The sequence below is a fragment of the Zea mays genome, chromosome 5 (genome assembly GCF_902167145.1).
Source record: "Zea mays cultivar B73 chromosome 5, Zm-B73-REFERENCE-NAM-5.0, whole genome shotgun sequence".
NCBI classification, from domain to species: Eukaryota; Viridiplantae; Streptophyta; class Magnoliopsida; order Poales; family Poaceae; genus Zea; species Zea mays.
This window is the reverse complement of record NC_050100.1, coordinates 73,655,767-73,725,920: the sequence shown is the minus strand read 5'-3', so window position 1 is coordinate 73,725,920 and position 70,154 is coordinate 73,655,767. Positions and strand designations below refer to the sequence as shown.

Below are 70,154 nucleotides of genomic sequence, written 5' to 3'. Positions count from 1 at the left end.
ACGGGTGTCTGAAGGACAACGGTCTCGCATGTAGCTGACGAAGAGACAAGCAGCTGAAAGGTTTACGCGGTTAGTGGATGCTAAAAATTAACCACACCACACCACGCTCGCCTGCCACGCCCGGCCCGGCCGGCGGCGGTGGCGCGCGCGCGCGTGTGGCACGCCCTTGTCCATTTCTTGACTTCTCAAGTTAAGTGGAATAAATCACACCATAAAAGTCAAGCCAAAAGACCCTTGGACTTCCGATGTGGTACTATTAATATTCTCCACCGTTACATATCATAGAGTTTATTCAATAAATGAGTCAAGCCCATAAAAGATCCAACATATCACCTCTGTACAATGTGCAACTCTTTCAAACGCTGAACCTGGTTTCCTTTATCTTTGTCGTTATATTCTAATTTACTCTCTATGAATCATAAAATCACCCTACATTATACAGTACTGCTAGTTGAAATAAAACGGAAAAGGAGATAGAGAAAGATCGGTCCTATCCATCAATCAATCTATCTATCTTTATTTATCTCTCTATCTCTCTGTATATAGAAAGACAGAATTACCAGAACTTCAAAAGAGAGGAAGCACCACCAGGCCGCGCGACGGAGCAAAACGAAACGCGGCAGCCAGCACAACCCAGCAGAGCGCGACTCGACTCGAATCGAATAGTCCCGTCCTTTCGGTTCTACCTTTCCCTCCCGCGCCGCCGCAGCCGCCTCCAGGGCCGCGGAAACCCTAGCCACCTCGTCAGTGCCGCGCGCCGGGTGTCTCGCCGCCGCCCGTCACTGCCGCTGACACCGCCGGAGCGATCGGATCTCGAGACCGTCAGGAGACACGATGGAGGATTGGGGTGAGCGCCTCGCTCGCTCTCTCTCTCTCTCTCTCTCTCTCTCTCTCTCTCTCTCTCTCTCTCTCTCTCTCTCTCTCTCTCTCTCTCTCTCTCTCTCTCTCTCTCTCTCTCTCTCTCTCTCTCTCTCTCTCTCTCTCTCTCTCTCTCTCTCTCTCTCTCTCTCTCTCTCTCTCTCTCTCTCCCTCTGTCTCGACTCCCCGATCCGCGCGCCATCGCTAGTTCCCCGACGCGAGTACTTCGTGTTCCGATGCGCGGTTCGTGGTGGGGCCCCTGGCCTCGCACCGTCCCACCACGGCGGCTCCGTATCTAGAGTGGGGAGCTCTCGCCGCCGTCCCACGGCGGTCTCCTAGGATTTGTTCGGAGATCATCTGCTCGTGAGCTGTGGCTATATCCGTTCCGTTATGCTACAGATTTTTTTGGCACCTGTTCCAGCTAGTTGAAGTGACCCTCATTGCTACAGTAATTAGTAATCCTTTTCCCCTAAGTTTTAGGTGTTCCTTTTTAAATAAAGTTTCTCTGATTGGATTATCCTGATAGCTAAAAACCCCCCACCCCCTATAGGCACCCTGCTAACGCCTGCCTACTTCTCCAACGCCCTTACACCTATCTGAACCTTGCTCGCAGTTATGTTTTAGTTTGTTATGGCACTTCCATATGCATTGTTCCGTGTGTTATGGGAACTAATCTATGCTGCATTTCAGATTCTGAAGATTTCCAGCCCGTTGCTCCTGTTGTGAAAGTCGAGCCACTTAAAAATCAGTGGGCTGATGAAGATGTCGATGCCGACGACGTAAAAGATTCATGGGAGGAAGAAGAGGAAGAGGAGGTAAAAATGAAAACATATGATTTATTAATTGGTGCTCAAATCCTTTTATTTAACTTTGGTTCTCAATGTAGGCAAAAGTGAATCCACTCTTGTTTATTTATATTACAATTCAATTTCTATTTAGTTGTGACAGTTATAAGCATGACTGCCTGCACGCTGAAGACATTAGTCAACAGTTATTCCTTTTTCCATTCCTTAAATGCTGGAAATAATATGTTGGAGATGCTTGATGCATGTGCTCGGTTCTATATGCTTTCACCTTTGCAGTGTGGGTGTGGTTTTCTGTTCACTACCAGTCTGTTTGCATTCCTAACCTTGAATTAGATGATGATTGTACGAGTAGTTGAATAGCTCAAACTGCTAATCACGTGGGCTTGAGTCGTGCAATGCAATTTTCGAGCATCATACCGTTTCTCATTAAAATACACTTCCAAAGGAATGTAATTCGGTGAGTGTAAGCCGCTGTGATTATTTCTAGCATTGATTCGCAAAGCAACGAGCATCATACTGCCAGTTGCATGATTGTTTGTGGATGCCAACCACTTATATAAGCTATTAATATTGAAGTGTCGCTGATTGAGTGCTGTCTGTCGTTTTGTTTTACCGCACCCTGTAGAAACCTAAGCCAGCGGCTGTGCAAAAGAACGCGACGAAACCTAGCGCTAAGGCTCCTGCTAAAAAGGGAAAACAGCAAGCATCAACAAGTGCCGAGGAACCAGACGAGCCTTTGAGTCCCACTTCAGAGAAAATTCGCCAACAGAGGTATTTGTTTTTTTTATGGCCTGCTTATTTTTGGTACTTCTCATAAGAACTTGGTCATGTGATGCTGCTGTTTCTGTCTTTGAACTAGACTGCCGGTCTGCTCATGGTTGCAATGTGTACCTCTTATACAGGCTTGTGGAAGAAGCTGACTTCAAGTCAACTACAGACCTTTTTGCAAAGAAGAGCGGTGAACAAAAGTCACTAGATACTTTTATCCCAAAGTCCGAGAGCGACTTTGCGGAATACGCGGAGCTTATTGCAAATAAACTGCTCCCCTACGATGTACGCTAACAGTTAACATTGCCAACACTGTATGTCTCAGGTTTTGCACCCTTCTTCGGCGGGATATTTGACCTCATGCTTGCATTTGCAGAAAAGTTTTCACTACATGGCTCTCCTCAAGAATGTCATGAGACTTTCCATGACACCGTTGAAAGGCTCGGACGCGAAAGACATATCTTCCTCCGTGACGGCGATTGCTAACGAGAAGATCAAGGCTGAGAAAGAGGCCGCAGCAGGCAAAAAGAAACAAGGTAACGAGCTTCAACTATTACGGCACGCGTTAATATGTCTTGTAGGCAGGGCATGATCATGGTCACAGATGTGATGTTGATACCCGAATGGATGGCAGGAGCGAGAAAGAAGCAGCTCCACATCGAGAAAGGAGACGACGACTTCATCCCCGGACGGGGTGGTGGCTACGATGACCCGGACGAGTACGACTTCATGTGATTTGGCTGGAAGGAAGAGTAAGTAGGGTTAATAGGTTTCCGTCTTGTATACATTTGGCAAGCAGAGAACATATCACGAGAGTTTGCGGCATACTATACTATGGCATGGAACATGCGTTATCTGTTTGAGGATGAATTTTGACTCTGCAGGACAAGAAGATCACAAGTGCTTACTTAATTGTTATTGAATCTCTGTGGTATTTTTTTAGCATACATTGCATTTTCATTTATTTTTTGTCAACTGTACTGTAATACTGTCGTCGGTATGTACTGTAATATTGTCGCTGGTACGGGGCGTGAAGGTATGTCACACCCGGGTTTTGGGGCACAAAGACCCGGACGCAAACATAATCACCAGGTGTGCTAGGACCAAGTCTCACACATATGATGAATCATGGCCAATATCGAATGTCACATCTTTACTATATAACAAGAGTTCTATATAAAATAAATAAATAAATACATTATAAGGAGACAACGGTCCAGCAACCCAAAGTTGACTGAGAGACGACGACCTAGACCTCTCACGAACACATCGCAGCATCCTCTAAGCGCCTCATCCTGCGGTACCTGTTCTTGACCTGTGGGGGGTGTGAGACAGCAAGAGTGAGCTCACATACGTTCATCGCTCAACAAGTTGTGGGGAATAATGTGCATGAACTCGCCAAAGGTGGGAGCTCAGGTGAAGTGTAAGGCTTACCAAAGAGGATGGTTAGAGCTGAGCATTGCTTTTAAAGTTGGTCAAAATTTTATTAGCAGTTACTAGGTATAAGTAAATACCAACCCAATTAAGTAGTAGAACAAAAGTAACAACCTCACCTGCGATGCAATGCATATGAAAAATTGAATTTAGGTTCCATAATTTAATCATCAGAGAGTCCTGAGCTACTCATGACCATGAGCTCGGCTAGTATACCAGTTTTACACTCTGCAGAGGTGGTACCCTTTACTCACAAGTCATGTTACCCATCTGCCAAGGGATCGCGACTTCCCATACACCTCTACCGAGGAGGCGAGGTAGGGTAACACTACGAGGCCTTTACAAAGTTCCACTAGCTTCAGAAAACCCGCTACAGTTTATAGGAAGCTCCAATGCAGGGTTCTTGTCTGACCGACATCGCAGCAAAATCAACCAAGGACCTCCCTACACTGACCACTCCCCTACTGCCCTTGCCCCTTCGGGTAAGATAGTCCTCCACTAGCTTTCCTAATTAATTAGCAAAGGGCGTCCATAAACCCTTGTGGTGGCACGTGTTTCTCAAGTTAAGCTCTATGTTCCAATTAACATTAATGATCTTGACATGAACATACATAGAATAACAAAATAACTGGAACATAGATATGATAAATAATTATTCCAAATTCATGTAAAGCAATAGCAAACTACCCAAGTGATTCAGGGGTAAACAAGGTAATGAGATAAACAATCTAGGGTAACCTATTGGGTCCCATCAAAATTAACCTATGCATGAATAAATGATATTAAAGAACATTATTGGGTAAAAAGTGGTCAAGGGCACAACTTGCCTGACACTTGAGATTCCAGGTGACAAGATGAACTTCAGATCCTCGTAACCTCACTGCTAGTCGTAGCAATACAAACAGACATGGTATAGACAAAATTAACATCATACCAAACATAAGAACATACTGCATAATAATGATCTACGCGTTGCTACGAGACCGTGGGAACGAGAACCACTAAGATCGGAGTTACGGTTAAGGAGTTATGAATTTCCGAAGGTTTTATGTGTTTAGTACGGAAATAATTAAGTGGTCAAATTTAATATAGTTTTCATGCTAAAACAGAGTCATTATGTTCTAAACAATATTAATACAAAATTATAGAAATTGGAACGGGTCAAAAACGAGTTAAAATGAATTTTCTATGATTTACACAAGTTCTAGTATTTATTTTTGCATTAAAAATAAATTCCTATTTCATTTTCCCCGGTTTTCTAATTTCCTGGACTGAGCGCAATATTTACAGAAAACACAGGGGCCTTGGGGCAAAACTTTCTAAGACTCAGAGAGCCAGCAGTAGGACTGCGAGTTGATTTCGTATAAGAACAGGGATTCTTTAGCAAAATTACACGACCGAAGAGGTACACGCTGATCTCGACCGTTCGATTCTCAATCGAGGGCTCAGATTAGTTTTAACTTATACCGAACCGGTACGCAACCCTAGTCCCAGGATCTAAGATCTACGCTCCATATCCAACCACGTTTTCTCCGCTCACAAGCCCTCGGATGAACCGCCAACGGATCAGATTTTAAGTGTGAAGGGGGTACACTCCCGCACCCCATCTCCACCGTCTACACGGAGATCCACGGCTGAAAGACCATCGTCCTCCACGGTTCACCCGACGGCGGTGTAATCTCCTCCCCAAGGCGGAGCATCGCCGGGGAAAATCCCGATTATAGACCGGAGCCCCGATTTCTATTCCTAGCTCAAGATACATGAAACAGAAGACATAGCGAATCATCTAAGTGAGAGCACCTAGAGGGGGGGGTGAATAGGTGATCCTGTAAAACTTAAAACTTAAGCCACAAAACTTGGTTAAGTGTTAGCACAATAATCACCAAGTGGCTTAGAGAGGAGTCTCAACAAAACACAACCACAAAGATATCAATCACAGAGATGGCACAGTGGTTTATCCCGTGGTTCGGCCAAGACCAACGCTTGCCTACTCCACGTTGTGGCGTCCCAACGGACGAGGGTTGCAATCAACCCCTCTCAAGCGGTCCAAAGACCCACTTGAATACCACGGTGTTTTGCTTTGCTTTTCTTAATCTCGTTTGCGAGGAATCTCCACAACTTGGAGTCTCTCGCCCTTACAAAGATGTTCACAAAGAAGCACGGAGCAAGGGAGGGATTAGCAACTCAACACAAGACACAAAGATCACAGCAAATACACACACACAAGACCCAGACTTGAGCTCAAGAGACTAGCACACTAGAATGGAGCTCAAATCACTAGAATGTCGAACAAGTGCGCAAGATTGGAATGTGAGTGATCAAGAGTGCTCTCGGAATGCTTGGTGTGCTCCTCCATGCGCCTAGGGGTCCCTTTTATAGCCCCAAGGCAGCTAGGAGCCGTTGAGAGCAATCTGAGAAGGCAATTCTTGCCTTCTGTCGTCTGGCGCACCGGACAGTCCGGTGCACACCGGACACTGTCCGGTGCTCGATTTCTTTCCTTAACTGGCGTAGCCGACCGTTGGCAGCCAGAGAGCCGTTGGCGCACCGGACATGTCCGGTGCACACCGGACAGTCCGGTGCCCCCTTCTAGCCGTTGGTTCGGCCACGTGTCCCGCGCAGATCGCGCGGCCGACCGTTGGCTCACCGGACAGTCCGGTGCACACCGGACAGTCCGGTGAATTATAGCCGTACGACGCCGGTGAATTCCCGAGAGTGGCCACTTCGCTCGAACCAGCCTGGCGCACCGGACACTGTCCGGTGCATCACCGGACAGTCCGGTGCTCCCAGACTGAGCAGATTCTTGGCTGCTCGAGCCAAGACATTTCCAATTGGATTTTTCCTGTTTCCAGCACTTAGACACAATACATTAGTCTATAAAACAATGTACTAAGTCTGAGAAACATACCTTTATCCTTGGTTTGTATTTTGTCCACCATTTTACATTTAAGCACTTGTGTTAGACACTAAATCACCAAAATACTTAGAAATGGCCCAAGGGCACATTTCCCTTTCAATCTCCCCCTTTTTTGGTGATTTATGCCAACACAATATAAAGCAAGTAGGACAAATACAAAATCAATTCAAATAAGAACTCAAATTGTTTTGATTCAATTTTGACATATATGGATCACCTTTTGCCACCACTTGGTTTGTTTTTGCAAATCAAACTCAAATTTCTATCTCTAAGTCAAACACACATGTTAAGACATAAAGAGAGTCATTCCAAGAGAAATTGATTCAAGATTTCAAAAACTCCCCTTTTTCCCATAATCACCACTTCTCCCCACAAGAAGCCAACTTTTGACAAGAGAGACAATAAAAGAGTTTTTGACAAACCAAAAGCTCTATTCTACTATTTTCAAAATCTCTCAAGTGGTAGCTGATCCATTTATCGCTTTGGCCTTTATTTTCTCCCCCTTTGGCATCAAGCACCAAAACGGGATTAATCTTGGCCCTTGAACCCCATTGCCTCACCAAAATCTTCAATAAGAATACAAAGGCAATAAGAGTACATGAGATGAACTTGGAATAAGTTACCCTCTCATCGGAGTGCAGTGGAAGTCTTTCATGGTCCAAGTCCACCTTTTCCCTTTTAATCCTTCTTTGAGACTAAATCAAGCAAACTCAAGCACATGATTAGTCTCAAAGGGTCAAGTTGTAACACATCTCCCCCCTAAACATGTGCATCACTTTGCAACGGACTTGTGAGGTCCAGGGAGTGTTTGTACAACTTGAGCACCATTACTAAGCAACAAGATGCATAAGGAACATGATCAAAAGGCATAAACACATGTATGCTACAAATCAATCCAAGTTCCGCGAATCTAAGACATTTAGCTCACTACGCAGCCTGCAAAAGGTCTTCTCATCTAGAGGCTTGGTAAAGATATCGGCTAGCTGGTTCTCGGTGCTAACATGAAACACTTCGATATCTCCCTTTTGCTGGTGGTCTCTCAAAAAGTGATGCCGGATGTCTATGTGCTTTGTGCGGCTGTGCTCAACAGGATTTTCCGCCATGCGGATAGCACTCTCATTATCACATAGGAGTGGGACTTTGCTCAGATTGTAGCCAAAGTCCCTGAGGGTTTGCCTCATCCAAAGTAGTTGCGCGCAACACTGTCCTGCGGCAACATACTCGGCCTCAGCGGTGGATAGGGCAACGGAAGTTTGTTTCTTAGAGTTCCATGACACCAGGGACCTTCCTAAGAATTGACACGTCCCCGATGTACTCTTCCTATCGACCTTACATCCAGCATAGTCGGAATCTGAATATCCAATTAGGTCAAACGTAGACCCCTTTGGATACCAGAGCCCGAAGCAAGGCGTAGCAACTAAATATCTAAGGATTCGCTTCACTGCCACTAAGTGGCACTCCTTAGGATCGGATTGAAATCTAGCACACATGCATACGCTAAGCATAATATCCGGTCTACTAGCACATAAGTAAAGTAATGACCCTATCATTGACCGGTATGCCTTTTGATCAACGGACTTACCTCCTTTGTTGAGATCAGTGTGTCCGTCGGTCCCCATCGGAGTCTTTGCGGGCTTGGCATCCTTCATCCCAAACCGCTTCAGCAAGTCTTGCGTGTACTTCGTTTGAGAGATGAAGGTGCCGTCCTTGAGTTGCTTCACTTGGAACCCAAGGAAGTAGTTCAACTCGCCCATCATTGACATCTCGAATTTCTGCGTCATCACCCTGGTAAACTCTTCACAAGACTTTTTATTAGTAGAACCAAATATTATGTCATCGACATAAATTTGGCACACAAAAAGATCACCGTCACAAGTCTTAGTGAAAAGAGTTGGATCGGCTTTCCCAACCTTGAAAGCATTAGCAATTAAGAAATCTCTAAGGCATTCATACCATGCTCTTGGGGCTTGCTTAAGTCCATAGAGCGCCTTAGAGAGCTTACACACGTGGTCGGGGTACCGTTCATCCTCGAAGCCAGGGGGTTGCTCCACGTACACCTCCTCCTTGATTGGCCCGTTGAGGAAAGCGCTCTTCACATCCATTTGGAATAACCTGAAAGAATGGTGAGCGGCATATGCTAGCAAAATACGGATTGACTCTAGCCTAGCCACAGGAGCAAAAGTCTCCTCAAAGTCCAAACCTGCGACTTGGGCATAACCTTTTGCCACAAGTCGAGCCTTGTTCCTTGTCACCACTCCGTGCTCATCTTGTTTGTTGCGGAACACCCACTTGGTTCCCACAACATTTTGCTTGGGACGAGGCACCAGTGTCCAAACTTCATTGCGCTTGAAGTTGTTGAGCTCCTCTTGCATGGCCAACACCCAGTCCGAATCTAGCAAGGCCTCTTCTACCCTGAAAGGCTCAATAGAAGAGACAAAGGAGTAATGCTCACAAAAATTAACTAATCGAGATCGAGTAGTTACTCCCTTGCTAATATCACCCAGAATTTGGTCGACGGGATGATCCCTTTGAATCATCGCTCGAACTTGGGTTGGAGGTGTCGGTTGCGCTTCTTCCTCCATCACATGATCATCTTGTGCTCCCCCTTGATCACACGCCTCCTGTTGATGAACCTGTTCATCGTCTTGAGTTGGGGGATGCACCATAGTTGAGGAAGAGGGTTGATCTAGCTCATTTTGTTCCTGTGGCCGCACCTCTCCAATCGCCATGGTGCGTATTGCGGCCGTTGGAACGTCTTCTTCATCTACATTATCACAATCAACAACTTGCTCTCTTGGAGAGCCATTAGTCTCATCAAATACAACGTCGCTAGAGACTTCAACCAAACCCGATGATTTGTTGAAGACTCTATACGCCTTTGTATTTGAATCATAACCTAACAAAAACCCTTCTACAGCTTTGGGAGCAAACTTAGAATTTCTACCCTTCTTCACTAGAATGTAGCATTTGCTTCCAAATACACGAAAGTACGATACATTGGGTTTGTTACCGGTTAGAAGCTCATACGACGTCTTCTTGAGGAGGCGGTGAAGGTAGACCCTGTTGATGGTGTGGCAAGCCGTGTTCACACGGCTTCCGACCAAAAACGCTCGGGGGTCTTGAACTCTCCAAGCATCGTTCTCGCCATATTGATTAACGTCCTGTTCTTCCTCTCTACCACACCATTTTGCTGTGGTGTGTAGGGAGCGGAGAACTCGTGCTTGATCCCTTCCTCCTCAAGGTACTCCTCCACTTGAAGGTTCTTGAACTCGGACCCATTGTCGCTTCTTATCTTTTTCACCTTGAGCTCAAACTCGTTTTGAGCTCTCCTTAGGAAGCGCTTGAGGGTCCCTTGGGTTTCAGACTTATCCTGCAAAAAGAATACCCGAGTGAAGCGGGAAAAGTCATCAACAATAATTAGACCATACTTACTTCCTCCTATGCTTAGATAGGCGACGGGTCCGAAGAGGTCCATATGTAGCAGCTCCAGGGGTCTTGATGTGGTCATCACATTCTTGTTGTGATGCGCTCCTCCCACTTGTTTACCTGCTTGACAAGCTGCACAAGGTCTATGTTTTTCGAAAGTAACATTGGTTAGACCTATCACATGTTCTCCCTTTAGAAGCTTGTGAAGGTTCTTCATCCCCACATGTGCTAAGCGGCGATGCCACAGCCAGCCCATGCTAGTCTTAGCAATTAAGCATGCATCTAGACCGGCCTCCTCTTTTGCAAAATCAACTAAATAAAGTTTGTCGTCTAATGCACCCTTAAAAGCTAGTGAACCATCACTTCTTCTAAAAACAGACACATCTACATTTGTAAATAGACAATTATATCCCATATTGCATAATTGACTAACAGATAGTAAATTATATCCCAGAGACTCAACTAAAAACACATTAGAAATAGAGTGCTCATTTGAGATTGCAATTTTACCTAACCCTTTTACCTTGCCTTGGTTCCCATCACCAAATATGATTGAATCTTGGGAATCCTTGTTTTTGACGTAGGAGGTGAACATCTTCTTCTCCCCCGTCATATGGTTTGTGCATCCGCTGTCGATAATCCAGCTTGAACCCCCGGATGCATAAACCTGCAAGGCAAATTTAGGCTTGGGACTTAGGTACCCAACTCTTGTTGGGTCCTACAAGGTTAGTCACAATTGTCTTAGGGACCCAAATGCAAGTTTTATCACCCTTGCATTTTGCCCCTAATTTTCTAGCAACTATCTTCCTATCCTTTCTACAAATAGCAAAGGAAGCATTTAAAGCATGATATATTGTAGAAGGACCATCCATAACTTTCCTAGAAACATGAACAATATTCTTTCTAGGCACATGATGAACATATCTCCTAGACATATCTCTATCATGCATATAAGAAGAACTAGAAGCAAGCATAGCATGTGAATCATAAGCATTATAAGCATTACAACTCCTATGAGACTGTCTTTTATCATTGTACATAAAAGCATGGTTCTTTTTAGTACTACTTGCCATAGGGGCCTTCCCTTTCTCCTTGGCGGAGATGGGAGCCTTACGGCTTGTCAAGTTCTTGGCTTCCCTCTTGAAACCAAGCCCATCCTTAATTGAGGGGTGTCTACCAACCGTGTAGGCATCCCTAGCAAATTTTAGTTTATCAAAATCACTCCTGCTAGTCTTAAGTTGGGCATTAAGACTAGCTATTTCATCATTTAATTTTGCAATAGAAGTTGTGTTCACTACAAGCATCAATATCAAAATCTTTACATCTATTGCAATTAACAACATTTTCTACACAAGTTGTTGATTTACTAGCTACTTCTAACTTAGTATTCAAATCATCATTAATGCTCCTTAAGTTAGAAATTGTCTCATGGCAAGAAGATAATTCACAAGAAAGCATTTCATTTCTTTTAACTTCTAGAGCATGAGATTTTTGTGCTTCTACAAATTTGTCATGTTCTTCATACAACAAATCCTCTTGCTTTTCTAAAAGCCTATTCTTATCATTCAAGGCATCAATCAACTCATTAATTTTATCTACCTTGGTTCTATCTAGGCCCTTAAATAAACATGAATAATCTATTTCATCCTCATCACTAGATTCGTCCTCACTTGAAGAAGCATAAGTAGAGTTTCGAGTACATACCTTCTTCTCCCTTGCCATAAGGCATGTGTGACGCTCGTTGGGGAAGAGGGATGACTTGTTGAAGGCAGTGGCGGCGAGTCCTTCATTGTCGGAGTCGGAAGAGGAGCAATCTGAATCCCACTCCTTGCCTAGATGCGCCTCGCCCTTTGCCTTCTTATAGTTCTTCTTCTTCTCCCTCTTGTTCCCTTGATCCTGATCACTATCATTTTCGGGACAGTTAGCAATAAAATGACCAAGCTTACCACATTTGAAGCATGAGCGCTTCCCCTTTGTCTTGGTCTTGCTTGGCTGCCCCTTGCGACCTTTTAGCGCCGTCTTGAATCTCTTGATGATGAGAGCCATCTCTTCATCATTAAGTCTGGCCGCCTCAATTTGTGCCACCTTGCTAGGTAGCGTCTCCTTGCTTCTTGTTGCCTTGAGAGCAAGAGGTTGAGGCTCATTGATTGGACCATTCAATGCGTCATCCACATATCTTGCTTCCTTGATCATCATTCGCCCGCTCACGAACTTTCCAAGTATCTCCTCGGGCGTCATCTTGGTGTACCTAGGATTCTCACGAATATTGTTTACAAGATGAGGATCAAGGACAGTAAAAGACCTTAGCATTAGGCGGACGACGTCGTGATCCGTCCATCGCGTGCTTCCATAGCTTCTTATCTTGTTGACAAGGGTCTTGAGCCGGTTGTACGTTTGGGTTGGCTCTTCTCCCCTTATCATAGCGAATCTCCCGAGTTCGCCCTCCACCAACTCCATCTTGGTGAGCATTGTGACGTCATTCCCCTCATGAGAGATCTTGAGGGTGTCCCAAATTTGCTTAGCGTTAACCAAGCCGCTCACTTTATGGTATTCATCCCTGCACAATGAAGCTAGAAGAACAGTAGTAGCTTGTGCATTTTTATTAATTTGCTCATTAATAAACATGGGACTATCACTACTATCAAAATGCATTCCATTCTCAACTATCTCCCATATGCTTGGATGGAGAGAGAACAAATGACTACGCATTTTGTGACTCCAAAATCCGTAGTCTTCTCCATCAAAATGAGGAGGTTTACCAAGTGGAATGGATAATAAATGAGCATTTGTACTTTGCGGAATACGAGAGTAGTCAAAATAAAAGTTTGAATTAACCGGTTTCCTTCTCTCGCAGTCGTTGTCGTCGTTGTCCTTTTGGGAGGAAGTGGACTCATCGCTGTCGTCGTAGTAGACGATCTCCTTGATGTGTCTTGTCTTCTTCTTCTTCCCATCTTTGCGTCTGTGGCCAGAGCCCGAGTCGGTAGGCTTGTCATCCTTCGGCTCGTTGACGAAGGACTCATTCTCCTTGTCGTTAATCACGATTCCCTTCCCCTTAGGATCCATCTCTTCGGGCGGTTAGTCCCTTTCTTGAAGAGAACAACTCTGATACCAATTGAGAGCACCTAGAGGGGGGGGGGGTGAATAGGTGATCCTGTAAAACTTAAAACTTAAGCCACAAAACTTGGTTAAGTGTTAGCACAATAATCACCAAGTGGCTTAGAGAGGAGTCTCAACAAAACACAACCACAAAGATATCAATCACAGAGATGGCACAGTGGTTTATCCCGTGGTTCGGCCAAGACCAACGCTTGCCTACTCCATGTTGTGGCGTCCCAACGGACGAGGGTTGCAATCAACCCCTCTCAAGCGGTCCAAAAACCCACTTGAATACCACGGTGTTTTGCTTTGCTTTTCTTAATCCCGTTTGCGAGGAATCTCCACAACTTGGAGTCTCTCGCCCTTACAAAGATGTTCACAAAGAAGCACGGAGCAAGGGAGGGATTAGCAACTCAACACAAGACACAAAGATCACAGCAAATACGCACACACAAGACCCAGACTTGAGCTTAAGAGACTAGCACACTAGAACGGAGCTCAAATCACTAGAATGTCGAACAAGTGCGCAAGATTGGAATGTGAGTGATCAAGAGTGCTCTCAGAATGCTTGGTGTGCTCCTCCATGCGCCTAGGGGTCCCTTTTATAGCCCCAAGGCAGCTAGGAGCCGTTGAGAGCAATCTGGGAAGGCAATTCTTGCCTTCTGTCGTCTGGCGCACCGGACAGTCCGGTGCACACCGGACACTGTCCGGTGCCCGATTTCTTTCCTTAACTGGCGCAGCCGACCGTTGGCAGCCAGAGAGCCGTTGGCGGTGCACACCGGACAGTCCGGTGCCCCCTTCTAGCCGTTGGTTCGGCCACGTGTCCCGCGCAGATCGCGCGGCCGACCGTTGGCTCACCGGACAGTCCGGTGAATTATAGTCGTACGACGCCGGTGAATTCCCGAGAGCGGCCACTTTGCTCGAACCAGCCTGGCGCACCGGACACTGTCCGGTGCACCACCGGACAGTCCGGTGCACCACCGGACAGTCCGGTGCTCCCAGACTGAGCAGATTCTTGGCTGCTCGAGCCAAGACATTTCCAATTGGATTTTTCCTGTTTCCAGCACTTAGAAACAATACATTAGTCCATAAAACAATGTACTAAGTCTGAGAAACATATCTTTATCCTTGGTTTGTACTTTGTCCACCATTTTACATTTAAGCACTTGTGTTAGACACTAAATCACCAAAATACTTAGAAATGGCCCAAGGGCACATTTTCCTTTCACTAAGGACATTTTTTTTGTGCCATGGGTGCGCGCGGAGCTCACCCACGGCACGGAGCGGCCCCGCGGTGGCGGCCGCACGGCGGCGAGAAATTGCCAACCCCAAACCCCGTTGATCCCTTCGAAACTACGTGCACGCAAATTACCAAGACAACAGAAGGATTGGGGGTGATTCTCACCTTGGTTTGGCGCCTGCAGCAATGTTGCCCACGACGGACCACGAATCAGCAGCGGCGGCGATACTTCTGCAACTCACGACGATGGCGCACGACACGGCGTCCAGGGCTCCAACAGGAAGGTTGCTGCAGCACGTCCAGGGTGGGAACTAGTGACTCGTCCACCGGTCACAAGGCTGGAGGGTGAAGTTCACGGCCGAGGCGCGATGGGAAAAGGGATGGCGTGGCAGTGAGCGCGCAACAGCGGAGTGCAGGCGGTGGCGGAGCATCTAGGTCAGGCCTCGGCTTTATAGTCTGGCGTAGGGACGAGCTCGACCAACTAAACCCAGGGTTGAGGCGAGATTTCCGGCGATTTCGACGGCAGCGCGAGAAAGGGGAAAACTCCCGTGCGACCCGCGCGGGCTGTTACCGTCGCGGCGACCGGGATGACAAGAGGGGCCCGCGACTCAGTGAAAGGCTGAGAGTGGGCGCAAGTTGCGCAGCTGAGACAGGAGATGGCGCTGACCAGTGGGGGCCACCGGCCAGAGAGCGCGCACGTGAGTGAGTGGCAAGCGGGCCCGTGGTGTCAGCGTGCCGCGCACAGTCGGTTTGGGCCGCGCGGAGGGGAAAGGGTAAGTGGGCCAAATTTGGGATCTACGGCCCAGGTAGGTTCTTCCTCCCCTTTTCTTTTTTATTTTTTTATTTTCCTTTCTTGTTTTCTTTTATTCTTAACTATTTTGAATTTTAAATTTGAATTTTGAATACGAATTTCACCATTGAGTCAAGTATACGAATTCAAGCTTCTAGTGGAGGAATAATATATTTTTATTTACTTATTTTTATCCACAAAATTCTTATTTTCTTATCTTTTCTAAATTTTACAATTCCTTTTGGATTTTAAATTCCACTTTGGACTTTAATATATTTCTTATCACATTGTTATTTTATTTTGTCACAATGTGCACACAAAAGAAAATCTCAGCATGATGCATAATTTGTTTTTGGGTATCTTTTGTTTATTTATTTATTTGTTTTCATGTGATGTTCTCATGGAATGATAAATATGGATAACACACATATATACAGGAATATCATTTCTCCTTTTAGGTTATCCTCCACAAGTTACAAGTTGGGTATTACAAGGTAGAAAATCCGAGACAGAAAGGTGGCCTAGATCTAGGACCCGTTGAAACAGTGTGTTAAGGGCACCTGTGTCGAATTCAATTGTGTAAGAGCATCTCCAACATATGTCAATACTCTTTGATCCCAATCTTTAATTCAGAGAAATTTTAAAACCGACATCCAACAGAACCTAATCTGCTAAATCTGTAATCTATAGAGACAAAAACCAGCTGTTTGCTTCGGATTAAAGTCAATTGTTTGGACTCTACAATGTATAAAGACAAAAACACAGAGTAGAAGCCAAGCGAACTTCTCACCCTATTTTTATTGGATATGCTCATATAAAGACTCCTGATTCATTTGGCATAAAAAATGTAACGCATGCGAAATCACTTGAGAGAGCAGTTGATTCATTTGAGAGGTGACTTTCAAATTTCAATTCATTCATTCGTTCATCTCCAGAATAGTGTAGAGAGCCAGACATGAGACGCCTCCAAAACGGGACAATTCGTTCAATGTAACTTCTTAACCTGAGCGTCTAGAAACTATCCCTCCCTAGTAAGATATCCCTCCCTAATACGTTCTCCGTTTTTTAATATATAACATCGTTAATTTTTAAAAAAACTTTAACCACTCGTCTTATTCAAAATATTTATTCGAAGATCTAAAATTTCAAGTAACGCCCAAATTACCTTAAGTGATAAAATAAATTATAACAAAATAAATAATATTTCAAAGTTTTTGTTGATTAAGAGTGATTAAAGTTTTCAAAAAATTAATAGTGTCATATATTTAAGAATGGAGGTAGTATAATTCTTCTCGAATTACAGTACCTCGTCTATCTAGTTAGCAGTGGCGGCCATGAGGGTGGGGCGGAGGGGCCGCCACCCCGGGCCCCTAATTATATAGGGCCCGAATCTAGTTATACATTCAATAATTAGACTATCAGACACAATAGCTTAATAGTGAAATATCGAATAATTAACAGTCACGAAACGTTCACAATCCGGTCGTATTTAAACATGTTAAAAGAACTTTTAAGATAGTACTATAATATGTATCTTTTTATTTATTTGTTGCTTTATATGAATATTTTTAGATGCGTCTTTAGTTTATATATTGATATCATTTTTATATAACAATAGTTTGATGGACCTCTATTTTAAATTTGCACCGAGCCCCTAAAACCTCTAGTCCGCCGCTGCTAGTTAGGTTCTGATTCTTTTTATTTTTAAGTTAGTTTTATATTAAAAGTAAAAAGAAATAAGATCCAACTAGACAAGGTGAGAAAAATTGCATTAACGAATGATATTTTCTAGGATGAGGTATTTTCTAGATGGTCAGTTTTTTTTTATATTGTCCCATAGTTGAGCGGAGAGCTTTTGACGTCGGCTAGTTTGGACGGGCCATTTTCTTGGGACCATTTTCAGGAAGACAGGAACCAGCCTCAAAATAGCAACGGCGACACCGCGACAGGCAGCTCGCTCCCCTCCCGCCCCACTCGTCGGCTAGTCGCCTAGTCCCTTTCCCTTCCACACGATTCGGAGCAGCACGTGCGCGTCAAACCTTACCACCACCGCCATCGTCTTGCGGCTAAATTGCCTTGAGACGCCGCAGCACTGCAGCAGCACAGGGGGGGAGAAGGGGCGGGCGCTCGAGTGAACCACCACTACACTACTCCGCGTCTCCCTCCCCTGGCTACGAGGCTATAATAACGAGCGCGTAAGACGGCCGGCGGCGCACGCAGCCATGTCCGCGCACCTCCGCCTACTCTCGGCCGCCCACGTCTCCGCGCCCACACCCACCTCCCTCCACCGCCTCCGTGGCCCTCCTCCTTCTCCTCCCGCGGCCCGCCTCCGGCTGCTGCTGCGACCGCCGCGGCTCGGGGGGAGCCAGGCGCGCTTCGCCGGCGCCGTCCGCTGCTCCGGCTCGGCGTCGGCGCCGGCGGTCGCGCGGGTTGGCGAGGACAGCGACGCGGCGGCGGGCATATGGGAGCAGGTGCGGGATATCGTCGTGTTCGCCGGCCCCGCGCTAGGGCTCTGGATCTGCGGTCCGCTCATGAGCCTCATCGACACCATGGTCATCGGCCAGACCTCCGCACTCCAGCTCGCCGCGCTAGGTTCGTCCTCCTCCCTTCCTATCTTTCTCCCTCGTCTTCTCCGATGCTGCGACTTTTGTAACTGTATGTAACAGACGACTGATATTGAGCGTCTCTGGGTCATCCAACCCCCGAGAATGCAAGCGCTTCTCGGCGCGCCTCATATCATACATGTCTTTAATTCATATGATATCATCTCCATAGGTTTGCAGAGTAGCTCCATCTGTAAATTCCTCGTCTAGCAGCTCAATGATATCATACATATCTTTCCTTTCAGGGCCTGGGACAGTGTTCTGCGATTACCTAAGCTACATATTCATGTTCCTCTCGGTCGCAACATCCAACATGGTGGCCACCTCCTTAGCCAAAAAGGTGTGCCCTCTAATTCTATCGGAGACACACTCTTCTTCTTTGTTAATCATGTTTTAAGAACAGTCTGTGGTCCAGTCTGTCAGGCGAAGAGGATACCAACCTTAGCTACGAGCAATATTTCTGTCCGTCGTGTTCTACCCACCTAGGGCTCGTTTGGATACTCTAGTATTCACCTCAATTCGCATGAATTGAGGCGGATTGAGGTGTAGGTGAATACTAGAGTATCCAAACAAAGTCTTAAAGTTCTTGCCGAACTAGAGTTACATGGCTACCTATTCTGATATAAGTTTGCCCCTCTCTCCACATGAGCATGCGACTATACATTTGATTTGCTATTAAGAATACCATACTTGTACTTCACACCGCACATACATAGGGTACTACCTGGCAGCAAGTGCTTGCTTCATGCCAAGGATTTTGTTGCTTGGTACATTGCTATGCTCCTACTTTGTGTGCTCGTGCTTGCTAGTAGACTTTAACAATGTGTCGAATGGCAATCACTTTCATGGATTTTGCGTTCTTGCTGTATTGGTTATCTAATCTGGTTGCAGTTACCATACACAGGATGAAGAACTTACACAACATCAAGTGTCTATGTTACTGTTTCTTGCTCTTGCTTGTGGCATAGGAATGTTTTTGTTCACCAAGGTGTTTGGTACTCAAGTATTGACTGGTAAGCCTTTGCAGTAAAATATTCTGCGAACCTGCAACAATCATCTTGTTCTTCATACTTCCTTGGAAGTGCTGAGCATTTCTGTATTTTCTAATGAAAAAAAAACTGATGAGTTATTTTTTCACTGTAATATCTCGTTTTATGCTTTGCTGCCTTGTCCTAGAGGCCTAGACAATTACTGCTTTTATCTTTACTGCTGAACTTATTTTAAATCGTTTGTCAGATTAGGACATTTTGTTAGGATCTATGAAATATAAGACACATTTGAATTTGTCCTGTCAGTTTATTCTTTGGCATATAGTTTTTTTTTGCCCCTTATGATGCATTGTTTCATTAACTATATAATTTTTTTAACTTCTTTCCTCTTCCCTCTGCAGCTTTTACTGGATCTGGGAATTATGAACTTATTTCTTCGGCCAATACATATGCACAGGTCTGTATAGTTGAACATATCTCTCTGCAATGTTATCACGGCATCACCCCATTTTAATTGATAGAAAAGGAAATATTTCTGGTTAAAGCTAGCATCGTGTGGTTTCGAGTTTTCTTTTATTGAGCATTAGCAGTAAAAAGGATCAATAGTATAAGTGGATATGGTGCAAAGTTCAGTTTTATGATGTATGTCAAATAAAACCTCAGAGGCTTGTGTATGAGAGTGGGAAGCAGGCAGAAAAGAAAGGCATGCTACAAAAGACTCCTGCATATGAAGTTTACATGTAGGATATCATAGGGTATAGAGTTAACCTTTTATTTTTGTGTGCAGTAACGTATATCAATATGTATACTTGCTTTCAGATAAGAGGTTTCGCATGGCCTGCAGTTCTTGTTGGCTTAGTTGCTCAAAGTGCTAGGTACTTGTTGTGCTCATTCTCTTATTTATTGGATATAATTTGCTAGTTCTTCTATTTTGTACCTGCTGGATTTGTCCCATGTTTCTTTTTTTTTCTCGACCAAGGGGAGAGACGTCCCCTGATTTTTTCACTTAAGAAGTTGATGCTGCGACTCGAACCCGGGCTGGCCCAGCAGACCGCTTCTTTGGCGTGTCCGGCTGACCAATTGCACCGTGAGAGTGTTGGCTTGTCCCATGTTTCTTCCTTTGTTAAACTATAGTTTGTGTTATTCGGATTTGAAAAGTAAATTTACTACAAAAGAAAATATGCTAAAAGTTAATCCAAGTCATGATATGTAATTTTGAATGGGACCTAAAAGTTATATCTCTAGACGACATGCCTACTTGCCTTCAAATGCTCTTCTTGTGGATTTGTGGTAGAGCATTGAAAACCTGGATATAAGTCTAGTTGAATACTGGTTGGTATCTCTTTGAGTTGGACACTTGGTACTTTCAAGAATAGTCATCAATTGTAGTCACCTATTCTCCGTATTGCCATGAATAAACAGACATGGGCTACACTGCTACTACATGCTTATAATAATGCAATGGTTCAAATTAGTCTTTTATACTACAGCTATTCTTGATTGGATGCTTATCTTATTATATAGTGTGTTTGTTATACCTCAGTCTGGGCATGAAGGACTCTTGGGGTCCTTTGAAGGCATTGGCAGCTGCTAGTGTTATAAATGGTGTTGGTGATATATTTCTTTGCTCTGTTTGTGACTATGGAATTGCTGGTGCTGCCTGGGCAACTATGGTTTCACAGGTACAGACACACTTGGCACTTTCTTAATCACCATGTGACTTCTCCTTAATGACACTTTTTACTTGTTATGGCACTCCTCAATCTTTTATGGAAGGCATGTTTGAGAGCCTTTTCAACGTAGGACTTGTTAGACCATCTTGCACATTATGCTAGAAACTGAGGTAATGAAGTTTTTGGTTAGTTTAATTGTAAGATAATGGTTTGTACCTATGGAAGGATACTCGCCCCAATTTAAGGGAAATGATATAATCAATGAGGGGCACACAAGAACTTGAAAAGAATGGTTTGTACCTATGGAAGGATGTTCCTCTCAATTTGAGGGAAATGATATAATCAATGAGGAGCAAACAAGAACTAGATAGATGATTCTTTATTCTTGCTATGCCATAGGCTTGGCCTAGGCGGGCCACATCCCAACAAGAATGTGTAACAACATGAGCATGGCAAAGTTGTTGATCATTCATTGTGTAGCTTAATAAGCACTGAGCAAGTGAGCATGGGTCCACAAAGCTGTCGATCATGCACTGTTTAGCTTAATAAGCACACCATCCAACTTGCTCATAAGTGAAACACACATTAGTAAAAGTTTTTTTTTCTGTCACTCCATTTTGAGAAGCCTATGTGGTTTGTATTGATATTGGAAACCTCATTGCTTATCAGCAAGTTTTTTCTCTCTTTCTTCATGCTTGACTATTCAATTGTTTTCTAGAGTGACTATTTTTTTGACACACAATCAGGTTGTTGCAGCTTTCATGATGATGCAAAATCTAAGCAATAAGGGTTTTCGAGCTTTCTCATTTACGATTCCATCAGTTAGAGAGCTATTGCAGATATTTGAAATTGCAGCTCCTGTTTTTGTGACAATGACGTCCAAGGTAACATTTTCTGGTCTAGCAATCTTGCATCCTTTCCTTGTATCACTGTAATGAATTATTTCAAAATTCTCTGTAGGTGGCATTTTATGCATTGCTCACATATTCTGCGACTTCTATGGGAGCAATAACGCTTGCAGCCCATCAGGTTTATGCTTGTAACTCATGAAATGATTGCTCGCAAGGGAATATTTGTAAAAAGGGACTTTGACAAATGTGCCATTTACTCAATTCTTTTGAAGGTTATGATCAATGTCTTATGCATGTGTACTGTTTGGGGCGAACCTCTGTCTCAAACTGCACAGTCATTCATGCCTGAGCTGGTATATGGTGCTAATCGGAATCTGACCAAGGTACCTATTGATTACATTGTTACAAATTTATGTGGATAACAAAACAGTTACCCTTCCTGGCATGGACAGCAATGTGTATTTGATGATCGCGTGTCCATGCGTAATTATGAATCGTATTTCATATGGTTCAGCTAAACGGAACTTATTACACCCAATGAATCAATGATACAGTTAGCTCTTCTAACCAGTTAGTTTCTTAACAAACGTACTATATGCTTTGTATGAAAGTGTATTTTCACATGTCTTCCTTTCTTTTCCCCATAGTATAACTGCACGAGCATTTTATTCATTACTTCGAAAGATCCTAAAACGAACTTTTAAATCTAGGCAAGGATGCTATTGAAGTCACTTGTGATCATTGGAGCGATAACTGGATTGACCTTGGGGGTAGTAGGGACACTTGTTCCATGGCTTTTCCCCAGTGTCTTTACCAATGACCAAAGGGTCATCCAGCAGGTCCGTTGCATTGCTTTAGATTTATTATCATATATATTATTCTTGATTCACCACTAATTTCTACCATTGAATTTTGACTATGAGTATTTTTTTTTCTCAACCATCATCTGTAACTCATCAAATCTGATTTTATCATCAACAGATGCACCGAGTACTGGCTCCATATTTCAGTGTATTGCTGGTGACTCCTTCAATACACTCCCTTGAGGGAACACTCTTGGTAAGCTGATAAACTTTTTTATTTCATTTCTCCGATCCACGCCGATTCTTCTGTAAATTGCACTGGTTGACTAAACTTGTTTGGTTTGTACCCAAACTAGCCCTGCCAAATTTTAGCAGCAACAATTTAAGTCAGGTGTTGGTTCGACGTTGCATTTGGCCAAGCATTTGTAGGAAAAATGCATGGCATATGAACCATAAACCACGGTTTTTTTTGCTAAATTTTGGGAATCATCCAAGCTCCTAGGGCTAGGGGTGAAAACGGAAACGGTAATTTTCGGATACCGAGAATCGTTTTCGAAATTTTACCGAAATTTAGGGCTAAACGGACACGAAAACGGTAGAAAATAACCGGAAATGGAAATGGTTTGGGTCTTTTCCGACCGTTTCCGTAAATTACAGTTTTTATTCGGTATTTTACTGTCGGTAATGAATTCGATATTTTCCAGAAAAATATTAAATCTGAACCGATCTTTATAAATTCATCTTGACTTAGAAAAATATGAAACTAATTTTATTATTTTTTCTGAAATCAAGATCTATCTAGTTGTATATAGTTTAGAATTGTTTGAAACTTTTATGGATCTTATTTATGTTTTCTTACTAGTTATTACTCTTGATGCATATTCATAATTTGCACGAGAACCTAAGAAGGACTAGGAGAACACCAATTATGTTGACTATGTCAAGTAGTAGTAGTACAATTAGAATGCAAGTGCCATGTCATTATGCACATCTTGATTCTATAGTCATATGCTACTGGACTTACTGTTGCTTTATTTAAATATATGATAATAATTTTATTATTGCATTACATTGTCTTATATTTATTGTGACCTCCTTCCTTATATTAAAATGTCTTATAAATTATTGTTTATATTATGATGGGTCAAGTTATATGGCTAGTTCTATGCTCCATAGTTTGATGTGTGGTATTGTTTTATGGTTATCAATGTATTATGATGTGTTTATATTATGTATTTTCGATCAGATAGTTTTGTTTTGTAAGGTATTGTTTATGCACTTGTATTTGTGAGATATTAATTTAATCTTTCATGAAGTTGTAATTATTTATATATTATTACTAATTTTTATATGGATGTATGACTTGTGTGAATTTTTGAAGTCAATTGAGGGTACATGTTACGGTTTTACCAATCGTATTTTTCAGATTCTGACCGTTACCATGTATTTTCCGTATCGAACTTCAGTTTCCGATATTTCCGAATTACTGATGTTGTTTTCGTTTCCGAGGAAAAATATGAAAACGGAAATGGTTTTTAGTGTTTACCGACCGTTATCACTCCTACCTAGGGCTGCTTAAATTTTTCAGTGGCTGATTTGGGCACACAGGCCAAATACGCCATGCCACATTAATCTGCATGCTTGGATTGCTTTTGCAATAAGCAACAGAACAATAGAGCTCTATGTACTACTTCCAGACAAAAGCACATAGCAGTTGCCCACCATTATGACATGGTAGTAGTATATTTTTAAGAGCAGCATATGCTTGCCCACCATTTGATGGACAATGTACTGACATCTATTGTTTTCGTCCTAATTTAGGCTGGAAGGGATTTGAGATATTTGAGTCAATCAATGGGTGTCTGCTTTTCCATTGGAACCCTTCTCTTGATGGTATGCCTAGTTTCTTCCCCTCTTTTTTCACGCAACTCATTGCTGGGTGTCCACGTGAATTTGTTCTACTTCAATTAAAAAGAGAGGATCAGGCCATCTATGAATTTGAGATCTAAACCATCAATGGTAATAATGCAGTTTTACTGTCTACGACCCTCACTTTTTGAATGATGGCAGCTGCGAAGGCTGTGAGATTGATCAACTAGCGAGAGTCCGAAGTCCTTAGTTAGCAACTCAAAACTTAAAAGGGCTTCCTGACGATGATGAATTTGTCTTTTCTTGTTTCACCTTGAAAGCTTCTCCGCAGCAAGGGTAGCTTGGCAGGATGCTGGTGGGTTCTCGTCTTATTTCAGTGGGTATGGCCGTTTCTATACGTTGAACACCTTACATCTAACACCTAATGCCATAAACCTGTAATTAGTCCTAAACTGGTTTCTTTGAACAACGTCGCCATTCCAGAGCCGGTTCGGAAGCGCTTTGCTACGACTTGTTTCTCCGACGGGCATGCTGTTCAACAAAAACTTCAACCAGGTCGAGTACATTGAGGCAAAAACGACATGAAGATGCACTGTACCCATCACAAGAGGTGGGATGATGAAGATGTAGAAAATGAGGCACAGAAACCTGGAAAGATGAATAGATGCAAAAGGATTCGCAAAAACCATGGGAAGATCATTTGGGCAAATCACTTCCGTCCAGAAGGGGATCAGAGTTGGCTACGATCACTTCCATTCGTCCTAGGAACTATATACCTCACAGATTCATGGAAGCTGAGAACTGTAGTAGTGGCTACGCTTTCCAACACTTGGCAGTTTGCGCCCGTAGAATGGAGTTAAACTGAGTGCTAAATTTTGTTTCTTGTTACTAACCGTTAAGAATCACGAGATGGTTAATGATGGTTGAGCTTGTCCAGAAAACATGGATAAGTGAGGTCTCAAAAAATGTAGCATCTTTTCCAATATTATCGTTTCTTATGCCATCATCACACAGGATCTCTTGCTTTCTCGTAGCGATTCCCATATCGTTTCTGCTGTCTCCGGAATTTTATTAATATCGTCACAATGTCCAGAGAACTGTCATCTGAGCTATCAACAAACACTAGAGCCTCGTTTCTGCAGCAGCCAGCACTAGAGCCCCGATCGATCGATCGATCAATCAGTCAGTCAGTTCTCATAAGTCATAACCATAGGGCTCGAAGAGAGTCGCGCAGGGGTCGTCGTCGTTCTGCAGCACGGTGGCGGCTCGCTCCATCTCCTCCCTGATGATCCAGATGGTCTGCCTGTCGACGACGCGGCCGAGGTCATGGCCGGTCTCGAACGGATCCTCGATGCACATCAGGTGGCGGTCGCCCCCGACGCGCGTCGTCCAGCCCTTCTCCTGCTTTCTGCTACCCATTCGCGTTGAATTCACAACAGATCACGCCAACAAGTTAAAAACCGAAATCCTGCTGCTGCCTACCTGATCGTCTTCCCCAGGCGGACGGAGATGACGTCGCGCTTGTAGCGGTGCTGGGACGCCCAGTAGTGGAAGAACCCCCACAGCAGCTCACCAATGCTGGCCTTGTTGCCGGCGCCAAAACCCTGGAGCTGGTCGACTCTGTCGAAGTACGCGCACTCAGTGCCGTCGACCGTCAGGGTGTAGGTTGGCTCCATGGCCTGGTTGGTTGTATCGACAAACAAACGCCAAGCAGCTCATAACCGTGACATGATCGAACACCATGCAAAGTAATGAATCCCATAACAAAAGCTGGGTAGGGGAAAAACCTGCAGGCAAGGCAGAATCCTTGGCTCGCGGAGCTGCAAGAAGTTGATGCACATAAGAACATACCTGCAGGTTCATGTAAACAAACAAAAAAGAAGAAGAAGATTAGAACCCAGATTTGTGAAAAGAAAGAAGCATTTCATGGTTTTTACTCACGCGTAGCTGGAGAGCGTCCCACGGTACGCCTCGTTCACGCCTCTCTGTTTGGCCCAATGCTTCACAAGAAAGGCCAGCTGAAGCAACCTCTCGTCTATCCGTGCGTAATCCTTCAGAAGCCTCGTGTTGGCGACGGCGAGGAGGTTGTTGATGCATATGTCGCAGGAGAAACCACTTCCCGGATCCGACATCCTTACGATCGGAACTCTAGCACCGGTGATTGCCTACATGAGTTTCATTGTCAGAGACTGGAGAGGAACTCTAGCACTGAACGCAATTGCAAGAAGAAGTAGACAAGAACGCTGCGTGATTCAGTTGCAAAATTCAAGGGAAGGATTTACCTCCACGTTCTCGAAACCGTCGGCCCTCAACACGTCTGCTAGTCTCACAAGAACCTCGACCGCGCTCTCGGCGCCGGTCTCCATCTCGAGACAGACGTCCACGTCGCTGTGCGACGTGCCGAACGAATTGGCGCACGATCCGTAGAGATGCATCTGCGCGTGGGGACACTCCTTGCGGACGGACCTGGCGAGGGAGTCCACGAGCTGCTCCTGCTTGGACCTCTGCTCTCCCGACGGCTTCAGGGACTCGTAGACCGCGAGGAAGCCAGGCGCGAAGGCGTCCATGTCGCGGCGGCGTTCCGCCGGTGACCCGCGCGTCCTGCCCTGCAGGCGTGGAACTCGGTTCGGTGGGGGCGTGGCCTGGGTGCCATCCGTGGGCAGAGAACGCTTCACGTCGTCGTCGTTCTTTTCGTCATCTTGCTGGTCCATGAGAAGCAGGCGGCGGTCACCGTCGTCCTCCTGCCGCTGCTCGCGCTCACCCTCGCCCTCCGGTTGGGGTTGGTCCTCGGCTTCACCAACGCCCCCCTCGTCCCCGCGGGAGTGGGCTTCGCAGAGCGCCGCGCGATCCTCGCCCTCGGCCTTCCTCTGCACGGCGACCCACGCCTTCTTCTCCTTGTGCGCCGCCGCCGCCGCCTTGGGCCTCTGGAGGAAACCAGCGTCGTGCGGGTGCGGGGCGGGGAGGAAGGCAGGCAGGGAGCGGGCTCCACCGTCGAGGGGGCTCCTGCCCCTCGGGCCGTTCACATGCGCACCGGCGAAGCGGCCCGCATTGCGTGCCCTGAGGTCGTTCGTCGGCGGGCGCGGGCGCGGGCGCGCCGCCGCGCCCGGCCAGGGGGGAGAATGGTATCGGCGGGAAGGATGAGGCGGTGGCGGCGGTGGGACGGGCGGGCGAGGGCGGGGAGGCGGGAGCCAGTCGGGGCGCGTGGGCGGGACGATGAAGAGGCGCTCGTCGTGGCGCAGCAGCGCCGGGACCGGGGCCCGCGGCGCGATGAGGCGGTGCGGCGGCTCAGTGCGCGTGAGCGCGGTCGGGCGCGGCTTGGGGGCCGGGATGAGGAAGCGGAGGAAGGGGTCGACGGGGCGCGGCGGCGGGGCCTCGGCGGCGTGGTCCTTGGCGTCGCCGCCGGCCATGGCGCAGGCGAGGGTGGTTCGTCCGGTGGCGTGGGCGAGGAAGGCGTGAGTGGGGCGTGGGGGAGAGCAGAGCAGCTGCCCTGCCCGGCTTTGGTCCCTCGCCTCGCTCGCCTTTTAAAAAGGGCCGCCACCCCCCTTGCGCTTCCCTGCCTTCTCTCGATCAAGGATTTCGTTGCATATTTGCATTTCAAATCAAAATTTTCTGGCTATAGTGTTGCGTAGTGCGTAAATATTGAATTGCGAGCGTTAGAATGTGTTTCTGATCATCTTCAACATATTCTAAATCATTGTTTCTAAATCATTACGTATTTCATATCAAAGAGTAAGGGGAGAGAGAGAGCCAATAGGAAAGGCTGTTGCCCCTTTTATGCCAGAAGATGGGTTGGTGAGGGTGGCACTTGTCAGATTAGGACCTACCACATCCTATATGCTATACTCTCAACTAGGGACATTCTATGCAATAACACATTAATGCATTTATTGTTCTAGACCTCTCGGTTCGACCAAATTAATAAAGCTGGACAGAGTTTAAAAATCACGAACACTCCATTTGTACTCTTAATTATTGAGAGTGAGGTTAACAATATAGCCCTAGCTTTATACTCCCTTCGTTCCAAAACATTGTTTTTTTCTTTCATAAAGCATTTTGGTTCTTATACATTGGACGTAAACTTATGACCCACTTCTATTCTCTCCTCTTATTCTTTCTTCGTCGTCTTAGTATAAGGTATACCAATAATTCTCTTTTATACTTAGACTTACTTGAGATGCCTTTCAGTCAAACATAAGTGTCATCTAAGATATAATATGGCACAATCTCCAAGGCACAACAAATAAGGATATTTGTTGACAATTATATATAGTGTTTTCATGAAACTACATCTGAAGGTAAATCTATTCATATGGTATTCAGATACCCAAACTCACTATTAGAGAAAAAAATATCATGCAATAAAGATTAGAATGACTGATTCAATGTAACCCATAAAACATCAACTATATATAGCTGGAGGGATTGTAATGGCAATTAGGGTGCTTTTGGCATCATGCATCGTTTTCGATTTTTATCGATAGAATGAGAACCAAATTTCACAACATTAAAAATATTCTGCTCAAAAAGATCTGGGAGAGCTAAGTGCTCAAAGTGTTTAGTTGATAATTGAGCTTGTAATATTCTTTATATTTATGTTCATCAATCTATAATGCACCGAGAGGATATAGGGGATTACACGTCCTGCGGCTTGAAAGACTCACCCAGTCACCCTGTGCTGATAACTAGGTTGCACCCAGGATCAGTGCGCCTTCATGCATCTCTCCCGTTTTGGTGCAAAATTGTGAAAGTATATATAGCAGTGGTCCGAATTGCAATTATGTAATTAACATTATCTTAAGGGAGGAAACTGCAAAATTTAGGGTTTCTTTGCATCTCTCCCGTCGGCTCCTCCCCTCCCAAGTCCCACCTCACCTCTCCTCCTCGCGAAGTATCGGCGGCGGCGAGCGCGGCAGGCTAGGTCAACTCGATCCTTCTTTCCCCACTGACCGATCTGGCAAAACCTTGTCTACGTTGGTTGATGTGTGTGCTTCGTCCAATCTCGCAGAGCCTCGTTGCTGAGGAGGGGAGATGGCGGGTATGGGCGATATGCCGATGAGGCCTGCGCGGCCGGGCCCGCCGATGCAGCACCGTGGTCCGCCCCCGATGGCGCGCCTCCGCCCCGAACCAATCGACCGCGAGAAGGTCAGTTCTTACACCCCCTCCCCCCCTTGCTCCCGGCGTCAGGCTTCTACTGTGGAATGTGAATCCCGCGATGCTCCTTGTGGTGGATTGCGCTCTCACAAGTAGCTGGACACTGACGTGCAACTCCACAGCATTAGGTTAGATTTTGCTTGCGTCCAGAGGAATGTGAATGCTGACTAATCCTACCGGTAACATTTTCTCTTGTGTGCAGACCTGTCCTCTGCTGCTCAGGGTTTTCACAAGGGTAAGCGTGCTTATGTCTTCTTGTTTTTGTCCCAACGAATGCATTTATTGGTTACTCCATGCTGATTAGCACTTTACTTTAGTGTATTGATTGAGACTTGGGAACCTGTAGTATACTTAATACTTGATTCACTTGTTTGCGTTGCTACTGCAATTTTTTGGTCGATTTTGTTGTACCTATAGTGCATGGTGGACAGAAGAAAGCTTTTCATCATCAAACTATGTCTTTTCTTATATAAAAATGTAATTTACTGCCAGTTTACTTGCACTGGGACTGCCAGTCTGTAGAAAGCACAGTAGTAATCATGATACATTAGAATCTAGAAGCTGGGAGTACATTTTTGTGTGGGTGATCTGCACAGATGTACCATTAAGATTTAAGAGTGCTACATATATTGTGCACATCTTGTCTTACATGCCTTGCAGTAGAGATTGATAAGACACCATGGACCATGCACTGAAGAAAGTTGACCGTTTGTTACTGTTTCCAGGTTGCTGGTCACCACCAAAATGAAGAGTTTGCAGTGAGAGGGAAGGAACCAAAGGATGAAGTTCAGATTTACACATGGAAGGATGCGACCCTCCGCGAGCTCACTGATCTTGTATGTCCTTTCTACAGACTTAACTTGTTTGTGCCACTTCAAGGAAAAAATATGTCTATTTACACCTTGAGGAACGTAGGGTGCCTTATAATAACATACCACTGGGTTTGAGCAATAGCTATTGAGTCCTGAGCCTGCATGTCAATAACACTTTAAATCTTATCAGTTATGATTATTTTTTCAGGTGAAAGAGGTTGCTCTTCCAGCAAGAAAAAGGAATGCAAGGCTTTCTTTTGCATTTGTATACCCAGACAAGAATGGTCGTTTTGTTGTCAGACAGGTAAGGTTGTAAGAATTTGGGCATGTTTGGACACTTGGCTCCATCTCGCCTTGCTTTGCTGGGCAAACTAGCCTTGCCAGGCAAAACTGGATGTTTGGTTAGTTTTCCTGGGTGGGCGCTAGGTTACTCGGCGCTGTTTGGTTTCCAGTTAAAAACTTGCTTTTGCTGGCAAGCTTTGTGATTTAACTGCTTGGTACTATTGCTCATAAAGATACACTCGCCAAATTGCCTTATAGGTGAGATTTCCTACATCTATCTAAATGAACACAACCTGCTTGAAGTTTTGCAGTACACATATCATAACAAGTCATATATAGTTATATACAATACAAGACGACGAAAGAACGATCCCAAGCATTACGACGGGCACAATATTCCACATGTCATACACCCAAAATACACCATGCCAAATATAGTTTCATATGTCCAAGATGCGTATATTGCCTTGTGTACATTATAATTTTTATCCCTGTATAGGTTCATATGGTCTGTACCATTCATCATTAGTTTCAAAGTGCCAAAATACACAGTATGTCAGTGTTTCCATACTTTTAAAAGCTAAATTAGCCAGTCACTAACATGTGCATTAACAAAGTTATATAAAGAGTTTAATCCATAGGAATATAGGATTGTGATCCATGACCATTGTGCTTGTGCCGCCCACTATTTGATGCATTCCTCCAGCTGCCCCTGCAACATGCTAGCGATCCTAAAATTTTCAGCAAGATGAGTGTACAATTCAAGGCGCGGTAGCAAAGGACACCCCATGTTATCGATGATCCTGTAAATTCCCTTATTTGAATCAGTGACATGAGTGAAGCATATAGTCTCAGACTTTTGGGGTACAAGTCTTGAATCATGGCATAATCGTTCTTTTCATTCTTCATTTTCTTCTAGTCATCATCAGGTTTCTCCTTAGAATCACCTGTGTAGGACCGTTAGAATCTGGAAGAGTATCAGAATCATAGTACTGAGATGGATTATTGTTCACATCTACTTGTTTTTTACTCTTTCTCCCGTTGCCATTGGGATCGTCAGCATGTCTTGGTGGGCCGTCAAAAGGTGCTTGAAGCACACTAAATTCTCTAATAGTTTGTTTTCCTGTGAAGATAAACTCTATTTCATCATAGAATGGAATTGGAACGTTGTAGTGCTTGGCTCTCTTGTGGGCATTCTATATTTGACATAGAATAGCATGTCTTATTAGTTATCCAGTGTGTAATAAAAGACATGTGCCTAACAAAACATTTTAGACATACATACTTAGATTCCGTCTTCACAATCTCTATTTCATCATGGATTATCTTCTTCTGGACACCATCCCAACTCTTGTTCCACTGCATTGTTGCCCTTTCATGACTTGTCTTGTTGAATGTTTGAAGGTGGGTTCGACCTTCGCTTACGGTCATGGAAGAGGCGACGATGCCAAAACTCTTGCAGAGCTCGGATTCCAGGTACGTATGATATGAATGTGATGCATTGTGCTATTTCAGATCTACACTTTTGGCCAGTGCACAAAATATTTATGAATGCTGCTTCGTTCTGCAGATCGGTGATTACTTGAGCGTTGCAATCATGTAGACGGTGCCCGCACCGGATGTAATTGCTGTGATGTCAAAAGGGCTCTGGTTGCAACAGTAAGGCATGATTCTCTGTTAGCACTAGGAACTGCAACCAGAATTGTCTGTAATACCGGTAGTATCAAATTTACCTAGACACTTCGAACGAGCAAGGCGTCTGTAATACCGGTACTTACCTGTGGTGCCTGGAGCTTCCAAATCTGGATAGCGTGGGTTTTTCATTGAGAATGTTAAGTTGGCTCGGGTTCCTATGAAGTCAAACACAGGAAAGTTTGCATCTTGGAGCCAGACCAGAGTTTGCATCTTGGAGCCAGACCAGTTGGGCAAATTTTGTTTCGCCATTTCTAAAATCTTGTAGCCAGGCTAGATTTGAGATAACAGTTTAGATAATAGTTACTCTAAAATTGAACTGATGGTCGAATTTGCACCGGAGATTGGTCTCTTTATGAACAGTAAAAGAACAGTACAATTATAATGCATCTGATAGAATGCAAAAGAAATAAATGCATGACTTGCAACCATTTTTCAGAGGCAAGGTACCAACAGTTTTAACGCGATTTTCTCAGTTACGTAACCATGACATTTTTTTCTCATCACGCAAACTATCCCTTCCGTTCCAAATTTTAATACTTTTCTAGATACATTCCGTTTGATACAGTATATATCTAAATACATAGCAAAAGCGGTTGAAATTAAAAAAAACAAAATGTCTTCTAATATGGAACATATCAGAGGGAGTAGAAAGCAACACGACTCCCGCTGGCATCATGGCATGTTGCTCAGGTTCTGAAGCTTCACGCCCAACTTCTCAAGTTCTTCGATCTCAACCTCGAACTGAGTCCTAGACATATACTGTCATGTGGTCCAGACATGTGCTGTTGCTAAAGATACGATGTCACTGGTTGCTAAATATCATGACAGACCGTGGTGTTCTTTCGCTAGCATTTTACCAGGAGTTATCTTTTTAATTTGAGACACTTTGATTTTCACAACTCTTCTCCAGTTGAACAGGAAGCAGCAGCAGCAACAGCTCTATTGTCTCACCTGCACTTAAATACACATGTCAGTATCAGGAAATACAGGCTTTAGTTTGTCTTTAGGACTGACCATCAGATGAACTTGTGCAATCTAAATATCTGCTGATAGGAGTAAGCTCAAGAAAATCAAATCATTTACAGACCCCTTAATGCCATATGCAATCTTCCATCATCAAACAACCATTGTTCATTGACCAGCCATTCCCTTGTTGATCAGCTGAGGAAAGGCAACCAGCTTGACATCCAGTTCCAACATCCTTTCTCTTCACAGACCACACTGCATGATGCAGAAAGACTAGGCTGCGGGGTACAGCACCCGCAGAAGTGCTTTTGTTCTCAATTAGCTCATAGAAAAGCTGGAATGCCTCTGAAGTTCCATCCAGAACCTGGCTGTGAACTGCCACACCCAGTTCATGGCGCTTCCGCAAGCTGAACAAAGAAAACTCCGCGGCATTTATTACAGCAATATAGCACTCACTGTCAGGCATAAGATCCCTCTTCAACATTGAGAGCACCAGCTCGTACCCTTGTTCGAAATCCTCCTCCTTACAATGTCCTAGGATTAGTGTCTTGAATGCTAGGAAATCGACCTTGCTCCTAATATCCAGCAGCTGCCCGAATAACAACCTGGCCTTCTTTGCCTTGCCATTCTCACAGAGGTACTTAAAAACTGGATTGTAATATGCAATGAGTGGCACACAACCACCTCTTTTCTTGAGAACCTCCTTCTCCAAGAGGCTGTCCACAAGCTCCTCTGCTCGACCAAACTCACCGTTCTCGCACAACGCCCGGGTCACGATGCTGTAACTCGCAGAGTCACGCCTCACGCGGAGCTCCATCGTCTGATCAAACACCTTCTTCGCGTCCTGTATCCGCCCTTCTCTACAATGCGCGGCCATCAGCGTATTGAACGTGCACGTGTCCGGCTTAAATGAGTCCATCCCGAACACCTCCTTCACCAGCTCCATCCTTCCGGCCTGGCAGAAGCCCTGCATCATGGTGTTGTAGGTGATCCTGTTCGGCCGCACGCCTTCCACGAGCATCATCTTGAAGAGCGACAGCGCCTCATCGGCAAGCCTCCTCGCACAGCACGCCCTGATCATGGTGGTGTAGGTGACCACGTTAGGGAAGGCGCCAGCCTCCCCGCCTTGCTCGCCCACGCGCATTCCATCAAACAGCCTGCGCGCGGTGGCCAGGTCCCCCGCTCGGCACAGAGCAGCCAACATGGAGTTGTACGTGATGGCGTCGGGCGCGAAGGCGTAGGCCTCCGGCAGGAAGCGGAAGAGCCTGAGGAGCGCGGGGGCGGACGGGCACGGCGAGGCGGTGGAGAGGCCGTGGATGAGGGTGTTGAGCGTGGCCACGTCGGGGGAGGCGCCGGGGCAGCGCAGGAGCGCGGCGAGGAGGGAGTTGAAGGAGTGCGGCGATAATTGCTGGATGAAAGAGATGAATCTACGAGGTCCGACTCCGAGTCCGAGGGGAGCGAAGTCAACCAATTAAGTCAACGTGAGCACTCGCCTGCCAGCCTATATTAAACCGCACGCACGGGCACGGCCTTGGACCTCCTCCTTGGAACGCAGGAAGCCATCAAGCAATCTGCTCGCTCGCCGCTCGCTCGTAGTCATATCGCACCGCCGCAGCATCAGCGGCTTCGTCCATACCATGCAGCACGCGCACATGAAGGAGGCGCCGGCGTCAGTGGTGGAGGTGGATGCGGTGGAGCTGGAGGTGGCCGACATTCTGACCAACATGAAAAGGCTCATGCGGGAGAGGCGGTGCGAGCGCAAGCGCAAGCGCGCCGCGGCCGCGGCCGCGGCCGCCGTCCCTAGTGCTGACACCCCGCTCGCTTACCCGCAGAGCGGTGGGGACGACGCGGCGCCGAAGGACGCCTCCGATCGCCCAGACCAGGCAAGCTCGGGCCAGCACCTGACGAAGAGGATAGTTTGGAGACTCAAATTCCCACCCGGATCCAAAGTGATTAAGGGAAAACTTAGTTCGTTTCTCTCCTAGCTAGCTAGTCCCCTTTAATCTAGGAGGCGATCGGATCTGATCAAGCAGCAGCAGGCGGTCTGTGCCGGCCGTTGGCGGACCTGAACGAGCCGGCGTGCGCGGAGGTCGACGTGGACGAACAGCAGCAAACACGGCAGAGGCGATGCAGTAGGCGTAACTGGGCGGGCTAGCGGTAGAGGTAGCAGCAGCTAATATAAGTTAGTGTTTTTTCTTGCCATGGACGAGGCCGTTGAAGTACGCCATGGGTGAGGTAGGAGCTAGGAAGAGCTAGCTAGGAACTCAAACGTGTTCGTATTTGATCTGAGAGATGCATTGAGCGAGCCTGTAAGGTCGGCAATGTTATTTCCTGTAATAATTTATACGTAGAAGCGAGTTTGTGCATCTGAATCATCGATCGGCAATGTTATTTCCTGTAAGATCGATGGAATTGATCTGTACATATGAGCGTTTTGTGCTTCTGGCGCCGCCGCCGACCATGACGATCGTTGCCTTTGCCTCTCGCGAGCCATATATAGACGCGCGATGCATTCTCTTGGCCGTCGTGTACAGTAGTTGCATGTGTGTCTACGCCTACCATGCACGTACGTTCAGCTATACACACACTACGTACGTACGCATACATTCCATTCCATTCCATTCTCTTGGCCCTCGTCGGACGATGCTTCCACTGTGTAGCAAGCATGGCTATATTGGGCCGGTCATGGTACTGACGACGTCTCCCTGGCTCTATTTGCGTATGGCTTAACTTGACGACAGCGCGTGTCAGTGGCTCGATCTAGACAGCACCTGCTAGTGGGCAGTGGCTAATCTCACGACGGATCAGACATAGATGACACACACTAGAGGGCGACCGTTTCTGGATTAATTGGCTGTTGGTCTGTGGGAGACAGAGCCGCTGTTCATCTGGATAATATACGTACGACATGCATGGTGGTTTTGAAGGGTTTTTTTCCATGTTGTCTCTTGGTCGTGAGCCAAAAGTTACCAGAAAACTCCTGGCTAGTTCTTTCTTGGGTGGGAGCCTGGGAGGTGAACGTGTGATGCGGGTAGAGGTAGGGAGCAGCAGCCGCATCATTGGCTTCGTCATCAACCGAATAACTGATGGTCTTTGCAAAATGTTAGAAACTTTCAAACTGTCAAGTTTGTGAAGACTGTACGTAGTATTTGTGTTATAATTATAGGCATTTTTCATATCATTTTAATTTCATAAATTAATATTATGATAATGACATATAAAAGATAATTAATCATAGAAATCGTGATCTTAAATATATCCATAACAATATGGATCATGGGAACATAAAACATATGAATCATATAATTCTCTGTTCTGTCTTACCAGGCTCCAAGGGGATTCGAACTCGTGACCCGTAGCTACCACTACACCACATGTGTGCTTATGTTTATATCTATTATAGTAAAAACATATACTACATCTCTCTCGAAGCCCACCTGCTACCCTTATACAATGTGTAGTAGTAGATAAGTATCACCGAGATTATTAAATTATATTTTCGGATTGACGGACTAGTATTTAAAAAAGAGCCTTGTATGCAATTTCTTTTGTTTGAATAATGTTTTCAACTTAAATTCATTTTTCCCATGTGTGACATTTATTCTCCGTAATATTTTTCCATAGATCTGACTTATAAGTCATTTTCATAAACCAATGCCAAAAATGAATCCATGTTTCTTACTTGGAAACCCCAAACAAACAACACTAGCACGAGGCGCTCGCGTTGGCGTCGCTCATCGACGACGAGAAGAAGCTTGGCGACTGCCAGTTCGACCTCTCGAAGCAGTCCTACGTGGCCCATGCGCCGCTGTGTACGGCAAGCTCCGGCGCAGCCGCCGCTTGGACGTGGTCTAGAGCGGCTGCACCGCGCTGTCCATCGTCAAACAGGGGGACCTCATGGTCGTCGCCAACGCCGACGACTCTCGGGTTGTTCTGGGCACCACAACCGACGATGGCGCCATCACGCCGTCCAGCTCATCATCCACCTGAAGCCCAACCTGCCACGTAAGTCGCTACTGACCGGCCATGAATTCTTGTGCGCTGGGATGACGGTCATTGTTTCTGTTGTGTGAGTGTCCTCGAACAAGATGTATGTAGAGGAGTAGCACATCCGGTGGTACAACGACCAGGTGTACTATCTCGCTGATGAGCCCGGGGTGCACTTCATTTGGCAGCCCAGCCAAGAGTTATCGGTACTCACCATGTCGCGCGCATTCGACGACTACTATATCAAGGATTGTGACGACTACTATAATATGACAGAACAGATGAGATAAATTTATGGCTACATATGAAACAACAGAGATGAATATATGAAACATATATAATATGCAGAACGCAAAACAGTAAGGAGATAAATTGATCATACCCTCCCATGCGCTCTGAGGATCCAGATCCTTGTCCAGCTTCTCTTGTCATGTCGCCATGAAGAAGAAGATGTTTTGGGCAGTCACGTAGATAGACGCTCCCCAAAAACCTAATTGCCGATCCCCCATGCAAGGTCTCGAACGTCAAGGGCTTCGGAGGCACCTGCCCTCTCGCTTCTCTGTGCGCGCAGAGCTACGAGATAGAAATACCCACACTTGCGGCTAGACTGTGGTTCTGAAAGTGTTCTGCTCACGTACCAAATGACAGGGGTTCTACCCTACTTAACCTTTCGTGGAAGGAAGCTGAATGAGAAGGGTCGCATGCGGCACGCCAAGAGACGAGCAGCTGAAGGATTGTTGGAACTTGCTCTCCTGGGCAAGTTGATCCAACGGGGGAGTGAAAGCAATGTAAACAAGGCTTTGATTCGAGATGGCAATAGCTCTGTTAATCTAGCCTCTCAAGGGCACTATGCGAGGGTATTTATAGGTACCTGAGTGCCCGACATCCTGAGTTAAGGACGCATGTGCCCTTAGGCGCCTAGGTTATCCCCGGAATATTCCCATAAAGCAGGGTTACAGACTGTAATTACAGGGAAACCTTCACAAATTAGGCCCGTAATGCGCAGCGGCCACGCATGGCCTATTACAATGGACCGGATCACGCGTGGGCCTCCATGTTGGACGAGGCCGCGGGATAGGACGACCTCGTCATGGGCCTTCGTCCAGCGACGCGTGGGACGAAGGGTAAGTCTGCCAGTCGTCTTGTCTTCGTTGGTGCAGCGTGGCTGGCGAAGGCATTGAGCGAAGGGTGGCGTCTTCGCCTTCGCCCCAACATTTGCCCTCCGAGGGACCAGTTCGACTATGTCAGCTGGTGCCGAAGGCGCTGCTAGATGGTGGAGACGCTGCCCTCGCTCGAAGTGGTTCCGCGGGGGTTTTTGACATGACCGTTGATTGACGCCGCACTGTTGGATTGCGTGCTTCCTGAAGCGTCGCGCCCTGTGTATATAAAGGGGGCGGGGGCGACGTGGATTGAAATTTACCTTTCTGCGCGCCGTGAAAACCCTAGCCTCCCTTTCAAACTGCTCGCTTGCTCGTCTGCCCTCCTTGCTCCTGTTCGTTGGAGAACTGGCCCACGTGAAGCAGACCGCGCGCCGTCGTCGATGGTACGTAGCCATGCCGTCTTCCTCCTCGTCTGCTGCGACCACGCCGATGGCCGAGGCGTCTTCTGAAGATCTCTCGGGCACTGTGGCGGTGGCGGAATTACGACCGGGTGATACAGTGGAATTCGGTGTTTCGCGGATGTCGTTGGTCCGCGTGCAAGATATGCAACAGTTGGGGTATTTTGGCGGCGGGGTTGGTCGGGTCCCGGGGGCGGAGGAGGTCCCCGAGCCCGAGGGCGAATTGGTTGTTTTTGAGGCATTTTTCATCGCCGGCCTTCGCCTGCCTGCGCATCGTTTTGTGTCGGAGGTTTTGCAGAAGTTCGAAGTGCAGGTTCATCAGCTGACACCAAACGCCATGGTGGCGTTGGCGAAGTATGTCTGGGCAACAACGTCGTATGGCGGTCAGCCTTCGGTGGAGGTCTTCGCCAAGCAATACTGTCTGCACTGGCAGAAGAGAAAAATTGGACATAAGATTGCGCAATTCGGATCGTGCACTTTCACGCCGAAGTCCGGGAAGACTTCGATAGAAGTTGTGGAGCTCGTCCCCTGTGCCCGAAATAAGTGGGGCAACTGGTGGGACTACTAGTTTTATGTTTCGGAGGTTGAAGTCGAAGACCACCCAGGGCTCCCTGCCGCCATTATGTGTTCTCATTATTATGTGGCATACCCGTCGTTTGAAGTGGCAGAGGATGATGAAAATGAGAGGGCCCTTCGGATTGCTGCCCGCACGAGTAGTGGGCGTGATCTAGTTGAGGAATTCATAGGGTATGGGGTGTGACCCTTGGCGCATGGATGGGCGCTGGGCGAAGTATGCCCTCGCGAGATGCCCTCCCTGGGTGGACGGAAGGTGCGAAGTCCGCGTTTTGCTTTGGATTTGCGAGGGCGGGATCCTACCGCGGTTGTGTGTGAGGCGGAGGATGGGGCGGTGAGAATTGTTGGGCGCTATGTGCCGAAGACGGAGGCCCAGCGGAGTTAGGATATACGTGGATCCAACGACCGCCTGAATAGGGTCTTCGAGTTGAATTGTTTGCCGTATGGCGGTTATCCTGGGGAGGACGTCGTCGACCGCCGCGGGAAAAAACCAGCGGCTGTGACTGAGGATGACCCCGTGTCGGAGGCCGCCTCAGCCACTAAAAAGAGGAAGCTAGGTACTGCGGTGGGAGAACTGGGGGTCTCCGATAGCTTTGCTATGGAGTTGATGGGGACATGCGCGGCCCCCGGGGGAAGGATGTCTTCGCCTGAGCTCCGGGAGTCTTCGGCGCGGATGCTGGAGGTTACCGGGGGTCGATGGCCCAAGAACGTTCCTATCCCCCGCGCGGCTGGCGAAGACTTCTTTACGTCTCGCATGGCTCGTGACTTGAGAGTGTTTCCTTACGGACGGAATATTGCTGCTGTTGTGTCGGCAGTGATGAACAAGGATCGCCAGGATGTTGCGCAGAAGCGCCGAGCGGTCATCAGGCTCCCCGAAGCTAGGCCGAAGAGGGCGCGGGGAACTGCGAAGGCTACCGTCCCCGGCGGTAGCCAGCCGATGCTGGCGGCGAAGCCGGCCGCCCCTGGGTCCAGCAAGGTGCCGGAGAGCGTGAAGGCGGTCGGTGCAGGCGGAACCAAGTCTGCCCCGGACGGAGCTGCAAAGGTCCGGGAATTGCCTTCGCTGGGGAAACGCGTTGCCGACTTCGACACAAATATTAGCGTGTACGACTATCTCGTTGGTAAGCATTTTTTTAACTGGGATACGTTGCAGGGTCGGACGAGGGGCAACTTGTTGTTGTCCCGCCTGCGGTGGCAACCACGACATATACCGCGGTGCTTGGGGCGAAGGGTGGCGCTTTCAGCGCTGGCGGCGAGATTTCGGCGGCCACTGCCGTCAAGGACGAAGCGGGCACTATGTCCCACCGGCTGAGGGAGGCGTCGCAGCAGCTGTCGCAGCAGCTGAGTCAGGTAAGTTGAGCTGGACTTCGGTGTTTGCCGCTTTTCATGGGGATTGTAGTCTCATGTGTGTCTGTTAGGCGGTCGACTTCGCCGACCGTGTGGCGTCGGGTGCCCTTACTGCAGATGTGTTTGCCGAAGTCGAGAGACTTCGGGCGCAGCACGCGGACGCCGTCTGGGAGAAGTCGGCTGTGGATAGCAAGAGCCGCAAGCTGGCGGAGAAGGTGGCCGCCCTGGAGGGCGAGAGGACGGACCTCCGGCGCCAGCTGGTGGAGGAAAGGAGGGAGGCCAACCAGGCCATCGCCGAGGCGCAGGCGGAGGCCAAATTGGCGCGGGCGGAGGGGAGTCTCACCAGCCAGCGCGTCGAGGAGTGGGAGGTGCGGTTCAACGCTCTGCAGGCCCGCATGGAGAGGGCCGAGGCCTCTACGCGCTCGGAAGTTGAGCGGACGCGCAAACAGCTCGTGGACTCATACCGCGAGCTGGGTGCGCGGACTGCTAACTTCGAGGTGCCCGACCGAGAGGCGAGCCTTCGCTTCCTCGAGTGGCTGCAAGAGGAACTGCTGGCGCTCCCGACCATCGTGGAGGGATTCATGTCCTTTGCCTCCCTCGTCACCTGCGAAGGGGCCATGAATGCGCTATCCCACGAGGGGTGTAGTCACTATGAGGGCTTCGACCGATCCGATGAAGACTTTGGGCGCGATATTTTTAAGGTCGAAGACCCTGTGGTGAAGGACTTCGCGGGGGCCCTCTTCGACCGGATGTGGGGCCCCCACGGTCGGGAGGCGGTTAGGGAGCGGTCTGACCGGGCGAGGGATCAGGTAAAGTTTGTCTTTCGTTTCGTGTCGTTGAATGTGGGTATACGTGGGTTTGCTGAATCGGTGTGCTGTGTTGTAGATGGCGTGTGCCGAGGACGTGGAGGACTTCGTACATCTGAACAGCGCGCGGCCCGAAGCGGAGGTCAACCCGGTGGTGGCCGAGGCTGCGGTCGACCCGGCACCGCTCCCAGAAACCGGTGAAGGCTCCCGCGCTGCCCCTGCGGCTACTGTGTCTGGTGGAGGCTCGTCGCCAGCCACTGTATCGATGGCGGAGGATCCCCCGAAGGCGGTGACGGAGCTGGCAGCGGAGGATCCCATGGTGGCGGCTGGGTCTTCGCAGGTGGCTTAGTGGGTGTGGGGTAGTTAGAGAATTTTGTCTATGTTACTGAACCTTGATTGCTGCGCAGGTTCAAGATTTTGGGCCTGCGCACGCAACCGCTACTGCTAATTTTGTGGCGGCTTCGACCGTGGTCGCTGGAAATGAATCGGATGAGTCTACGTCTAAGTTTTCTGAGTTTGATGACTCTAGGAGTTCGGTTGTGTGGACGGAAGAGTCTTCGGATGAGGACTTGGATTATTTTGCGGCCTTGGATGTGGCTGCGGCGGAGGCTTCTCCGCGTGTTACGGATGTTGAAGTTTTGCCTGGTCTGAGTGCTGGGCGTAGGCGGCAAAGAGCGGTGGCGAAGCGTAGAGTGAGTGAAGTGGATGGTGGTCGGCTTCGTGTGGGTAGGGCTGGCAAGCGAGAATTGTTGTCCTCGCCGGCTGGGGTGAGCTTGGGTGAGGGGGAGTTGCGAAGTCTTTTTGAGGGTGAGGAGCTGAGGATAATGTTGTTTAACTATAGGGAGATGGGAATCATTCCGAAGGTTGAACCAATGTAAGGTGTGATGCCCTCGCTGTACGTGTGTAACTATAGTTTGTATGATGAGGTTGTGCGCCTTCACGCACTCGGCTATGTTTATAGGGGCGTTGCGCACTTGGTCTAGCACATTTATTATGTCGGTCCAGCTGCGCCTGTAGTCGGTCTTTGCGCGGACAGTTTCTCGATGTAGACTTTTGCACGGATGTAATGTGCCTTCGATTTTGCGCACTCGTTGTGCTAGTCCGGCTGCACCCTTAGGCGACTTTTGCACGGATAGTCTTTTGAAGAAGACTTCGATTTTGCGCACTTGTTGTGCTAGTCCGGCTGCACCCTTAGGCGACTTTTGCACGGATTGTCGCACGCAAGGGTAGCCAACGCTGCCCCTCGCGGTGACTTTGTATTGGTCGAATGCCGAAGACCGTCGATGCAGTCTTTTTTCGACGTAGATTTTTGCGAGGGATTTTTCGCGTGTATATTACATGGCTCCGCCTCGTTAAAAACCTCACCCCCGGGAGGAAAATAGTGCGGGCCGGAATAAAATTGTTTTGCGAATTACAAGGGCGAGCTGGCCCTGAGGAGTCAAACAAAAAATTTGCGGAGATTATCAATGTTCCAAGAATGCTCTAGGTCCTCGCCGGATGGCGTTGTGAGCCTGTACGCGTTGGGGGACGCCTTCGTCTTGACGATGAAAGGGCCCTCCCACTTGGGCTCCAGCTTGCCCCGGGACTCTGTCCGTGCTGTCCGGACGAGTACGAGGTCTCCTTCGCTGAATTCCCTCGGGATGACCGTGTGGTCGCACCATGCTTTTGTTTGAGCTTGGTATTTGTTTAGAGCCTATAGGGCGAAGACGCGGTCTCCGTCGATGAGGTCCTTCGAAGTGGGCTCGTCCACATCGGGGACGACTGACTGGACTGTCCGTGGTGACCCATGTTTTATTTCTTGCGGGGTCATGGCCTCCGATCCATATAGAAGGCGGAAAGGGGTGAACCCGGTCGCCCTGCACTCAGTCGTGTTCAGTGCCCAGACCGCTTTAGGTAACAGGTCGGCCCACTTGCCCTTTTTGTCGTCGAGGAGCATCTTCTTGACGGCTGTGAAAATTTTGCCATTTGCGCGTTCCACATCTCCGTTGGATTGCGGGTGGTACACTGAGGCGAAGGCAAGCTTGGTGCCAATGGAGAAGCAGAAATCCTTGAAGTCTTGGCTGTCAAATTGCTTGCCATTGTCAACTGTGAGTTCGGACGGGACTCCGAAGCGGCAAACAATGTTTTGCCAGAAGAATTTCTGGGCAGTCTTCGATGTTATTGTGGATACAACCCTTGCCTCGATCCATTTGGTAAAATACTCGACAGCGACGAAGGTGAACTTGAGGTTCCCCTGGGCCGTGGGCAAGGGCCCGCCAATGTCCAGGCCCCAGCGCTGAAGTGGCCATGTGTGGGCGATTAGCTTCGTGAATTGCGAAGGGCTTCCCGAGCGTGGAGAAAATTTCTGGCAGGCTTCGCAGGACCTTGTGACCCGATTTGCAGTGCAGATCATGGCGGGCCAGTAGAAACCTTGACGGATTACCTTTGCGGCTAGGGCCCTAGGCCCTGCGTGAGAGCCGCAAGTCCGGCTGTGGACTTCGCGCAGAATTTGGACGCCTTCGGTCTCGGTGACACATTTAAGCATTGGTTGACTGACCCCCTTCTTGTAAAGCTGGCCTTCAATTAGTGCGAAGTCCCGGCTTCGATGTTTGAGGCGCTTGGCCTCATTGATGTCGGTTGGATGATAGTACCCCTGCAGGAACAGGGTTATTGGTGCCCGCCAGTCTTCGGTCATGATAAGGTTGACTATGCGGTGGCCCTCGCTGTCATTGGTTATTTGGAGCCCCTCTGGGCTGCGGACGGCTGGCGTGCCGATGACATGATAGAATACGTCGGAGGGCAGGGCCTCGCCTCTGGCGGCTGCCTTGGCCAATGCGTCGGCCTCCTCATTCTTGGCTCGGTCCACATGCTGCAAGGTGAAACCTTTGAATTGCCTCTCGAGACTACGGATAGCCGCGAGGTACTGCATAAGTGCGGGGTCCTTCGCTGCGTAGTCTTTCTCAACTTGGTCGGCGACTACCTTAGAGTCTGTTCTGATGATGCAGGTGGTGACGCCAAGTGCCCTTAGCTTGCGAAGGCCGAGGATGACAACTTCGTATTCTGCTATGTTGATAGTGCATCTGTCAGACTCCAAAGCAAAGCTGAGGCGTGCTGTGTATCTGTTCTTGACCCCTGTGGGTAAAGTAATGACTGCAGCGGCGCCTGCCCCCGCATGGCACCATGCGCTGTCGCAATGGATTGTCCACACCTTCTCTGCGGACGGGTCCAGCTGTGTTATTGGCCCAGTCCAGTCGACGACAAAGTCTGCCAGGACTTGTGACTTGATGGTTGTCCTGAGTTCGAATGTGATGTGGTAGCCGGAGGGCCGCCCATTTGGCAATCCGGACTGATGCCTCCGGATTTCTAAACAATTCACCGAGTCCCCTATCTGAGGTGACCCAGACCTTGAATGCTTCAAAATAATGGCGCAAATTGCGCGAAGCCATAACAACTGCATAGGCGATTTTTTCCAGTTCTGTCATATTGCATTTTGATGTCGTAAGTACTTCGGAGACGTAGTAAACTGGACATTGCTTGACCGTGCCCTCTCTGCTCTGCTCTTGAATCAGTGCTGCGCTGACTGCATGCGGTGAAGCTGCTATGTAGAGCAACAGGGGTAGCGAGGGGTCTGGGCTTGTGAGAATCGCCAACTCTGGCAGGTACTGCTTCAATGAAGCGAAGGGCGCCGCCTGCTCTGGTCCCCATGCGAAGTCCTTTGCGCCACGGAGTGTTTTGAGGAAAGGGAGGCTTCGCTCTGCGGATTTAGAGATGAATTGTTGAGGGCGGCCAATCTGCCTGTCAGTCGTTGGACGTCTCTGGCTGACTGTGGGGGCGTCATGTTGATGATGGCCTAGATTTTAGTTGGATTGGCTTCAATCCCGTAGTGCGACACCAGGTAGCCCAATATTTTCCCCTGGCGAACGCCGAAGACACACTTTTCGGGGTTTAGGCGAAGTCGTGTGTCCCGCATGTTCGCAAACGTTTCGGCGAGGTCAGCCAGATGGTCTTCCTTGCTTCGGCTGGCGACGACGATGTTGTCCACATACGTAAATATATTTCTACCGACTTGGCCCTCGAGCACCGTTTTGGTGAGCCGAGAGAAAGTGGACCCGACGTTCTTAAGTCCCTCCGGCATTCTGATGAAGCAATACATGCCGAAGGGTGTTATGAAGCTGGTGCTCGCCTTGTCCTCCTCCTTCATGTATATTTGATGGTAGCCGGAGAAGCAATCAAGGAGTGACATGACTTCGCACCCGGCCGCACTATCGACGATTTTGTCGATCCGAGGCAGCGGAAGTTGTCCTTGGGGCAGGCCTTGTTAAGACTGGTGAAATCGATGCACATCCGCCATTTGCCGCTCTTCTTCTGCACCATCACTACGTTGGCGAGCCATGTAGGGTAGGCAATTGGCTCGATAAATTTGGCCTCAAGCAGGCGATGTACCTCAGCCTTGGCGGCCTCTATCTTCTCATCAGACATCTTGCGCAGCCGCTGTTTCTTCGGCCTTACCGAAGGGTCAATTCCCAAGCTGTGCTCGATGATGGAGCGACTGACTCCGACCAGGTCGAGGGCGGACCAGGCGAAGACGTCTTTATTCTTGGACAGACAGCAGAGGAGTCTCTCCTCGTCATGCGAAGTGAGGTCTTCGCTAATGGTGACAGTCTGCTTGGGTGTCGCCTTGTCGAGGGGGACAGTCTTGGTCCCATCGTTGCTTTGCAGCTGTGCTTTGCCATGTTCTTCGACGGTTGGGCTGACAGATTCGGGGACTTCGCGCTGGGCCGTGAGGTAGTGTACATTTCTTTGTCCGGGAACGAAGTCTCTTTCTATGTTACGCGCAGCCTGCTGGTTGCTGTAGACTGTGATGGCGCCTTGCGGACCTGGGATCTTCATGCACAGGTACAGTCCGTGAATGGCTGCCTCAAACTTGTTGATGGAGCCCCGACCCATTATGGCGTTGTACGGGTACACCATGTCGACGATGTCGAATGTGAGTTGCTCACTTCGGGCATTGGGTGCTACACCGAAGGAGAGAGGTAACTCTATTTTGCCGACAGGAAAGGTGCCCTTGCCGCCGAAGCCGTACAGCGGGTTGTCCGAAGGCTTGAGCAGGCTGTGGCTTATGCCCATGCGATCGAAGGCATGGAGGAAAATGATATCTGCCTGGCTGCCATTGTCGACTAAGACTTTGTGCAGATCCCATCCTGCCACGCTGCAGTTGATAACCATGGCGTCGATGTGTGGTGCGCTGCGCAGATCGACGTCGCGGGCGTCGAAGGTCAATGGCACATGGGACCACTTCATCTGCACGACTGGACCGGTGACGACGACGTGGTTGATGCTGCGGTAATGGTCCCTCTTCTGTCGCTTTGTGTCGAAGTCGGCGCTAGACCCCCCAGTGATCATGTGAATGACTCCGCGATACGGCTAATCGACGAAGTCTTCTTGCTTTAGGGCTTAGGGGTGGTTGTGGTGGTGGACGTTTTGCTGTTGCTGGTGTGGGGGTGGGGGTGGGGGAGGTACGATTTGTACCTCCTGGTGATGTTGGTATGCGTGGTGCGGTGGGTGCGGAGCGGGGCCGTGGTTGTATGGCTGGGGGGGGTTGCTGGTATGTGTGCGCGACAACTCTAGGGTTGTCGGCTGGTTGCACTCGTGCCATCCTGTCTCTGGTGGCCTTCGTTTCTGGGCAGTCTCTTGTAGGGTGGGCGCAGTCTTCGCCGTGGAACATGCAGTAAAATCTGCACGGCTGCTGCGCGCGTCCCCGGCCCCGACCACGAGTTTCGTTTCCGCGGCCCTGGGGGGGATACTCCTGGCGGCGAGGGGCCTCGCCAGCGGGGTTCTGGTTGGCGATGTTGTGCACCTGCTGCTGATTGCGGCCGTCCCGATCGGAGTCTGCCTGCGAGGGCCTCGTCCATGTGCGGCTGGACTGTGGAGTGTCTTTGGGTTTCCTCTGAGACTCGACTTTGCGCTGGTGGAGCTCTTCAGATCTGGCGTATTTTTCGAATAGCTGATACAGCTCCTGGAGGTTCTTGGGCGGATCCCGGATGCAATGGCTATAAAGGACGCCGGCCCGAAGGCCACTGATGGCGTAGTGGATGGCGATCTGGTCATCAACCGAAGGAAGTTGTGACTTGAGGGTCAGAAACTTGCGGTAGTACTCCCGTAGAGTCCCTTTTTCCAGCTACTTGCAGAGTGAAAGTTCAGCCAAGGCGTCGGTGTCTGGGCGGTACCCTTGGAAGTTGAGCAAGAATTTGTCCCGGAGACTTCTCCAGGAGTCGATGGACAATGGGGGCAACCTGGTGTACCAGGTGAGGGCTAGGCCTTCGAGGGCGATGATGAATGACTTGGCCATCGTGGCGTCGTCCCCTCCAGATGATGCAACGACGACCTGATAACTCATGATGTACTATGCTAGGTCAGTGCTGCCGTTGTACTTGGGATAGGTCCCTGCCCTAAAGTTGGCGGGCCATGGTGACACTTGCAGGTTTTGCGCCAGGGGACTTCGCTCGTCGAGGTAGTTGACACCTTGGAATGCCGTGGCGTGTGGGATGGCGTGGCCGTGCTGAGGGAAGTACAGGTCTTCGTCTTGTGCGCGCTGTTGTAGGGGTGGGCCGTGTTGCAGGCTGAGGTGGCCTTCGCGCTGCATGAGCGCGATCTCTTGTTCGAGCTCCTGAGCCTTCTGCTCTTCGTCGCGTATCATCTGTCGCACCTTAGCTTGTGCAGACACACGTTGGCGCTTGGCCTCAAGGATCTCTTTTTTGCTTCTAGAGGTTGCGGTTCTTGATGCGCAAGGCGCGCAGCTGTAGCTACTCCTCCGCTGAAACGCCGATGACTTCGCCGTCCTCGATGACGTCTGCGCCCTCCGGTGGAGCGAAGCCTGGGGGAAGTTGCGGTTGTCCTCCAGAGCTGCAGGTGCGGAGACTGCCTTCGGGAGTGGGTTGTTTGTTGCGCTGCCTCTTGCTGAGTGCGTCGTCTTCGGTGGCCTCTTGGTGGGTGGTGTCGATGAGGGCCTTGCCCTTTTTCTCGGCCAGCAGTGCTGCCTTCGCAGCCTCGTCAGCCTTCGAGCTAGCTCTCTTGGGTGCCATCGCGGGTGGTTTTTCCGTAGCACGAACGGTGGGCGCCAAATGTTGGAACTTGCTCTCCTGGGCAAGTTGATCCAATGGGGGAGTGAAAGCAATGTAAACAAGGCTTTGATTCGAGATGGCAATAGCTCTGTTAATCTAGCCTCTCAAGGGCACTGTGCGGGGGTATTTATAGGTACCTGAGTGCCCGGCATCCTGAGTTAAGGACGCATGTGCCCTCAGGCGCCTAGGTTATCCCCGGAATATTCCCATTAAGCAGGGTTACAGACTGTAATTACAGGGAAACCTTCACAAATTAGGCCCGTAATGCGCAGCGGCCACGCAGGGCCTGTTACAATGGGCCGGATCATGCGTGGGCCTCCATGTTGGACGAGGCCGCGGGATAGGACGACCTCGTCATGGGTCTTCGTCCAGCGACGCATGGGGCGAAGGGTAAGTCTGCCAGTCGTCTTGTCTTCGTTGGTGCAGCGTGGCTGGCGAAGGCATCGAGCGAAGGGTGGCATCTTCGCCTTCGCCCCAACAAGGATAAGGGTCTTGCATGCGGCACGCCAAGAGACGTGCAAGAGTTGAAACTCTTGAAACTCCCGCGGTTAATGAGTGCTAAAAATTAACACAACCACACCACGCCCGCTCGCCACCTACCTACCTGCCTGCCTGCCTGCCTGCCTCGCCACGCCCGGCCCGAGCCCGGCCCGACCGGCGGCAGCTGCGGCGCGCGCGCGTGTGGCACGCCCTTGTACGTTTCTTGACTTCTCAAATTAAGTGGAATAATTCCCACCATATAAGTCAAGCCAACGACCCTTGGACTTCCAATATGGTACTATTGGTATTCTCCACCATTACACACCATAGAGTTTATTGAATAAATGGGCCAAGCCCATAAAAGATCCAACAATCCCCACCAAACTCTAGGGTTTGTAATGATGAAGTATCAGAATCACAGTCCTTTAATATACCAGTGTTTCGATGGAGACTGTTAAGTTGAACATCCATCTAGAATAAGAGTTTCACTCATTCACAACTGAACAATGGACTAAGCCTTGAATTGACAGTTTTGTGCGAAGTAAGATTCGCTCAAATCCTTTGCTGATACTAGGCTGCAAAAGGGTATTCCCGCTGTTTAGAAGCATATAAGTCACACTTCAGTGCTTTTCATGAGTATTTAGGGATTACCCAAGTACCATAGACTGTGACCAGCAGTCTGACTCATATAGGTGTATTCCTCAGAAGATGTTCTGTAGGACAACATCTCACCTTTATAAGACTCTTGGAATACATTAAGTTAAATACCATCCTGCCTTACAAATAGGAAAGATGTGCATCAGAAATGAGTTAAGGAAGGGATCTTTCCTCACAACCTACTCCTAGCTTGTTTTTCCACTCTACTTCACGGGATCTCCGATCACATAGAGCAGGTTACCACTAGAGTAGATTTCACATGGGTCTCATACCCATTTCTCTCGATGCACTTTCTATCACATTGCGTGACAGACCCTTAGTGAATTGATCTGCCAGATTATTAGATGTGTGGACATAATCCATCGTTATAACTCCGGAGTTTTTTAGCTTTCTGACAAATTTCAATCTCCTCTTAACATGCATTGTAGACTTCATGTTATTCAGAACCGTTAACCTTTGTAATCACAGTTTGTTTGTCACAGTTCATGGAAATAGCCGGTATCGGTTTTTCAACTACCGGTAAGTCCAATAGGAAATCACGAAGTCACTCGGCCTCAGCCCCAGCAGTGTCTAATGCTGCGAGTTCTGCTTCCATTGTAGACTTTGTTAAGATAGTCTGCTTGCAAGACTTCCAGGAAACAGCGCCACCTCCAAACAGAAACACATATCCGCTTGTGGCATAAAGCTCATCAGCATCAGAAATCCAGTTGGCATCACAATAGCCTTCCAGCACTTTTGGGTTTCTAGTATAATGAATACCGTATGTCATAGTACCTTTCAAATATCGCAACACTCTCTCAAGAGCACACCAGTGATTATCTCCTGGTTTTGACACAAACCGACTCAGCTTACTCACATCATATGAGATGTCTGGCCTTGTTGCACTTGCAAGGTACATGAGCGAGCCAATGATCTGGGAGTATGTCAATTGATCCCTTGCTATTCTCTGATTCTTTCTCAATAGCATGCTAGGGTCATAAGGTGTTGGAGCAGGATCACAGTCACTAAAACCAAAGCGACTCAATACCTTTTCCACATAATGAGATTGTAACAAAGTTACCCCACCATCACCTTCTCTAACAAGCTTGATGTTAAGAATGACATCAGCTTCTCCCAAATATTTCATTTCGAAATTGCTCGATAGAAGATTTTTAACTTCCTCAATCACATTGAGATTTGATCCAAAGATCAAGATGTCATCAACATAAAGGCACAACATAACAGACTCACCCCCACCATACAGATAATACACACACGTGCCAGATTCATTTACAGCAAAGCCAACAACTGTAAGAGTATTATCAAACTTTTCATGCCATTGCTTAGGTGCTTGTTTTAGGCCATACAATGATTTTATCAGCCTGCACACCTTGTTCTCTTGACCATCCGCAATGAACCCTTCTGGTTGATCCATGTAGATCTCCTCATCCAACTCTCCATTTAGGAAAGCTGTCTTAACATCCATCTGATGAATGATAAAACCATAAGAGGCTGCCACGGCTATTAATGTGCGAATTGTAGTCAATCGAGCCTCTGGTGAGTAGGTATCAAAGAAATCTTCACCCTCTTTTTGGGTATATCCTTTGGCCACAAGCATTGCCTAGTACCTTTCAATTGTACCATCAGGCCTAAGCTTTTTCTTGAAGATCCATTTACAGCCTATAGGTTGACAACCATAAGGATGGTCAACGACCTCCCAAGTTCCATTAGTGTCGGGTACCGTAATTAGGGGTACCCCCAATGCTCCTTAACCTGGCTGGAAAACATCCTCAAAACAGACCGTAAAGACCGGTAATCGCGATTCAAAGTTGAAGTCCCGGACGGACTCACGCCTCGCCCGAGGGCCTCCTCAGGCAGTGGGCGCACCCTCGGCTCGCCCGAAGCCAAGCTCGGGAAAACTTTGTCGTGCAGCGACCTCGGCCAAATCGCCTTACCAACCGACCGTATCGCATGCGCATTTAATGCGGGGATCGCCTGACACCTTATCCTGACACGCGTGCCTCAGTCGGCAAGGTCGAAGTGACCGCAGTCACTTCGCCCCTTTACTGGTCGTTCTGACAGGAAAACAACACTATTCACCCTGTTCCGACTACTGTGCCAACCACCAGGGTAAAACTAACGACAGTAAGTCACGACCTCCCCCGAGTTCAGCCTCGGGCGTAACAGGGAGCTCCGCCTCGCCCAACCTCAGGCCTCAGCCTCAGCCTCGGCCTCGGGAGAAGGTCTCCGCCTCGCCCGACCCCAGGCCTCGGCCTCAGCCTCGGCCTCGAGAGAAGGTCTCCGCCTCGCCCGACCACGGGCCTCGGCCTTAGCCTCGGCCTTGGCCTCGGGAGGAGTCACAACCTCGCCCGACCTCAGCCTCGGCCTTAAGAGAAGACTCCGCCTCGCCCGACCTCGATCTCGGACCGACCACGCTACAGGGGATGCATCATTACCCTACCCCTAGCTAGCTGCCTCAAGCTACGAAGGAACAAGACCGGTGTCCCATCTAGATTACTCCGATAATAGGTAATGATGGTTCCCTGCGTGCGTCCATGACGTTGGTTGTTCTCAACTCTCTACGAAAGCAAAGAAACGTCAGCAGGACCCCGGGCCGCAACGCCAGCTGCGCTTCTACAGGGCTCAAGCACTTCTCCACCAGCCACGTTAGCACATAGCTACACCCCCATTGTACAGCTGGACCATCTCCTTGTATCTATAAAAGGGGATGTCCAGGGCCTTCCTAAAGGAGGCACGCACGCAAGCAGAGAAGGCAGAGTGGGAGAGACGTGGAGGAGGCTAACTCAGACGACTCACGTCAAGGCCAAACCCTCTCTCTCTCTCTCTCTCTATCTCTATCTCTCGCGACGCTTGTAACCCCTACTACGAGCACCCCAGTGCAAGATAATATAAGCCTTATCCTCCCTCTTGTGTTTCATCTTGCATCAACCCATCTGGGCAGGGACACACAACATCAAATTCATTGGTCGGTTGAGGGTCCTCGCGGGCCCCGACAGTTGGCGCGCCAGGTAGGGGCTCGCTGCGTGTTGGCAATACTTTCCCGTTGAGTTCCAGATGAATAATCTTCAGGAACCTCTTCGGCATGGGATGGGGCTCTACTTCGGGAGTCTCGAGTTCGTGTCCCCCGATGGCAGCTACAGCATGGTACTCCTCTCCCCGCAGCACGACAACAACGACGGTCATCAGCTCGCATGGCGGAAGCGAACTCGACGACGACTTCCCCCCGTGGCGGAAGAGGAACACCTGGGTTCGTCCCGCTACCCTCCTCGCCGGAGGAGGAGGAGACGGGGCAACCGTGGCCAGGCAGGAGGCGACACCTCATCGGCTGTCGGACCAAAGCGCGTCGACGACGCCGGCACCCCTGCGGGGGACATGTCTGGTGTTGTCCTCGCACCTGAGACAACGACGGGTGTCGCTCCCCAGCAACGTGCCAACCCCAAACGGACTGATGACGCCGGCGCCCTTGCGAGGGACTTGTCAGACATTAGTCTCGCACCTGAGATAACGACACATTCCATCCCCGATGCGACTTCACCACCGTCCATCAACCAACACTACCGGAAACGGGCGCTTTGCCGAGTGCCCGAAGCACTCGGCAAAGCTTTACAAACACTCGGCAAAGGCTTTGCCGAGTGTGACACTCGGCAAAGAAGGCTCGGCAAATAGTGCATCAACAAAGCCTTCTTTGCCGAGTACTTTTTCTTGGGCACTCGACAAAGAGGTTTGCCGAGTGCCAGGGAGCACTCGGCAAAGAAAAGCGGCCGTTATGGTGACGGGTGACGGAGACGACGTCTTTGCCGAGTGTCACGGATGACACTCGGCAAAGGAGTTACCTTTGCCGAGTGTCTTTCCAGAAGCACTCGGCAAAGAGCTGTCACACCCGGTTTTATGGAACAAAGCCGAGTGCATCTCATACATGCGCCAAAGAAGACAACATAAATAATAACAGAGTGTATAGAGATAAATGTCTTAATATAATCAGAGTACTTATTACATAGCGGAAGTCTTACAAAATAAAATATAAATATAACAGGATCTAACATCCATCCGTGGCACCAGAAAGCTGACTGGGAGACGCCACCTAGATCAAGTTGAAAGCCTCAGTGTTAGGCGGCTCCTCTTCGACCACCTGTTCTTCTCCTGTGGGGGGGTGTGTGAGACAGCAAGAGTGAACTCACATACATTCATAGCTCAACAAGTCGTGGGGAATAATGTGGCATGAACTCACCAAAGGTGGGAGTTCATGAAGTGTAAGGCTGATCAATGAAATAAAGGCTGAAGCTGAGCATTGCTTTTATATGTTGGTCAAAATTTTATTAGCAGTTACTAAGTGTAAGTATATACCAAACCATAGTAATAATAAGTAAAAATAATAATAAAATAATCCCAGATGCAATGAAATGACAGATTGAGTTTAAGTTCCATAGATTAATCATGTGAGTGTCCGAGCCGCTCATGACCGTGAGCACGGCTAGTATACCAGTTTTACACTCTGCAGAGGTTGCGCATCTTTACCCACAAGTCGTGTTACCCATTTGCCACGGAGTTGATCAGACCCCATACACCTCTACCAAGGAAGCGAGGCAGGGTACCACTACGAGGCCTTTACAAAGTTCCACTAGCTTCAGACTACCCGCTACAGTTTATAGGAAGCTCCAGTGCAGGAATCCCTCGCCTGACCGCCATCGCAGCAAAATCAACCCAAGGACCTCCCTACACTGACCACTCCCCTACTGCCCTTGCCCCTTTCGGGTAAGGTAGCCCTCCACTAGCTTTCCTAGTTAATCAGCCAAGGGCGTCCCATTAAACCCTTGTGGTAGCACTGTTTTCCCGGGTGGTTCTCCATGTTCCCATTAACATAATGATCTTATCATGAACAGAAAATAATGAACAAATAATAACAAGTATAAAAAAATGAGTGATGAATATCTCTATACCCAAAGCCACATAAAGCAATAACATGTACTACCCAAAAGTTTAGTAGTAAAACCAGTGGTGAAACAAGGTATAAAGATAGTCAAAATCTAGGGTAACCTATTGGGTCCCATCAAAATTAACCTATGCAGATCATTATGAATAATAATAACATGAATGGGTAAAAGGAAGTGATCAAGGGCACAACTTGCCTTCCACGAGCTCCTGCTCAGCAGTCTCTACCAGCAGAACCTCAGGATCCTCTGTGACTTGCTCGTCTACTCGCATCAATACAATACATACATAGTATAGCAAAAATTAACATCACACCAAACATGTAATTAAAATACACAATAATAATCTAAGCATTAAACTAAGATCACAGGAACTGGAATTATTAATTTTGGAGTTTTAGATTTTAAGTTATGAATTTTCCAAGGTTTTATGTATTTAATACAAGATTGAGTGCTAGATAAATTTTAATGTGTTTTTATGTCAAAATAGAGGCACAAATGGATATACAATAATATTATGAAAATTTAGGAATTGGAATGGACCAATTTGGAGTTCATATGCATTTTCTACAAATTAAACAAGTTTCTCAATTAAATATATACTAGAAATCTATTTTTAAATTAGTTCCCCTGATTTTCCAAATTCTCTGGACTGGGCCTTAATTACAGAAAACTCCAGGGGGCTCGGTATAATATTTCTTAAGACACAGAGCGCCAGCCGCATGGATGGCGGGTTGGTTTCCCCAAAACCCAGGGGCTTATTTGCCTAATTGCTCGACTGAAGGGGTATCCACACATTTGGGCCGCTCGATCTCACTCCTACAGCCCAGATTAGATCTACATTCATTAAACTGGTACGCGATAAGGGCTTTCGGATCTAGATCTAACGGCTCTGGTCTAATGAAACGAGGTGTTAATCCTATCCATCCATCACGAAACGAACGGACGACGCGCGATTCTGCATCTCCCTCTCTCAGCTCTTTCCTCCACTAGACACAGGGCGGCGGCGCCCCAAGGCCGAGTGGTGGCGCCATGGCCGCGTGCCCCAGTGCTCTCTCTCTCCCCTGATGATCCACCGGTGCTGGCTAAGACCCGACAGGGGTACCCCGGCGGCACGCCGGCCCCAAGGACCGCCTCCTGAGATTAGCAGCGGCCACACCTTCTTCCTCCCTGAGCTCGCGCGACGGTCGAGCATTGGTCAGGCCCGGCGAGCGGTGATCGGTGGAACATTAATCCACCGTTTGGAGCGCTAGCTAAATCCACGCGGCATAGAAATGACGGCGAACGCCAAGGCCAAAACCTTACCGCTGTTAGAAGAGCAGGCCGAGTCGTCCACGGAAGACCAGCGCGATGGAGCCCCCTGGCGGCGGCGAGCGGCTGAATCCAAAGCGTCTGGCGCCCGGAAGCTAGGGAGAGAGAAAGGGACGGGGTCCGGTATATGAATCCCCACGGAGAGGGTGACGTGGCCGTAACAACCCCGGCAACCGTGCGTGGGTTGTTGAACCATGGCGACAATCGCGCAGAGCAGGAAGCATCACTGGTAAGCGGGGCCTACGCGTCATACACACGGAAAGGAAAGAAGCGGAGAGAAAACGCGCAGCGCGCGATGCGAGGGGCTGATTGCCCGGTCCCACATGTCGGCACCGCAGACTTCATCCCACAGCGAGTGGAGGAGATGGCCAGTGGGCCCGCAGAGCCAGTGGGTCGCGCGGATGGGAAGTTAGAGTGGGTCGAAATGGAGGTCTGAGGCCCAAATAGCCTTTTATTCTTTTCCTTTTTATTCTCTATTTCCCTTCCTCTATTCCCAAATTCAATTTGAATTTCGAATTTGAATTCAAACTTGTGCTTAATTTATTCTCAATTAATGTTGTGGAATTTAGAATACCAACTTTGGAAATATAATTATATTATTATTTTTTATATCATTTCTCTTCTTCTCATTTTCAAAAACCCTAATTTTAAATTTAGGGTTTTATTCCACTTCTAAGAATTATTATCTTATTATTATTACCTTATTATTTCATTCAATGCACAAACATATCACTCCAACATGATGCATATTTTTTTTATCCTTTGTTTTAGTTCATCTCTAAATTTTATGTATGCTCTTTTTATGATGCAAACGAGGCACATATAATAAGAAAATCACTATATAATCCCTTTATACAATTTTGAGTATTACAAGAGCCCGCCAGGGAGGGTCCCCATGTCAGGCTCTTTGCCGAGTGCTCTGTGCGGCACTCGGCAAAGCCAGCCTCTTTGCCGAGTGCCAGCGACGTAACACTCGACAAAGTCCCTAAACCGGTGCCCAGGTTTTTGCTCTTTGCCGAGTGTTACACTCGGCAAAGTGACCAGTATATACCTTTTTATTTGTTTTTTGTATTCCATCCACACAAACAAAAGATATCACATATATACATCACAAATATCATCACAAACATAAATAGCCAACACAAACATAAAACCGTCACCACAAACATAAATATCCATCACAAACATAAGTGTTCAACACAAGTATCAAACACAAACATAAGTCTCAAACGTCGCAAGCTCTCACATAAGTATCAAACACATACATAAGTATTATACACAAGTTCTGAAGTCTAAAACAATGAAAACACAACACTCATGGAGGTGGGCGGCTTGACCGGGGCTGCGTTGGGCTGAACCCTTCCGGAGGGTTGTTGGATGCCGCCCCAAATGGCCCTGCACAGAGAAGAGATTGTATGTGTTATACCAGATGCATTACAAACATCTAACTACAATTTTGATACTCACAGGAGTGTGGAAGAGAGCAGGGTCAACTGGAGGGAACAATGGAGGTGGTGGAGCGATGCCCTGTGCTGTGCCAAGGCTCTGCATGTACTGGAACATCTCCGCCATCCTCTGATGATCTGCCCGGCGCTCCGCCTCTCGCTCCGCCATCATCCTCGCCTCCATCTCGTGATGTTCCCTGCTCTCTTCTTCTAGTTGGGTTTGTAATATTACAAGCCAACGTTATAGTAACTCAAAGAGTAGGTATATAACTCAAGGAAGGACGAGTTACAGAAGCACTAACCTCGAGTTGCTGTATGCGATGCTGTGAGCTGTCGTGCTGAGGTCGTATGGCTGGACTCGAGCCTGTGCTCCTTGCTCTCACCTGAGACAGAGTGGGAGTGGAGGACGAGTCGATTGCCCCGTCGGCAATCCAGTACCGCCCATGTCTCTTGCCTCCTCCGACCCTCATGAGCACATCGGGGTCGATCGGCTCGGTGCTCGGATCATAGTCTGGGACATGGACCTCCTGCACCATGGCGGTGTAGTCATGGAGGCGGCTGTAGATGGCGGGGTTGGTGTAGGCCTCAGGCCCGTCATCTGGGTTGTAGGTGACGTCGAACGTCGCCTTACCCTTATGGGCCATAGCATAGGCCGAGAAGGTGGAGCAAGGCCGGCCACCATGTGACGCCGACTGCAACGAAAACCAACGAGATAGTTAGAAATAATATCTAACTCAGTGCTATATATCTAAATAAAAAAGATGGCGTACCCATGCTTCGGCATATTGGCCCAGGCTCTGGCTGCCTTGGTGGTGGGAGGGGCCTTGCATCATCAAACGCCGTTCACGGCTAGCGGTGTGCGCCTCGTCCCACTCAGCCGAACACCACCTATCCACCATCTGCTCCCAGCACAAAGGATGTGTGGTGCACCAATATGGAATCATCTACAAAGTAAACACGTAAAGTGCATATCAGAAGATAAAATAAAATTCATGCATGGAGTACTGGTACCAAACATGCATGACTTTACCTGCAGGTACTGCTACCTGGTCAACGACATGGTTCGGGCTTGAGGTTTGGTCACCCTCTCCCCAAGGATGGAGCCGTGGTAGGTGTTGATGGCCTAGATTCGGGCCTCATAGTGCATGTCCACGACGAGCTTCTTACAGCTCGTGGTGGCCACCACATCCGCCCTAGCCTCGTATCCAGCATCGCATCTGAAGAAATCCTGCATACAAAAACGATGTATCCATACATTATTTCAAGAATTTGCAACGAATGCGACATATTTTACATTATACTAAGACTTACCCACAGCTCTTGCTTCACCCGCTCCGCCTTGTTATTGAATTCCCGGCCGTCCCGGTCTACTGCATCGGGGGCGACGGCGTAGTGGTCGAAGGTGAAGGCTGGGCCCGTCACTCCGGCGTACTCCACAAGTCCACGGAAGTGTTCCCTGCACAGCAGGCCGAGGATGCCATTGGGGGGCGACGATGACCCCCAACATAATCCAAAACCATCCAAGACCTGTCCAAGTGATAAATAAAAATTATTAGTTTATATTATGATTTCGAACACATAATATGAACAAGAATGAAGAACATAAAGTTACATACCTCTCCCCTTCCGGCCGAATCAACGACCGCCTGTCCCGAAGTATGGGACGCTGAGGGAGACTCGCGGGGCCTCGTAGGTAGATGCTCCTCGAACTTGAGCCGCCTGAACCTGAGGCGTCCTACTGCTGGTCGTCGTCGTCCTGCTGCTGGTCGTCGTCGTCCTGAGGCGCCGCCTGCTGCTGCGCTGCCTGCTCTGCCTCGTCCTGCTGCGCCGCCTGCTCTGCCTCGTCCGCCGTCCTCCTCCTCCTCCCCCTCCTCCTACTCAGCCAACCGCCCACCATATTTGTCCAACAACCTACAATTAAGAGTAAACAAATAAGCACATATAACAATATGTATTTAAAAATAGGTGCGAAATAAAAAGTCATATAGCATTACATCGATTAAAAATAATATTCATATGTGTCGGGGTTAGTCGGATCATAACTCTCATCATCACTATCAAGCATTTCAATCTCAACACCATCGGAAGACGCAACCTCGTCATTAATGTCATTGCCTTCAAGGATTACTAAGTCATTATCATTTTGCACCTCATCCTCCTCCTCATCAACAACCATTTCAATATCTACGTCCATTCCGATAGCTTCAGTTAAGTCTATCTCAAATCGCCCTTCTAGCCCATCTTCTTGGAAGAACTCTCCATCATATGTGTACGGGTCTAAGTTGTAATCTTCATCGTTAGGAACAGGTAACCTCCCGTGCGGCGATACCTTATACACAACATCCCAACCCTTAAGGTGTTCTTTTGTTTGACACACATATGGGAGATAATACACTTGTGTGGCCTGTTGGGCCACGATATAGACATCGTCTCCTGCTAAGGTGGAATCTTGTCGAATTTCGACTATCCCAAGATTAGAATGTGTCCGTCTCGTCACTTGAGGGTCAAACCAATGACATTTGAATATCACTGGAGTAAGAGGTTTGGAACCATAAAAATTGAGCTCATATATTTCTTCGATTCGTCCAAAATAATCGACATTGTCAAGGCCGGGCGTAAAGACTCTAGAACACGTTGTTTTCCGATTGGGCCGACTTTTGTCGTAGTGTGTTGTGCGAAAACGGTATCCATTGACATCATACCCAGAATATTTCTTGTCACACTCGGTTTTAGAAGGCAAACCGAATGCGAACCATGTACGTGCCAGGATCAGTTATTCACGTACACAGCAGTTACATAATATGGACATCATCACAAAGTGCTCAAAATAGTATTAATAAGGGAAATAGTCGATTACATCATACGTCTGAGACGTCCATATAGTTCTTACAATAAATCAAAGTGCAGAAAAGAAACGTAGATAACGCGGCCTTCACAGGCAGCCGACTGGGGGTTGCCGCTAACCCACACCTAGAACTCGTCGTAGTCTTGGAACTCCTGGAAGTCTCCTTCCACAGCTTCATCTTCGCCCGAGCAGTGGTTGCAATGCTGACAACCTGGGGGGGGGGTTTGGTGTGTAGAGCAAGGGTGAGTACACATCAACATACTCAGCAAGTATCCTGTTTGGCTGTAGTGGACTAGCTTTATGTGGGGATAAGTCAAGCAGTTGCTTTTAGTTGGTCAGATTATTATTTACTAGTAGAAAGCCAAGTTTTAGCATTAACCCAAGTTATTAACCCGATGTACCCTTTCCAAACGGAAAGAATACCACTTACCAGCACCATAGTCATAACCAAAACCATCAATCTCATAACCACCTGTACCACAATGTCTCTGATCAAGTACCACTAATCACTGGAGCTCCCTTGGCCGCTCATAACCGCGAGCACGGCTGATATATCAGTTTCATAACACTCTGCAGAGGTTGTGCACTTTACCCACAAGCCGTGATTCCCTCTTGCCTCGGGCCGATCAAACCCTTAAACACTACCAAGGTGAATAGGCAGGGTTTCACTACGTAGCCTTTACAAAGATTCCCCGGGGCTGTAGCCACCCGTTAGGTTTCCTAAATGCACCGCACTCCTCCCCAAGGGGCGAACCCAAACTTGGCAGAGCGAGCCGCATACACCGAGCCCCATTGATGGCACGACGGCTAAGTGAACTACATCCCGGATCCTCTAATTATTCAGCTAAGGGCACCCCATTCCACCCTCATGGTTGCACTGTTTTCCCGGGCGGTCATCCAAAGAACAGGTCCTTACGGAGAGGCACTCGAGAAACCGCTCGAGCCCCCTTGAATACCACAAGTACAACATCATAATAAGAGAAGGGAAAACAGCGTATCATAGATAATCTCATCATGTTCATTGATTAGAGTTGAGCAATAGCATAAAGCTAAACAGTAATAATCCAACCCAAATAGGTAAACAAGGACAGGGATAACAAAAGCTAGTCAATCCTTAGGCATAAATGTGTAATGCGGGGGGTGAATTAAATAATGAATAGGACAGAGATAGGTCAAAGGACACTTGCCTCCACCAACCGACTGCTGCTCAGGGGCTTCTCCTGCGAATTCCTCGGGCTCTTCGACCGGATCGTTCTCTATGCGAGCGCAGACATACATACATCCATCCACATATTTAATACAAAAGAACAGTACACCATACAAGGGAACAAATAAAGTGAGTATGCATCAAGTATGACATTCGATATCGCATTTGTTATGGTTAGAAAGAAACGGGAAAGGGTCTCGCAGGGGGTTAAATCTTATGCACTAACGATCAATTACAATTGGTTCTTAACAAAAGAATTCCGTTATATGCACTAGTGGGAACCTAATCATTTTAAGTTGTTCAACAGCGCACGAGATAAACAATTAACTACATAAATCAATTAGCATAACGGATTTTTAAATTAAGCTTCATATTTCAATAACATTAACAATGACTAGCCTACCTAAAATAAAATAGCTATGATCACAGAAAGTAAATAAAATAAAATAATAAAAAAAATAAAAAAAACAGAGGGGGGGGGGGGGGCGGTTGAACCGGCCCTAGGCAGGGCGGCCGAGCTGGGCGGCCGGGGCGGCTGAGCCGGCCCGGTTGAACCGGCGGCCAGGCGAGCGCGCGGGGGGGGGGGGGGGGGTCGGGCTGGCCAGGCGGCCGAGCCGGCCAAGCGGCCAGGCGGGCGCGCGACCAGGGCGGCCAGGCGGGCGGCCGAGGGCGGCCAGCGGGGGGGGGGGGGGGGGGGGGTTGGGGTGGCCGGGGGCGCGGCCAAGGCCGGCCGGGCGGGCGGCCAGGGCGAGCCGGCCATGGCGGCGGCCATGGCGCCGAGCGGCGAGGGGAAAGGGGAGGGGGGATGGGGGGAGAGGAGAGGGGGAGGGGGCCTCACCGGCGACGGGGACGGGGACGGGGACGGGGCGGGGCGGCCGAGCGGGGCGGCCGATCGGCGACGGGGCAGGGGGCGGCGGCGGCTTAGGGCAGGGGTAGGGGCGGCGCTAGGGAGAGAATGAGAGAAAATGAGAGGGAGAGGGAGAGGGTTTTGGGAAAAAGGGGAGGTGGGGGGGCGGCATGGGCCAATTGGGCCCAAGGGGGGGCGCCAGGGGCGGCTGGGCCGGCCGGGGTCGGCCCACGGCGCGGGAGAGAGAAAAAGAGGAGAGAGAAAGAGAGAGAAAAAGAAAGAAAAGATCTTCTCCTTATTTTCGAAATCCGATCTTCCTACATGAATGCATTTGCACTTTCAAAGCAATCAAAAGAAATGCAAGGTTCGGCATGGTGCATCAAACAACATAAAGTATTTAGGGTTTTTCTTACACGGGAACTCCAAACCGAATCCCGCTAGAACTTTGGAAAAGGTCAAGGTTTAGCGAAGGGAAAAAGGAAAAGAAAAGGTAACGCCCGAATTTTGGCGAGTAAAGAAAAGAAAAAAAATTCAACTGCAAAAATTCGGGGCGTTACAAACCTATCCCCCTTAAAAGAATCTCGCCCTCGAGATTCAGGGCTGGCTAGCAAAGAGCTCTGGGTACTTGGCCATCAGATCATCTTCACGCTCCCAGGTTGCTTCTTCCTCAGAGTGGTGATTCCATCTGACTTTGCACATTCTGATGGTCTTCCTCCGGGTGACTCTATCTGCAATCTCAAGGATCTGAGCTGGCTTCTCAACGTAGGTCAAGTCCTCCTGGACCTCAAGACCTTCCACTGGCAACTGCTCTTTTGGCACACGCAAGCACTTCTTCAACTGAGACACATGAAAGACATTATGCACAGCAGACAAACTCTCTGGCAAACTGAGTTGATAGGCCACTTCTCCTCGTCTTGCAAGAATCTGATACGGACCAATGTAGCGGGGTGCTAGCTTGCTTTTCACTCCGAATCTTCTGACTCCTCTGATCGGTGACACTTTCAGATAGACAAAGTCTCCGACTTCAAAACTCAGCTCTCTTCTTCTTGTGTCTGCATAGCTTCGCTGCCTCGATTGCGCTATCTTCAGATTCTCTCGAACCATCTTGATGTTCTCTTCGGCTTCAAGCAAAATGTCTGGCCCAAACACTTGCTTTTCTCCAGGCTGATCCCATTGCAACGGAGTTCTACAACTCCTTCCATAAAGCGCTTGAAACGGTGACATCTTCAAACTGGCCTGATAACTGTTGTTATAGGAAAACTCTGCATAAGGCAATCGCTTATCCCATCCGGACTGATCTTGCAACGCACAGGCTCTCAACATGTCTTCGAGAATTTGATTGGTCCTTTCGGTCTGGCCATCCGTCTGCGGATGATAAGCTGAACTGAAATTCAGATGCGTGCCCAAGGCTTCATGCAACTGCTGCCAGAAATGAGAGGTGAACTGCGTTCCTCTATCTGACACTATCTTCTTTGGCACACCATGAAGACAAACGATCCGAGACATATACAATTCTGCCAATACTGCACTGTTGTAGTTGGTCTTGACAGGTATGAAGTGGGCTGACTTGGTCAAACGGTCCACCACTACCCAAATAGAATCGTAGCCGGCTCGAGTGCGAGGCAATCCGACTATGAAATCCATACCAATTTCATCCCATTTCCACTGAGGGATCTGCAACGGTTGCAACAATCCAGCTGGTCTCTGGTGTTCTGCCTTAATTCTTCGGCAACTATCGCACATAGCCACATGCTCTGCGATTTCCCTCTTCATTCCGTACCACCAGAATTTCTTCTTCAGATCCTGATACATCTTCTCACTACCAGGGTGAATCGAATAGGCTGTCTTATGAGCTTCCTTAAGAATCAACTTCCGAATGGACTGGACATTGGGAACACATAAGCGGTCTTTGAACCATATCACGCCTTCTGCATCTTCTCGAAAATCTTTGCCTTTGCCTTCTAGAATCAATCGCCGAATCTCACTGATCTTCTCATCACTCTTCTGCGCTTCTTTGATTTCGCGCTCCAAGGTAGGTTCCAACTCAACTGTGACTCCTCGCGAATTGTTCAGAAATCCGAGACTCAACCTGTCAAACTCCTTGGCCAACTCGTAAGGCATCGGACGAGCGACCATCAGATTGACTTGACTCTTTCTGCTCAAAGCATCTGCCACTACGTTTGCTTTGCCTGGATGGTAATGAATCTCCAACTCATAGTCTTTGATCAGCTCTAACCATCTTCGTTGCCTCATGTTCAACTCTGACTGAGTGAATATGTACTTCAGACTCTTGTGATCTGTGTAAACATCACATTTCTGTCCATACAGATAGTGCCTCCATGACTTCAGTGCATGAACCACTGCTGCCAACTCCAGGTCATGGATTGGGTAATTCTTCTCATGAACCTTCAACTGTCGGGACGAGTAAGCCACAACTCTTCCCTCTTGCATCAACACACATCCCAAACCTGTGTAACAAGCATCGCAATACACCGAGAAGGGCTTGTGTACATCAGGCAAGACTAGGACAGGCGCTGTAGTCAACTTCTCTTTCAGCGCTTCAAAGGCCTCTTGGCATTTCTGGGTCCACTTGAACTCAACTTTGTTGCCTAGCAACGCTGTCATTGGTTTCGCAATCTTCGAAAACCCTTCAATGAATCGCCGATAATATCCGGCCATTCCAATGAAGCTCTTGATTCCTCTAGCATCTGTTGGCGCTTTCCAGTTCAGAATGTCTGCCACTTTCTTCGGATCCACAGCCAATCCTTCCTTATTGATTATGTGACCCAAGAACAGGACTTCACTGATCCAGAACTCACACTTGCTCAACTTTGCATACAACTGGTGCTCTCGCAATCTCTGCAACACCATCCTCAAATGATCTGCATGCTCTTCTTCGCTATGAGAGTAAACTAGAATATCATCAATGAATACCACCACAAACTTATCAAGGTAATCCATGAATACACTATTCATCAAGTTCATAAAGAATGCTGGCGCATTGGTCAAACCAAAAGACATCACTGTGAACTCGTACAACCCATACTTGGAAATGAATGCCGTCTTCGGAATGTCCGAAGGTCGGATCCTGAGCTGATGATAACCTGACCTCAGATCAATCTTGGAGAACACACTGGCTCCTCTCAGCTGGTCGAACAGATCTTCTATTCTGGGCAAAGGATACTTGTTCTTGATCGTGACTTCATTCAGAGCTCGATAATCGATGCACATCCTCTTGGTGCCATCTTTCTTCTCCACAAATAGGACAGGGGCGGCCCAAGGCGAGGTGCTTGGCCGAATGTAACATTTCTCTGACAGCTCATCAATTTGCTTCTTAAGTTCATCCAACTCTGGTCCAGATATTCTGTAAGCTCTCTTAAAGATAGGGGCGGTTCCAGGAAGAAGCTCTATAGCAAACTCAACTTTCCGCTCTGGTGGCATACCTGGTAAATCCTTTGGAAACACATCTGGGAATTCGGAAACAACCTTGATACTCTCGATCGGGTCTGCTTCACTGCTATCAACAGCCATCTGATAACAACTTCCTTTCTTTGGCTCAGGTGGGACTAACTCGGTCACCACTTCCTCTCCTAGTGGGGACACCAACTTGATTGTCCTTTTATCACAACTGATAGCTGCCTGATACTTATCTAGCCAATTCATCCCTAGGATGACATCTATTCCCTGAGTACCCATTACTATAAGGTTGGCGGGAAACGCTATCCCCCTTATTTTCACACTTATATTCAAACAAATGCTATCGGCTCGAATTCTACCACCGGCTGAGTCAATTTGAATGGGGGTTGACATGGTAGTAATTGGAAGATTATGTGCTTCTACCCATGATGCAGTAATGAAAGAATGCGTTGCTCCAGTATCAAATAACACTTCTGCAATATGGGAGTCGACTGGGAACATACCTACTATCATGCCGGGGGTCTCCTGAACTGCTTCAGCCTCCAAATGGTTCAGCCTTCCATGATTATAGCGCGGCTGAGGGCGATTGCCTGATCCAGGCTGAGACACATTCTGCTTCGCTGGGGCATTAGGGCCTGACTGCTGCTGGGCTGCCTTCTTCGAACATTGCATCACCCAGTGGCCTTGCTCTCCACAGTGGAAACACGCCCTTTTTCCAACCTGAGCTGGTGCTGCCTGACTGTTCTGCTGATTTGCTGGGGCAGGAAGACGAGGGGCCTGCTGATTCTGCTTCTGAAACTGACCTCCTGACTGATTGCTCTGACGGTTCTGGTACTGGTGCTGAGGATACTGCCTTTGAAACTGCTGATGCTGCTGAGGTGGACGCTGGTTCTGCCTGAACTGCTGAGGTTGATTGCCTGAGAAACGAGGACGGCTGCTGCTTCCAGGCTGGGGTCCACTGATCTTGCGCTTACGATCTTCCATCTCCTTACGCTTCCTTTCTGTCATGATTGCTCTGTCAATCAGGTGCTGGAATGTCGGGAAGGTGTGGTTCATCAGCTGATACTGCAGAGGGTCAACCAAGCCTCTCAGGAAACGGTATTGTCGCTTGGCGTCAGTGTTGACATCTTCAGGAGCATAACGAGACAATTGCAGAAACTTGTCCCGGTACTCACTGACAGACAATGGCCCTTGCTTGAGGGCCAGGAACTCCTCCTTCTTCACTGTCATCAGACCTGCAGGAACATGGTACTGACGAAAGCTACCCCTGAATTCTTCCCAGGTGATGGTGTCGGGGTTGGCATGGGTGGCGAGGTAAGACTCCCACCATGATTGGGCTGCTCCTCCCAACAGACGGGGACCATACAAGACTTTCTCCCTGTCATCGCACTGAGCGGTATGCAACTCCCGCTCCACAGTGCGCAGCCAATCTTCAGCATCCATGGGGTCAGAAGAATGAGCGAACGTTGGTGGATGACCTCTCATGAATTCAGCACGCTTGTCTCTGGGCATCTGAGGCATCTGAGGCTGAGGTGGAGCTTGCTGCTGTTGCTGCTGCTGCTGAATGGCGGCCAAAGTCTGACCGATGGCTTGAACTGCCTGAGTCTGCATCAGAAACATCTGCTCGATGGACATCGGGGGCGGGGGCGGCAGGTGCTGCTGCTGGGGCACCTCTTCCTGTTGAGCGGCTCGCTCCTGCTGAGCACGCCTTCCTCCTCTGCGCCTGTTCTCTGACATCTGCAGAATGCAACCACACATCAGAACTGATCTGGCAAATCTTGCAGCATAAGAGAAGAGTATAGAATTCTTCAACAGCACTGAACAGGTGAGCATCTTCACTGATCTCCAACACAGACCGCACAGCTTCTCAGATAAAGAGGAAAGGAGAATAATGGGTTTCCCAACTATATAACTAACTTTATTAACATAATAGGTAAACCAAAATGCAGGGGATACCCACACTCTGGTGACAATCATTACAAAGATCCAAACCAATCATAGTTCATCATGACAAACATAAATGCACAGGATATAGCAAACTACCCTGTCTAACTAAGACTAACTAAGACTGAGACTAACGCTAAGACTGAAGCTTCTATGTATATATATTTCGTATTAATTACAAGATCCAACTCTAACGATCTATGGTTCTAGGGTTATCTTGGTCTTGCAGGCGGGATTGCCATAAGACTGGTGTCCACGCTGAGGTGAGCGGTACAGGTGCTGAATCCCAACGGGAGCGGGGGAACCACCATCCAAATAACGACGTTCCGCGCGCTCAGCCCGCAGCAGGGCGATCTCAGCACGAGCCCTACTCAGCTCGTCTAATGCATGGTCCAGCTCCGTGTTTAGCACGGCGGCTAGGTTGACTGTGCTGCTCAACCTAGGATTGCCCTCACCGACAGGTGAGACAATCACGCCTCCTGGGCTGCCAGATGGACGACGGGGGTAATACTTCAGGTCAAGACCGTCAGCTGCCCCACCGAAAACCGAGCAGTAGTGCGAAAGCGCACGCCGTGCAGCATCTTGCATGGCTGCCTCAGCTGAGTCCCGTTCAGAGATAGAATAGTGCTCTGAGCAGGCCTCTGCACCCTGGAGACTGTTCTCCGGGCGGCGCACCAAGCAGGTTGCCTCCCAGCGGTCCGGGTAGACCCCGCGACCGTGCTGGTAGACCACACAGCGATACTCGATGGACCAAGTATGCCGGTCAAATGCCCGACGTAGCAGGGTGTCGAGCGCATCGTGGAAGTGACACCCGCGAGCAGCGTCGCGAGTGATGGGTCGAGCAACCCATCCTTCCGGCTCAGGGTTAGCAGAGAAGTCGGTGTCGTGGCTCGAGCTGTCGTCGCCATCTCCGTCGTCTGGGTCTCCTTCAGCAGCTACTCCAGAGGCCGGGGCGCCCTGTGGTGGTGCAGGGGGCGGCTCCAGAGGAAGCACAGGGGAGCAGCTCCTCACAGACTCTATCTCCTGGTGGAGCGAGAAGGAAGAGCTCTGCTGCTCCTGTCGTCGACGCTCCTGCTCCTCACGCAGGCGGTGGTGTAGTCTCTCCAAGTGGCTGGACTGTCCGGCCACGGGACGGTGAAGCGGACGCTCAGCAAGGCGGGAGGGTAAGAAGGGGATGACTGACTTTCGTGCAGTGTGTCTAAGTCGAGCCATCTACAAAAGACATCGCAAGCAAAAGGGTGAGAACAGAATTAATATGACCAGCAAGTAATGAATCATAAGTATATGAAGGATTAGAATAAAACATGTTTTTCAGCAAGGTATAATATATAGTAGAACATAGGTTTGGTCGGTATGACCAACTTTTGAAGGGATATCAAAGTCAAGGCAGAGACAGAGGTCTATAGTCCTTAGAACGACCATTCTACTCTAGGTTAGCGGTCCTACAGTCAGCACGGCTTTGATACCACTTATGTCACACCCGGTTTTAGAAGGCAAACCGAATGCGAACCATGTACGTGCCAGGATCAGTTATTCACGTACACAGCAGTTACATAATATGGACATCATCACACAGTGCTCAAAATAGTATTAATAAGGGAAATAGTCGATTACATCATACGTCTGAGACGTCCATATAGTTCTTACAATAAATCAAAGTGCGGAAAAGAAACGTAGATAACGCGGCCTTCACAGGCAGCCGACTGGGGGTTGCCGCTAACCCACACCTAGAACTCGTCGTAGTCTTGGAACTCCTGGAAGTCTCCTTCCACAGCTTCATCTTCGCCCGAGCAGTGGTTGCAATGCTGACAACCTGGGGGGGGGGGTTTGGTGTGTAGAGCAAGGGTGAGTACACATCAACATACTCAGCAAGTATCCTGTTTGGCTGTAGTGGACTAGCTTTATGTGGGGATAAGTCAAGCAGTTGCTTTTAGTTGGTCAGATTATTATTTACTAGTAGAAAGCCAAGTTTTAGCATTAACCCAAGTTATTAACCCGATGTACCCTTTCCAAACGGAAAGAATACCACTTACCAGCACCATAGTCATAACCAAAACCATCAATCTCATAACCACCTGTACCACAATGTCTCTGATCAAGTACCACTAATCACTGGAGCTCCCTTGGCCGCTCATAACCGCGAGCACGGCTGATATATCAGTTTCATAACACTCTGCAGAGGTTGTGCACTTTACCCACAAGCCGTGATTCCCTCTTGCCTCGGGCCGATCAAACCCTTAAACACTACCAAGGTGAATAGGCAGGGTTTCACTACGTAGCCTTTACAAAGATTCCCCGGGGCTGTAGCCACCCGTTAGGTTTCCTAAATGCACCGCACTCCTCCCCAAGGGGCGAACCCAAACTTGGCAGAGCGAGCCGCATACACCGAGCCCCATTGACGGCACGGCGGCTAAGTGAACTACATCCCGGATCCTCTAATTATTCAGCTAAGGGCACCCCATTCCACCCTCATGGTTGCACTGTTTTCCCGGGCGGTCATCCATAGAACAGGTCCTTACGGAGAGGCACTCGAGAAACCGCTCGAGCCCCCTTGAATACCACAAGTACAACATCATAATAAGAGAAGGGAAAACAGCGTATCATAGATAATCTCATCATGTTCATTGATTAGAGTTGAGCAATAGCATAAAGCTAAACAGTAATAATCCAACCCAAATA

At 48.3% G+C, this 70,154-nt stretch overlaps 5 protein-coding genes across 10 annotated transcripts; 3 read left to right on the top strand and 2 right to left on the bottom strand.

Annotated features, from left to right (window-relative positions):
* Positions 1-465: 465 nt before the first annotated feature.
* Positions 466-3,407, top strand: LOC100283402 (eukaryotic translation initiation factor 3 subunit 1 alpha, 35kDa). Its single transcript, NM_001156303.2, has 6 exons — positions 466-847; positions 1,549-1,673; positions 2,290-2,435; positions 2,567-2,717; positions 2,809-2,968; positions 3,067-3,407. The coding sequence occupies exons 1-6, from the start codon at positions 835-837 to the stop codon at positions 3,165-3,167; spliced, it is 696 nt and encodes a 231-aa protein (NP_001149775.2). The 5' UTR covers positions 466-834; the 3' UTR covers positions 3,168-3,407.
* A 13,858-nt stretch (positions 3,408-17,265) lies between these two features.
* Positions 17,266-25,129, top strand: LOC103626548 (protein DETOXIFICATION 46, chloroplastic). 5 transcript variants are annotated; one of them, XM_008646962.4, is made up of 14 exons: positions 17,266-17,924; positions 18,181-18,275; positions 18,840-18,948; positions 19,326-19,381; positions 19,744-19,799; positions 20,468-20,606; positions 21,344-21,481; positions 21,558-21,626; positions 21,721-21,831; positions 22,159-22,287; positions 22,430-22,507; positions 24,073-24,144; positions 24,441-24,500; positions 24,604-25,105. In XM_008646962.4, the coding sequence occupies exons 1-14, from the start codon at positions 17,555-17,557 to the stop codon at positions 24,703-24,705; spliced, it is 1,584 nt and encodes a 527-aa protein (XP_008645184.1). In that variant the 5' UTR covers positions 17,266-17,554; the 3' UTR covers positions 24,706-25,105. The 5 variants fall into 5 exon arrangements, 2 of the variants coding, with proteins under 2 accessions (XP_008645184.1, XP_008645186.1); XR_004849442.1 differs by having other exon boundaries at positions 17,300-17,924; positions 24,283-24,500; XR_002262300.3 differs by having other exon boundaries at positions 17,354-17,924; positions 18,827-18,948; positions 21,354-21,481; positions 24,604-25,129.
* Positions 25,130-25,166: 37 nt separating this feature from the next.
* LOC100383501 (uncharacterized) lies at positions 25,167-27,552 on the bottom strand. The gene is made up of 5 exons (NM_001176149.1): positions 26,403-27,552; positions 26,062-26,285; positions 25,908-25,971; positions 25,603-25,799; positions 25,167-25,528 (listed from the first exon to the last, which is right to left on the bottom strand). Exons 1-5 carry the CDS (start codon positions 27,525-27,527, stop codon positions 25,315-25,317), a joined length of 1,824 nt encoding a protein of 607 aa, NP_001169620.1. The 5' UTR covers positions 27,528-27,552; the 3' UTR covers positions 25,167-25,314.
* Positions 27,553-28,904: 1,352 nt separating this feature from the next.
* Positions 28,905-32,304, top strand: LOC100194333 (histone deacetylase complex subunit SAP18). Of its 2 annotated transcripts, NM_001139369.1 has the most exons (7): positions 28,923-29,038; positions 29,126-29,262; positions 29,474-29,506; positions 29,997-30,107; positions 30,292-30,387; positions 31,770-31,841; positions 31,936-32,193. In NM_001139369.1, exons 2-7 carry the CDS (start codon positions 29,149-29,151, stop codon positions 31,966-31,968), a joined length of 459 nt encoding a protein of 152 aa, NP_001132841.1. In that variant the 5' UTR covers positions 28,923-29,038; positions 29,126-29,148; the 3' UTR covers positions 31,969-32,193. The 2 variants fall into 2 exon arrangements, with proteins under 2 accessions (XP_020408681.1, NP_001132841.1); XM_020553092.3 differs by having other exon boundaries at positions 28,905-29,262; positions 31,936-32,304.
* Positions 32,305-32,453: 149 nt separating this feature from the next.
* On the bottom strand, positions 32,454-34,497 carry LOC103626547 (pentatricopeptide repeat-containing protein, chloroplastic-like; the record flags this gene model as incomplete). Its single annotated transcript, XM_035959076.1, has 1 exon — positions 32,454-34,497. A coding segment is annotated over one exon (1,347 nt), but the record flags the coding sequence as incomplete, so codon positions are not given.
* Positions 34,498-70,154: the final 35,657 nt, after the last annotated feature.

Bases quoted from the DNA above. Each gene is read 5' to 3' on its own strand.
- LOC100383501 (NM_001176149.1), bottom strand. From the start codon at position 27,527: ATGGCCGGCGGCGACGCCAAGGACCACGCCGCCGAGGCCCCGCCGCCG. The intron at 25,972-26,061 runs GTGAGTAAAAAC...ATGAACCTGCAG, and splicing joins GGGACGCTCTCCAGCTACGC to GTATGTTCTTATGTGCATCA. The intron at 25,529-25,602 runs GTAGGCAGCAGC...AATGGGTAGCAG, and splicing joins CGCCTGGGGAAGACGATCAG to AAAGCAGGAGAAGGGCTGGA.
- LOC103626548 (XM_008646962.4), top strand. From the start codon at position 17,555: ATGTCCGCGCACCTCCGCCTACTCTCGGCCGCCCACGTCTCCGCGCCC. The intron at 21,482-21,557 runs GTAACATTTTCT...AATTCTCTGTAG, and splicing joins TTGTGACAATGACGTCCAAG to GTGGCATTTTATGCATTGCT. The intron at 21,832-22,158 runs GTACCTATTGAT...TTTTAAATCTAG, and splicing joins CTAATCGGAATCTGACCAAG to GCAAGGATGCTATTGAAGTC.
- LOC100194333 (XM_020553092.3), top strand. From the start codon at position 29,149: ATGGCGGGTATGGGCGATATGCCGATGAGGCCTGCGCGGCCGGGCCCG. The intron at 30,388-31,769 runs GTAAGGTTGTAA...GAATGTTTGAAG, and splicing joins GTCGTTTTGTTGTCAGACAG to GTGGGTTCGACCTTCGCTTA. The intron at 31,842-31,935 runs GTACGTATGATA...TTCGTTCTGCAG, and splicing joins TTGCAGAGCTCGGATTCCAG to ATCGGTGATTACTTGAGCGT.
- LOC100283402 (NM_001156303.2), top strand. The intron at 1,674-2,289 runs GTAAAAATGAAA...CGCACCCTGTAG, and splicing joins AGGAAGAAGAGGAAGAGGAG to AAACCTAAGCCAGCGGCTGT. The intron at 2,436-2,566 runs GTATTTGTTTTT...CCTCTTATACAG, and splicing joins GAGAAAATTCGCCAACAGAG to GCTTGTGGAAGAAGCTGACT.